The 72,089-nt window shown below is 41.1% G+C and overlaps 1 protein-coding gene across 1 annotated transcript; it reads left to right on the forward strand.

Moving 5' to 3' along the window:
• Window positions 1–3,334: 3,334 nt before the first annotated feature.
• On the forward strand, window positions 3,335–15,098 carry aqp8.L (aquaporin 8 L homeolog). Its single transcript, XM_018237062.2, has 6 exons — window positions 3,335–3,474; window positions 8,937–9,210; window positions 12,966–13,092; window positions 13,318–13,532; window positions 13,971–14,105; window positions 14,627–15,098. The coding sequence occupies exons 2-6, from the start codon at window positions 8,945–8,947 to the stop codon at window positions 14,667–14,669; spliced, it is 786 nt and encodes a 261-aa protein (XP_018092551.1). The 5' UTR covers window positions 3,335–3,474; window positions 8,937–8,944; the 3' UTR covers window positions 14,670–15,098.
• Window positions 15,099–72,089: the final 56,991 nt, after the last annotated feature.

The following is a 72,089-nucleotide window of genomic DNA, read 5'->3' on the forward strand; positions in this document are numbered from 1 at the left end:
GTACTGTCCTAGCCCTGTCTTTGTGCTCTCCTAATTAGGGATGTACCAAATCCAAGATTCAGTTCAGGGTTCGGCCTTTTTCAGCAGGATTCAGATTCGGCAGAATCAGTGGGGTAACTTGGTAGAGTCGGGCCCCCTACAAAAAAATCTACTGAGGGGACCCTTTGCAAACAATACTTTAACTCTCCCCCCCTGACCCACTCACGCCGCAACTCCTGGGCCAATACTGTGACAATATTTTAAAGGCGGGTCGGGGAGGGAGACTATGATGCAGCAGTACAGGTAGTTATGCCAGTGGGCCGAATCCATGTGCCTGGCCAAACCGAATCCGAATCCAAAAAAATCATGTGACTTTTCATCACATAAACAAAGAAGTCGAAAATTTCTTAACTGCGCACAAGGTTCTCTTTCCTCCTTCTTTCCCTAATTTACAGGGTTTGATTTCAGTTTGGGATTTGGCTGAATCTTTCACAAAGCATTTGGGATTCACAGGGCCCGGACCATCCCGGCCAGGCGCCCTAGGCAACCTGGCCGGTCCGGTGCCTGCTAGACGCACGCTTGCGTAAACTGGCACTTCCTGACGGTGCGCATGTGCAAACTCCCACTTTTGTGCGCATGTGCGAACCGACGCTCTCACGCACGTATGTGCCTTTTTTCCAGGGGCGTAACTATAGAGGAAGCAGACCCTGCGACTGCAGGGGGGCCCAGGAGGTATAGGGGCCCCATGAGGCCCTAATTCATATACAATTTCAATAAATACTGGTACAATTGGTCAACCTGGGGGCCTGAAAAATAATCTGCTATGGGGCCCAGTAATATCTAGTTAAGACATTGCGTTTTGCCCTTCGCTCACATATGCGCCAATTGATGTTAGCGCGCATGAGCGGAAGCACATCTACGTGGCCAAATAGAAGTAGCTTTTGGAGAGAGGCGACCGGACGTGGGGTAGGTGTCAGAGAAGGCATGTGCCTGGCGCCCCCTAGCTTTTGCGCCCTAGGCACGTGCCTACTCTGCCTACCCCTAGTTCCGGCCCTGGGGATTCATCCGAATCCTAAAATAGTGGATTTGGTGCATCCCTACTCCCTCCCCACCCACTCTTTCATATTCAGCATGCAGCCAGCAGAGACATATTGCTTCCACTGGGATTTTTAGGGGTGTCTATTCAGTGTCAAATGAAAACTTATTGGCACAGTGCCACGTTGACCCAATGCCTTCCAGTGGGCTACAGCTCTAGTTTGGGACATTATTCTACAGAGCAGTGCTCTTCAAAACTTTCCATGTTGTGGCCTATTTAGCCTCTATTTCACATGTACGTTGGGCAACGAGGCCTAAAGCATGCTGGGAGCTATACAAAACTCCCGGAGGGCATTAAGGAGACATAAAGGATAAGTGGAAAAAAATATGGTACTGGTTTCACATTGAGGCTAATAAATATCAATATCTTTAAAAATGTCCCTTTATTGGAGGTCCCTCTTGATCTGCTATGGTCCATGTCCTTGTATCAAATGAAGGGTGGGTCCTAACAGTCCCTGCCAGAAGCACAGTAGTAGGCCCTGCAGTCTCACAAACAAAGACAAGTTTCAGTTCCCTATCAGGTCCTGCTAGCTGCTGATTGGTTCCTATCCTATAGTGCAGTGTACTGAATGCAGGCCGGCTCCCCTACACAGCCTGGGAAAGGAGGCAGCAGGAAGAGGAACAGATGGGTGGGACTAGTAGGATTTTTGCAGAAATTTTCAATAAATCGACCCAAAACACACCCTTTTAGAGCACATTTCTTCTATAGTTAAAAGAGTATAATACACTGGCACATTCTTGTATTGTTACACAATATGTCTCCTATGGTAGATAATTACCTGCCTTTAGTCATTTAGTAATAACCAACAAGTTAGACTCTGCTGTATTTTATGCTTATGTCATGTCAGCTTCTGTCAAATGATATTTCATGGGAATGGATCTTTTTTATCGTAAGACTTGAATGCCTGAGTCTTTGATGATGAATGTTCTATTTCCTCTGTATAGTAAGTTGGTGAGACCTAGTATTGCTTATTGGTGTATCTTTCCCTCTATTAGCTGCCAACCCCATGCTAGCCAAGTTTAAGTGCTAACTCTGAGTTATTGTAGTCAAAGTCTCCTGTTTGTGTTGAAAAAGTTGATGAGACTTCTGATCTTGATAAGAAGCGAGATCTTCTCAGCTTGTTTTTTTAACCACATTGCAGTACTTTTCCACCAGAATTCCAGCATAACAATGGGTTGGTAGAGTCCACTGAAACTTGCACACAAGTCACCAATATGGATGCAAATCAATCTGCTTTGCCAAATCATGCACAAGTTGAGGAACACTTTTTTCTGTGGAACTGGCTGCACTTTCGGCATCTGGTGTCACTTACTATCTGCCTGATTCACTTGGCGCAATAGGTTGTGGCTATGGTTGCCACCCACTATGGCTGTGTCTTCTAAACTGTGGGGCTTGTCCCACCCAGGGAGGCCCAAAGCAATTTCAGGCGTCCAACCTGTGGGTCAGTTATGATGAAATTTGGGGAAAATGCTAGATACACAGCTTGAGAGTCAGTTATGGTGAGATTTGGGGACAACCTAGATATTCTTGAAACTATGGATGAATGATTGAAACACCAATTTTTGTCACCTTTTGTAACCATGCCTCATTATAGAAGGCTGGGTGGCTGCATTGGTGCTGCTTTATGTTGCATGTTACTGTACCAAGCAGGAGATCTCTGGCCTATTTTGCTTATAAAGCGAGAGCTCTTTGTCTCTGGGGTACACCCAGTGGGGAGAATATGATGCATCCAGGTGATGATATGTACAATTTGGTCTTTCTTTAACAGATTAGATAGTGAGGTGTGAGCCTTGTGACTGTTGGGTTTAGCCCAACAATTTTGTCATTGTAAGTGTCATCTACACCTTTGCCAGTCAATGGCAAAATCTCAGGCATGTGAAGGCAAACAAAATCTTAGATGAGGGTCTCCTAGTGCCCATTAGAGAATATGACACCCTAGGCTCACTCTTGCAGGCGCAATAAAGGACATCAAGTGACTGATATTGATGGTTTCTTGGTTCCGTATTTGAAGAAATTGACTTCATGTGACCCTGATGTTCCCTAAAGCAAAGTCTGAGCTCATCGATTGCAATTCCAACTCCAAATTCCTCTGCAGGTAACGTATGTCAGAGTAACAGAGAGGAGGGCACTTTATTTACCTTCTTGGCAAGGAACACTTATTGACTTCAGAATTATGGAAATAAGGACAGGCTGAGAGCTCTTTGATTGGATGATCCAGACGCACAGGTGACTTTTATTGAGCTTTATTTCTAAGTGCGTACTTGAGAGGACGTTTCTTGCACTCAAGCACCTCTCGTCTCCCATTCCAGCCTCCAGCTCCTGGCATAGAGGAAACCTTCTATAGTGCAGGTTGTGAAAGACTTTTTATCATATTGGAGTTTGACATCAGTTGGAACGCAGTGAGTACAACTAATAAACTTAAGCTTCTAATGAACTTCTGTCACTTCTGAGCCTTAGACAAATTCCTCCAGTTACATTCCAGCACTGGAAACTTTCCTTTTCTTTCTAAACTTCGTGTTGATATTTTATCCTCCAGGGAAACTGCTTTTACTCCACAATATTATAAAAAAAATAATTTTAATGTATATGTGTAAATGTTCCTAGACAGACATATAAACATTACTGTGTAGATAGAAATTATACAGATGATAGATAGATACTATTAGGAATATGCATTATGAATGGTAAGTAATATGTTTAACATTACTCTCTTCTTTTATAGCATATAAGGTATATGGTATCTCCTATTGTAAATTATAAGGATATTATAAATTACAGAATTGATGCTTCACATTGGACAAAAGTGGGGATATTAGATGCCGGGAGACCCCAACACCAGAAGAGCAGTCTTCTTGTTGCTAAACTGCATCCCCCAATAGCTGTTAGGGGTACTCTGAGTTGTAGTTCAACAACTACCAATTGGGTCTTCAGCTTTGCTGCCTGCCCCAGCCATTGTGAAAACATGCTTTTATTGGTTTCTGTGTAGGTGCATCTTGCTCTTTTTGGGAAAGCAAGTTGTAAGGCTTATGGTTGCCCAACGCAACCAATTAGATCTTTCCCTAACCTGTAGTAGTCTCATTAAAAGTCTTTGTTGGTTGCTATTGGCGGTTCGGTTAGGCACCTGTGGAGTAAGGCTAAAAACCATATGCTACTGATTTGGGCTCTATCTATTTACATAGGGACCGTTTCAGCATGCCTTGTGGACCTTAGGTCAGACACTTGTGGACTAGGTAAATACTTGGAGGTGACTGAAGTTAAAGTACAACTTAAAATGCTTCTTCTGCTGAGCCGATAGTCCACAGTTAAACCTTTTTACAATAAAGTTTTAAAAGTGCCAACCATACAATAGAATGGGCCCTGTTTCTATAACTATTCTTTATAATTTAAAGACCCAAGAAATAGGGTGGGATAAATAGTACATTGTAGTTCAATGTGGTTCTGTGAAGTTGGAAAGCCTGCAGTGGTAGCCATACTCTAGTTTCACTCAACCCTACAGTCTTCAAGAAAAAACCCATAAACCTATCATGACTACATACTCTCATTTATAAGTCTTAAGCATACTCTTATTGCAAGGTGTACATTACATGCCATGGTTGCATTGACCTCTCACGGTCTTCACTACCTTTGGGGTGGAGAAGACTCTTCCTATGAATAATATGCTATAAGAAGTTACCCCAAAAACTCTTGTACTATTATCCACATTGTAAACTAGGTGCCCTTTTGAGTGGATCCCAAAATGCTTCATTTACTTTGATTCTAACTAAGAAAAGGGCAAATTTGTTGCACCATATTGAGGCATTTTGCGAGCAAAACCCCTGCAGTTAATTATTAATTTAATGTTATTTATTATTCTATATTCTGCATCCAGCTATCTAGTTGATGGGTTCTTGCCCATGTTCTCTTTCCAATTATGCTCCCACCAATATGGTCTTTGCTTACAGATACAGTAGAACTTTTTTGGGTGCTGACACATGATATATTAGCTTCTATTTTATATATTGCCTCTGTTTGGGTTACTTACCCTGGTGCTACCAGAAATTCAGTTGTATAAACGGATAGATGCTGGTCCACACAGGGAATTTTTTCTTCAAAGTTAATCTTTATTTAATCGGTAAAGGTCCCAAGAGAGGACCAAAACTTTGATTAAATAAAGATTAAAATTCCCTGTGTGCACCAGCATCTATCTGTAATTATATGAGCCATTTAGCACCAGAGCCAAGAATATTTAGGGCAGGAAATAAGTGTTCAACAAAAAACCACAGCCTAACTGTCCTTCAAGATGGGTTTCCAGGACTATCTAGCAGAGCAAATAGACATTGTTCCAAAATTTACCCTAGGCTGAGCCTGAACCCCTGAGCCACTGCTATGGTCCCCACTATAGGGGCCAGACTCAGGTCTTGTGATCCATTACACTTGAGATCCACCGTACCATATTTGTACTGTATATTGTGCCCTGTCTTTAATAGGAATGGAAGCACAATCCAGGTATCCAGTTATATTCTAGTAGTAGGGCAGTCTGCATACTTATAGTATACAGGTAAAGGAAGATTGGTGTCTTTGAACTTATAATTGCTAACAAGGCAGAATTAAAATGATTACAGCTCTCTCCAAATCTCTATATTACATTAATAAATCTTTTACCATACGTAAAAGCACAGGGGAGATTTATTAAAGTAATAGAGATGATTGGCAGCCAGTTGGAAAATCCATACTTATATCACAGGGGAAGAAACAATTGCCAGACAAGTGATTTATTAAGCATTTCTCATTACTCTGCAGCTATAAGCTTTCTGTTATTTAAAAGGAGTGTTGTTTAAGCTAATTTCCCAATCTGCTTCAAAGTATTTAAACATAATTTACAGCTGGCCCGGAATGTATTTTATCTCCATGTTTCCATTTATACCTATGAGTTGGGCACACAGTGGCAGGTATTGTTGGCTGATGAAGGTACAGACTAATTACTGTTAACGGGTAGACATGTGTATGGTCTTTGATGCAGAACAGAGGAAAGTGTCATGGAAGCTCTTAGTGATATGCAGAAGTGCATAGGTATGGGACTTGTTATCCAGAATGCTCGGGACCTGGGGTTTTCCGGATAACGGATCTTTTCCATAAGGTCTTCATGCCTTATGTCTACTAGAAATTAATTTAAATATTAAACAAACCCAATAGGCTGATTTTGCTTCCAGTAAGGATTAATTATATCTTAGTTGGGAATTAAGTACAACCTTCTGTTTTATTATTACAGAGAAAAAGGAAATCGTTTTTAAAAATTCGGATTATTTGGATAAAATGGAGTCTATGGGAGACAGCCATTCCGTAATTCAGAGCTTTCTGGATATCGGGTTTCCGGATAAGGGACCCTGTATAAGACCTGTTATTCAGAATCTGCGGGACCTGGGGTTTTCTGGATAACAGATTGGATCTTCATACCTTAAGTCTATCATTTAAACATAAAATAAACCCAATCGGCTGGTTTAGCTTCCATTGAGGATTAATTATATCTTAGATCTTGGATCAAGTACAAAGTACTGTTTTATTATTCCAGAGAAAAATAAATCATTTTTAAAAATGTTCATTATTTGGATGAAATGGAGTCTATGCGAGAAGGCGTTTCTGTAATTTGGAGCTTTCTGGATATCAGGTTTCTGGATAACAGATCCCATACCTGTATACAAAGAAGGGTGCTGTGTTAGTTTTCCCCTCATTCTTTATATGCCCCTGTAAAACCCTTATATATATCCACCCACCATCTTTATATCCACTTTAGCCACTGGACATACCATGTCTATTGACGGGCACCTACCCCTATCACTGTCTCCATTTTCCATTGCCTTTACCTGACCATCCCTCTTGTATAATGCCAAAAGTCCCTATTCTCATTTCTGCATTTCTTTTGTAACGCTCTAGTTGCTTACTATGTTTGCAAACTAACTAGGGCAAAAAACAGGTGTCAAAGGGTACCATGAGTGGAACGCTCTTTGCTCTATCGGGCCATAGCATAAGCAATCGGTTAGATAAACAAGAACAGATAATCAGATAATCTGTGTAGTGATTGGTAGTAATCTGCAAGCAAAGAATATGTTATTCCGGCTCAAGGGATAATCTGCGGCAATAGGGTGCCACTAAATCAGTGTTGGATTTGGCCTCCAAGGGCCCATCAAAGAACATAACATCCTTATGGAATCAGCCTACAGGCTCTGGGAAAATGTAAGGTGTTGTCCTTGTCTGTGTATCTATGCCCATGCCCCCAAGGCCTGCAGGTTGTCCCCCCTACAGGCTTATTGCAAGGGGATAATAAAACAGCTGGAAGGTCAGGGGAGGTGATAAAGAAGATTCTGAACTGGCAGTTTGGAAACAGGGGCAGTTTAGACGACACTACAACTGCTCATTTTGATGAACCAGTTTCACCTTCATATAAGAAGCCAAAGTCAAATAGCTATATCACTTTTTCTGTATACATATTTTGAGATTGTATTTAAGGTAACAAAAGATTATGGAACTGAATGGGGCTGATAGGCTTGATGGTAGTGGCATCGAAATCCACAATCTCTTTCAAACACAAAATTGGACTGCGTCGCACAGAGCTGCCAGGGCTCCTCTACCCCCATAGAGGGAAATCACTCAGTTAGTAGCAAGGCAAGCGGCACAAATTGAATCCCCAGTGAGACAGACATGAGGCAATTTAATTACAACGGTCAGATTTACAGTTTTTATGAACAGAACAATATTTCAGCAAGGTGAAGGCTGTATTGCACATGCTCTTGGATGTTACTATGGGCCATATGGTACTTAAGATTAAAACTAGAGCTCAATTACTAACACTGGGTAAGTCACACTATTGCAAGGAACACATAGCCACCAATCATACATTACTTTCAATTCCTAACTTGCAGTTGTCTGTGTAAAGCTCATAGCTGATTGGTCGCTATGGGTTACTGCACTGGTAAAAAAAATGCCCATTGTTAATAAATAAAGTATAGAGTGCAACTGGTCTCCGTTTAAACAGGTGAAGGGGTTCTTCCCCTGTGAGTTAACTCATAGGGGTAAATTTAGCAAAGAGTGAAGTTCCGCCACTAGAGTGAAATTCCGCAGCTCTCAATTCATTTCTATGGGATTTTGAAAGGCGTATTTATCAATGGGTGAAAGTTCACCCTTTGATAAATACGCCTATAAAAATCCCATAGAAATGAATGGAGAGTGGTGGAATTTCAATCTAGTGGCGGAACTTCACTATTAACTTCACTCGTTCATAAATATACCCCATAGTATGCTGCAGAGAGTGAAATGCTGAGACAATTTGCAATTGGTTTTCATTTTTTATTATTTGCGGTTGTTGAGTTATTTAGCTTTTTATTCAGCAGCTCTCCAGTTTGTAATTTCAGCCATCTGGTTGCTAGGATCCAAATTACACCAGCAACCATGCACTGATTTGAATAAGAGACTGGAATATAATGAGGAGAGGGCCTGAATAGAAAGAGAAGTCATAAAAAGCAGCAATAACAATACATTTGTAGCCTTTAAAGAGCATTTGTTTTTTACACGGGGTCAGTGACCCCCATTTGAAAGCTGGAAAGACTTAAAAGAAGGCAAATAATTAAAAAAAACTATAAAAAAAATAAATAATGAAGACCAATTGAAAAGTTGCTTAGAACTGGCCATTCTATAACATACTTAAAGTTAAATTAAAGGTGAACCACCCCTTTAATGCTGATGGGTTGCTATAGGTTACTAGACCTGGTGCAAACGTTGCGACTTCTACTGTATATACTGTACCAATATATGAATTTCGGTTTATAAAAAAAGATCTAACATTCCTACAAGGAGATCCGTGATCTAACTATATCTTCATTTACTTCAGCTGTAAAAATGACTGACGCAGAAGAGAAAAAGCCGGAAGCAGAAATGGAGAAAAAAGACCCTGAAGCAGCAAAGGAGAAGGACATAGAAATCATGCCCCACTGGTTTGACACATATGTACAGCCGTGCGTGGCAGAACTTCTGGGCAGCGCTCTCTTTATCTTTGCCGGATGCCTCTCTGTCATTGAAAATGCAAGTACAACGGGCAGCATTCAGCCTGCATTGGCACACGGTCTGGCATTGGGACTGACCATTGCTGTATTAGGAGGAATCAGGTAAGGCCATATCTACTGTATCTTCCCTTTCTGCCTCTGCTCACACATATATCTCCTGATCTTCTCTGTATACACACAGAGGGCCCTGTTGTTGGCCACAATGGGGCCCTATCCTTACTGCATGCCCTATGGTCAGGCCCCCAACACTCATCTCTGCACCTAGTGCTGGAGTTGGGTGCAGACTGCATATTCCCCAGGGTGCAAGAGATTGTTAAAGGGATTCTGTCATGATTTTTATGATGTAGTTTTAATTTCTAAATTACACTGTTTACACTGCAAATATTTCACGCTACATTATAAAATTTCATTCCTGAACCAGCATCTCAGGTCACTTTGCCAGGTCCTGTGCTTTCAGAAAGAGCCTGCACTTTAGGATGGAACTGCTTTCTGGCAGGCTGTTGTTTCTCCTTCTCAATGTAACTGAATGTGTCTCAGTGGGACCTGGATTTTACTATTGAGTGCTGTTCTTAAGGTGGCCATACACTATTAGATCCGCTCGTTTGACGGTCCCGGATTGTAGAAAAAAATCAAACTTGACCAATCGATATCTGCCCGATTTTTGGCCTGATATCAATCCAGAGGACCTGTCTGGAGCCCCCACACATGGGCAGATAAGCTGCGGAATCAGTCTAAAGACCGATATTGGCAGCTTTAATCTGCCCGTGTATGACCACTTTTAGATCTACCAGGGAGCTGTTATCTTGTGTTAGGGAGCTGTTATCTGGTTACCTTCCCATTGTTCTGTTGTTAGGCTGCTGGGGGAGGAAAGGGAGGGGATGATATCACGTCAACTTGCAGTACAGCAGTAAAGTTTATCAGAGCACAAGTCACATGACTGGGGGCAGCTGGTAAACTGACAAAATGTCTAGCCCCATGTCAGATTTCAAAATTAAATATAAAAAAATCAGTTTGCTCTTTTGAGAAACGGATTTCAGTGCAGAATTCTGCTGGAGCAGCACTATTAACTGATGTGTCCCTTTAAGTAAGCACTAAGGAATTTCTTCATTCTCCCTTTATAAGACATTGGAGTGCAAGAATATTTTATTCCCAGGACATTACTGAAAAATCTAATTATTTTAATTTACAACTCCCTATATGTATCTTGGCACCAATGTACCTGAAACCCACTTCAGCAGTAATAGTCTTGTCCCTGTCCTATCAGAATAAGATTAACCCAGGGGTCCTCAAACTTTTTAAAGACTGTTGGGGGCCGAACTATAGTTTGCAAAAAAAACCATGAATGACTGGTTGAGCGGCATACCTCTACTAACCTACTGCTCGCAGATCCTCTCTTTTTCTTGGCCCCAGCGCGTCCCGTCACTGCGCCCCCCCGGCTGGTGCTAATAAAGCTGGACGCGGCCGCAGCGGAGGCGGGGGCAGGGTAAATAACCTTGGGCCATAGTTTGAGGACTCCTGGATTAACCCATGTGTATTGTATCTGCCCTTTTAAATATTATCATTATTGGAACCCTTCAGCATGGTGCCTACATGGTGCCTACTGTATCTTCCCTTTCCGGCTCATTTACAAGTTCTTATTTGAGTTCCTCCAGAATGATGTGTCTTAATGCAAAAAAATTCAACTCTTTTTTTAGTGCTCATTTTAGGGGTGTGAAGCCTTGCACCTCCAGGCACAACTAGGAAATTAGAATGGGACAAGGTGCAAAGTGCCTGTGTATCTAGCCCTGCCTGAGTGACCTTAGTGGCAAAGCTAACAATTATTAGCCAATTATTATAAAAAAAAATTGAATATAAAAGAATTTTCTTCTCAGACATCCATTAAGTTAATCATTTGCTCAGATAATTCATAACAACTAGAAAATACATAAGATGAACCTCCTCCCTATAGCAACCCTAGTGAAGTTTAAATGGAAGCACAGAAAACACGCCCTTTCCTTTACTGGGCAGAAGTAATTATGCTCTTTGCCAGGATTAAGGGCTAGTCCACACGGGGAGATAGCGACGCGTTTGCGGTCGCGGCGACAAAGCGCCGCGACAGTCGCCGCGACCGGCGCAGGCGACAGTTTTGTATGGGCGCCTATGTAAAAACGCCTGTGCTAACCACACGAGGCGATGCGCTTTTCAACAGTCGCCTGAAAAAGCCTGGCGAGGCATTTTCAGGCGACTGTTGAAAAGCGCATCGCCTCGTGTGGTTAGCACAGGCGTTTTTACATAGGCGCCCATACAAAACTGTCGCCTGCGCCGGTCGCGGCGACTGTCGCGGCGCTTTGTCGCCGCGACCGCAAACGCGTCGCTATCTCCCCGTGTGGAATAGCCCTAAGATGATGTCTGTGTTATCTCTGCACTGTCCTGTAATCATTAACTTGCATGTAATAGCAGAAAAGCAAGTTGTTATGGCGGTTAATCCTCTCTCAGATAAGAAAGGCCAATAGTCTTGTGAACATACAAAGTATTGCAAACACTGTGCACTTTTGTACCTACATCATGTACCCAGATAACCCTGGCTGCATTGATAATCTTCTGCATGAGAAGGAGAGAGGGAGCCACTGTCTCACACCTACATTTTGGATAGCGCTAGACAGGTTGTTTACCTTTCCCTTTCTAACGATGGCCATACAAGGGCAAATAAAGCTGCCAATATTGGTCCTTTAGACCAATTTATCTGGCCATGTATGGGGCTTCCAACATGGCCAGATATCGATCGGGAAGTTTTAATTTTTCTGCCGACCAACCCGTCGGAGCCCATAGGAGCCTAGTTGTAATCCGATCATTCGGGCCTATGGCCAAATGTTCGGATTACCCCGATATAGCCCCGCCGTTCATAGTCGTATCAGTGAAAGATCCGCCCATTTGGTGATGTCGTCAGATGAGCAGATCTCTTCATGTATGGCCAGGTTTAGTCTCTCCAGTCTCTTAATGGTCCTCATTTTGTCACCATAAACCCAGACCCCAATGTTCCACCTTCTGAACTCCTACTCTGCATCTCTCCATGACCCAATCTGACTAAAGTCCTTGCATTTTTCTACAACCTAGCCAGGCTATCTTCTTCTTTATAGACCTTATATTTTTAGACTCATCTTCCCCTCTAGGGCCTGGTTGTACCCTTCCAGTTTAAGACACACACTTTCCTTCTTCGAGGGTTGTTGTGGTGTAGGACCTGATCATCATGTCTACTGTAGGTTGGCAGTCTTCTCTTGTCTTGAGCTCCCATACTCCAATCTACTCCTAGATCATTACACACTTCTCTGACTATTTATTGAAGGATAATTTTTCCCTATAAATCCAAATCTTTTCCTGTTTTTCTGCTTCTCATTCATCCAGGTCATGATACAGTATCTAGTAGAGTTAATTCTAAAGCAACTGGACTTTCTGAGGTTTCTTGAGAACATTTCACCACTCAGCCAAGCGGCTTATTTAGTTGAAAACTCAAGAAGTCCAGTTGCTTTAGACTTAACACTACTAGATATTTTTGTTTAATTATCCACCCTAAGCCCTTCTTTTGTCATCCAGACTCATATTTCCTTTTCAGCAAGACTTTATTTTACTCATCTTGAAATTCGTCCACCATCAGTTGCCCTAAATTCTTCTCCCAGATCTTCCCAACAATTGATTTATTTGCTAGCAGAACATAGTGAATCAATAATCAATTAACCTTTATTTAACCTTCATTTGACACTATCAGGGACAGGAGAAAGTTTCAACTTGTTTCTGTGAATCATCTGGATCCATTTACTAGAATACATAATAGATAATTAAGGAAGGTATTAAAGAATATGTTTGTTTTTGTTTTGTTGCAGTGGTGGCCATTTTAATCCTGCTGTTTCCCTGGCTGCCTGGTTAATTGGAGGACTTAATATTATTCTCTTAGTTCCATATTGGATCTGCCAGCTCTGTGGGGGGATGATTGGAGCAGCACTGGCAATGGTAAGCAAAACCGGGTCATTTAATAATAGTTACCAACAGTACTCAATCAGCAATACATCTTGATCAGTCTACTACAAATTTGAAAATGCAAGCACAGATCCCATTGATCACTGTGGTGTCCCACCACTATCACTAACCCCTATGTCTCCTATAACTGATCACAGCCTTGTTTGGAAGACATTTGACAGAACAGTTTTTAGGAGGAGATTGTATTGTGTGTTACAGGCTGTGTCTGGGGACACAAATTTTGACAACGCCACCGGGGCTGCATTTACGACTGTGAGAAATGATGAAGCAGTTGCCAGAGCTATCGGTGCGGAAATTATCTTGACCTTCTTCCTGGTGTTTGCAGTTTGCATGGGAGCCATCAACGAGAAGACAAAGACCCCTCTGGCCCCCTTCTGTATTGGGTTTACTGTCACTGTGGATATTCTTGCTGGGTAAGAGATAAACTCATCAGGGTCTGACTGGCATGGCGGAGTAGTAGCAGCAGTCTGGCAGTTCCGATCAGCCCCTTCTTATTTCTACCACAGGCCAATAAAAAACCTGTAACACTTAGCACTTTATTACTGTCTAGAGCTGTTATGAGAGTGGGCTGTAAATGCTAGGTTCCTTAGTAGGCTCTAAGATGAACAGTCTGACAATGAACCCTGTTGTATTAAAGTTGAGTAAACCACACAGGGATACATCACAATGTATCTTGTTATTATGGCAACAACAACATTTTAGAGGCATAAGAAGTTCTTAGTGTCTTCTGTTAACTCTTCTCCCTGAATTTATGTTTCTACAACTCATGACCTTCCACTGAGTCTTCTATAGAGTTACAAATATGCCCTCCTTCTATGATTGTGTTTTGATTATGGGTGCTGTTTTTGCAGTGGGGCTATCTCGGGAGCTTGCATGAATCCTGCACGAGCCTTCGGCCCAGCTGTGGTGGCTGATTACTGGACCTTCCACTGGATATATTGGGTTGGACCCATGGCAGGTGGCCTCTTGGTTGGAGGAATAGTAAGGTAAGATCTCAAGTGAATCTGGTGGAAATATCTAAATGACATGCAGGTTCTTAAAGTCTGAATGAATTTGACCTGGGCTAACCAGAACATGTAGTACTTGGGGCTATAGGAGCAAGAGCCAACAGAAAGCTTCAGTAGAGGATGTAAGGTTGTTAGCTTTGACTAATACAGGTTTGAAGGCAGGATTTGTCCAGGTCTTAGTAACAGGCTGTCTGGCAGCAAAAAAACAGACCCTTCCAGAGGAAAAGGCAGAAGAACCATTTTATGTAACTGTATTGCATTGTGAGAAACATGGACTTCCCTCTACATGGCGAGTACAGAGAAAAAACTAGAGCTAGGATAGCCAGAAATAGAGTACTTGGGGTGTAGCAGCAAGACAAAAGTACATGTGTCTCTGAGAGTACTGGCAGTTGAAGGAACTGGGCCGTATTCACTAAAGTGTCTAGACTAGGGTTCAAACGTTGTGCCAATCAGGCATATAAAACAGTCCATCACATTTCTCCTGTTCTGTTTTTTTTAAGGTTGTGCCTGGGAGATAAGAAAATCCGCCTCTTCCTTAAGTGACATCGGGAAATAAATGTCCCCAATGTCATTTGGTTCAAGCGGCACCTTTACAGTCCCACACAAACCATCACGTATCAGCCTCAGCGGCTCATCAAGAACCTAGAAGAAAGCCTCATAAAGATCCCATCAATCCTTTCTACTCCCTCAACATTTCTGCCAATGGCAACTCATGCAATTTAGTCCGGGAGCTGAAGAGTGATGTCGAGGACATAGGGACTCTCATATCATCACAAAACAACCCAGAAAGAAGATCTAAACCCTATGACTTGAGTGAGGACAGTATTTTATGATCCCATCGCTTGCTGTTGCTTCTTATCTCAAAGCACCCAGACAATGCAGCCCAAACCACTGAAGGCTGAATTAAACTTCTCATAGCGGCATAAGCAGTATTCCTTTTTTAAATATATATATTATTTTCAATCAATTTAACCACTGTGTGGTTCTGTGTCTTTAGTGGCACATGGCGCCCAGCTTGCTTGTAACATATACCGATAATATTATGTCCTCCAATTTCCCTACATTTCTCTAGGGATGATCCTCAAAGTATACTTGCTTTTCTATGGCTGTGCAGTATGTCTGATCCATTTTGGCTGAGACCAGTGGCAAATTATTGGGTTTGGTGATATGGCGATTTTGTCTATATGTATATCAGTATAATCACAGATTTATAAATCCTGCCTTATTACTCAACAAGCTCTTTCATCTTAATTATATTTATTTTATACATGGGTGGATTTGCCTGCCAGAGTACCTGGACATCCTCTAGTGAGCCTATCAGACCCTTTCTATTCTCACCATAGTTCTAAATGACACCTATTGCATTTAGCACTGTCTCCATCTAATTGTCTAATTGTTGATGTCTGGTTTTCTGATGGGCCCTTGGAGCCCCAGTCCAACCCTGAGTTTAGGTTTTTGCAAATCAAAAGTCAAGTCCTGAGGGTTATCTACTATATTTACATGTCCAACCCTCTGCCCCTATTCCATAATGTACAACAACCAATCAACTAGTTTCCAAGCCCAGACTAGAAAAGTAAAAGCTACATGCTGATTGGTTGCTATGGACCATGGGAAACAAACTATATTACATTTATTGACGAGTCTGTTCTGTATAAGATTAAAGCTGTAATTTATCGTACATAACAAGTAATATATGGCACTTGATAATTACTGAAATAATTATCTTGACTACATAGTTTACAGAATTTTCTCAGAGCTTATTTTAGTTTAAGGTGTAGTCACCCTTTTATTTTACTGCATTTTACCTTTAACTATAGTTTTTTTTGTAGGAACATAGGCGTATATGAAACAAGATGTTTGAAAAATGTTAAGTGCAGATATTTTAATAGTGGGACAAGATTTGTAGAGCTATGTTGGTGACGCAATGTACAATTGGGGGGATCACTGTATATATATTTATTTGTATATATATGTATATATATGTATTTGTCTATATTTATATATATATATATATATATATATATATATACAGTATATATATATATGTAAGATTTGTCGGCACTCACCAATCAACGAGTCACTTGCCGGGTGCTAACCAAAGTAATCTATCGCAGTCCATGAAAGCACACAGCAACCGCCATCAAGCTTGTATCACTCTATCTTTATTTGTGCATGGTGTATCAATGCGTTTCGGCTCCATGTGAGCCGAAACGCGTTGATACACCATGCACAAATAAAGATAGAGTGATACACGCTTGATGGCGGTTGCTGTGAGTGCTTTCATGGACTACGATATATATATACAGAATATATATATATATATATATATATATATATATATATATATATATATATATATATATATATATTTAGATCAGAGGTTATGGGGTCTCACAAATTACATGTATGTATGGTTGTGCTGTTGCTACAGCTATTTCAATGGGTGAAACAGAATTGTATTTCTGAGCACTTGCTATGAATGAATATATGAATATAAAGGGACAGGGCCACAATTGGGGTGACAGGGGAGTAGCCTAGTCAGACAGGGGCCCATTGTAAAGGAGTCCCAGAGATACACTTAACTGTAATTTGCCAGGGCCATAGCTTGCAGCAGAGTGGGCCGGGTGTATGGTAGACTAATAAATGGTCTTATTTTTGATAGCACCCCTGTAAAAAGGTCTGAATAGTTAGATCCAAGACATTGGATTGCTTGTTAATATGGTTTTCCAGTTTTTGCTTAGAAGGGAAAGTGCACAGGAATAGAGGAAAAAGGAAAGTGAGCAAGAAAGAGCAAGAAGGGAAGTAAAGTGACTTGTAGAACTGTTCTACAAGAACTGGTTAGTTATTAATGTATGTTGATTGATTGTGGGGAGATGCAGAGTTGTCCTTAGGGTTGGTCAATAGGGGTAGATGTGCACGGTCCTGTCTCATAGCAGAGACAGTGGGCTTCTTTAATATGAAGGCCCAAAATGGGTAACTTGCACCTAGCCCCTCAACCGCTAAGGATTGCCCTTAGAGAGACGTGAGGTTGGGAATAGGGGAATGAGAGGACAGTTGGGCAGAAGCTTGAGGTGAGTGGGAATATGAGGCCAGATGGGGCAGGTGGATGGGATGAATAAGAAACTTTTTGATTGAATATGATAAAGAAATATTAAATTGTCAGGGAAATACAAGGTTCTATTGCTGAAAGTCTATTTTCGGGGTCAGTTGGCCTGCCAGGATACCAGGGAAAATCCCAGTAGGCCCCAATGTATGACAAATCCAGTTTCTACCATAGAGCTGTGTATTATAGAAACCGTTAGGATATTTGTAAATCTAATGGTGCACAGAGAGGGGCTCTGATAAAAAGGTACTATGCTGGACCCTAGGAGGCCCAGTCCGACACTGCCTTTTATTATAAAAAAAAGCACAGATTAAAACCATGTGTGCCAGGATAATAAAGGGTATATACACCCGTTTCTAACAAATGTGTATTTTGTAGCCTTTGCATATACTGTACGTTAATTCAAATAAAAACAAATCTTTTCAAAATATGTCGGCTGCTTTTGAGGTGTCAGATATTCTCAGGAAATTCAATTTTCTCCCCTTCAGTTCCAATACTGCAAACTAGAAAAGATGAACTAAATGCACATACTGTTAATAATATATATCTCATTATAATACACAAGACCCATGAATATCCTGTCAATTGTATCCTTATAAATAATGTTTAGGGATGTCATAAATTATAATTGGTGCTTAGCGATGTCATTTCTGTCACATGATAGGGAGGATTCCATGACCATATAAAACCACATGCCCTGCAGCCTAGTGCTTTTATATGGTCATGAAACTTCTTGATGTCTTTTAATTTATTTGAGGGGCTACATTATTCCCTATATAACTGCAGAGTATTATAAATAAAACACATAATAATTAAAACAGGGAAAAAATCCTCCTGAAAAATGATCCGTTATAAAAGTAGGGATGTTGGGTTCACCCATGTAAAATGACAAAGATTTCTCAGCTAGCACTGTCTGCCTCATTATAATAGCCTGACACAGGATTCTGGGCATTGTATTTTGGATTTAAAGATCTACATTTCTGCTTCAAATAGTTGTTAGACTGGCTACATCAGTGGCCCCCAACCAGTAGCTCATGAGCAACATGTTACTCACCAACCCCTTGGATGTTGCTCCAAGTGGCCTCAAAGCAGGTGCTTATTTTTGAATTCCAGACTTGGAGGCAAGTTTTGGTTGTATAAAAACCAGATGTACTGCCAAACAGAGCCTCCTGTAGGCTGCCAGTCCACATAGGGGCTACCAAATAGCCAATTACAGCCCTTATTTGGCACCCCCAGGAACATTATTCATTCTTGTGTTGCTCCTGAACTCCTTTTACATCTGCATGTTGCTCACAGGTAAAAAAGGTTGGGGACAGCCTGGGTTGCATGGATCAGGTAATCAGACACATAAGTGAAGTGGGGAAAATGTAATACAACCCCTAACAAGCCCTAATATTAGAGGAGTCCCATAGGCACAAAGGTCTAACACTTTTTCCACGGAAGAAAGTGCAATCCACACAGTCCTACATGGAGGGGTAAAGGGATATGGTTGCGAGAGAATAAGCTGGCATTGATCCCAAAGAGGCACCATAAGGGCTCTGGTTTATTGACTTCACTATTGGTTGTCTAGGCACACCATTGGTATCTGTAAGGAGGTTTATTTCAAATGTAAATATTTTGGGCAATACTACAGGCTCCCCTTCAGGAGCCTATATAAGGAAGTGCACCAGCTAGGCACTTCCTCTTCACCCTACAAACATCAAACAGGCAGAACTGAAAACCGTTGTGGCCAGACCAGGTGGGAGAATATATCCTTAGGATTAGTAAATTCATAGTAGTTGGTTGTTAGTTTACTCTAGGAGTGAGAGATAGAAAGCTAGTCAACAAGGGCAAGGAGTACTTGGGGTAGAGCCCCTGAGAGAGAATGCATTAGTTATAGAATTAGTAGTTAGGGAATTGGAGTGTTCAGGAGTAGGTTAGAGGGAACTTATAGGTTGTAGTGAGACACAACACAGAAGGGGAGGTTAAAGGAGAAGGAAAGTCATTTTGCACTTGGGGTGCCAAACAATAAGCACCCCAAGTGATTGTATTTACTTACCTGAAACCCCGGGCCGGTGCTCCTATCAGCAGAAATCAGCACCGGCCCAGGGTTATACCAGTGAGCACCATGGAGCGATCCTCTTCCGTCTTCGTCTTTCTTCAAATTTCCCAGGGAAGACGCATGCACAGTTGAATGAAATAACCGACTTTTTAGTTAAAGTTTGGCACAGCCGTGTGAAGAAAGAGGAAGCCGCAGGAGGTGCTCACTGGAATAAACCCTGGTCCGGTGCAGTTTTCTGCTGATAGGAGCACCGGCCCGGGGTTTCAGGTAAATAAATACAATCACTTGGGGGTGCCTAACATTTGGCACCCCAAATGCAAAACGACTTTCCTTCTCCTTTAATAGGGTGAAGAAGAAATATCCCTAGAGCAGCTAATGGCACTCTGCTAGTGTTCATCGACATGACAACGACACTGGAGAACCTTTGGAGAAGTGTTTATTGTGTAGTTAACAACAGCAACAAGAGCCCCAGTATGTAACCTGGCCCTGCAAGAAGCTGAACCCAATACAAATCTGTCCTGGTTAATGAGAATGCTGTGTACCATGCCTACTTCTTGCAACAAAGGCAGTGCATTTGCTTTTTTGCTTTTGACCCTAATGGCCAACTATATAGGAAGCAAACCCAGTCCTACATTTTCCAGTGGATATGCGATTGATATGTTTTACCACTGAAGATTTACACAGACACCAGTGAAAAAGATGGGTTGCTCATCTGTAGCTGTATCATTTTGGTCAATCATTTTAGTTTCCATTAACAAATTAAATTTAGGAGAAGTCTATAGATCATAAAATGTCTTGAAGGAAGAGTTACCACCTGGCTGGTACAGGTATGGAATCCGTTATCCGGAAACCTACCAGAAAAGCTCAGAATTACGGAATAGCTGTCTCCCATAGACTCCATTTTATCCATATAATGCAAATATTAAAAAAATGATTTCCTTTTTCTCTGTAATAATAAAACAGTAGCTTGTACTTGATACAAACTAAGATATAATTAATCATTATTGGAAGCAAAACCAGCCTATTGGGTTTATTTAATGTTTACATGATTTTCTAGTAGACTTAAGGTACAAAGATCCAAATTATGGAAAAATCCTTTATCCGGAAAACCCCAGGTCCTGAGCATTCTGGATAACAGTCCCTTTACCTGTATTTCCACTGCCTATCTGGTAAAGCACCAACCAGGGTCAGGGACGGTATTATGGCTATATTAAATTAACTATGTAAATCCTCACCCCTACTGTATCCTAGTCATCCCCATGATATCATTCCCTTGCTCCTCTCAGTCCTGCCCCAATATTCTTAATTACAAAATGCATTTACTAACAATAGATGAGGCCCTTGACTTTAAGCAATATATTTACTGGGTTGTTCATCTTGGAATGAACTTTTAGTATGATGTAGTGAGTGAGTGATATTCTGCAATTGGTTTTTATTTTTTATTGTTGGTTTTTGAGCTACTGTACCTGTATTTAGCTCATTAATCAGCATTTCTCCAGTTTGGAATTTTAGCAACTATCTGGTTGCTAGGGTCCAAATTAGCTAAATAGATAGACAAGTGATAAAAAGTTGTACTAACAATAAAATTGGAGCCTTACAGAGCTTTTGTTTTTTAGATAGGGTCAGTGACCCCCATTTGAAAACTGGAAAAAGTCAGAAGATGAAGGCAAATAATTCAAAAACGATAAAAAATAAATAATGAAGGCAAATTGAAAAGTTGCTTAGAATTAGCCATTCTATAACATTCTAAAAGTTAACTTAAAGGTGAACCACCCCTTTAAGCCCATGTAAAATAAAACCTTATTGCGCTGTTAAAGGGAAAGTCAACCCAAAAATAAGCATTTGCCTAATAAAAGAAAATAATAATACTTTGCAATATACATTCATTACAAATTGTCTATATTTGTTCACTTTTCCGCTAAATGCTAGTACAGGTATAGGATCCCTTATCCGGAAACCCGATATCCAGAAAGCTCCGAATTACGGAATGGCTGTCTCCCATAGACTCCATTTTATCCAAATAATCCAAATTTTTAAAAATGATTTCCTTTTTCTCTGTAATAATAGAACAGTAGCTTGTACTTGATCCCAACTAAGATATAATTAATCCTTACTGGAACCAAAACCAGCCTATTGGGTTTATTTAATGTTTGTATGAATTTCTAGTAGACTTAAGGCATGAAGACCCAAATTATCCGTTATCCGGAATACCCCAGGTCCCGAGCATTCTGGATAACAGGTCCCATACCTGTATAGTATGATGTAGTGAGCAATGTTCTGAGACAATTTTCAACTGGTTTTCATTTTTGTTCTTTAGCTTTTCATTCAGCAGCTCTCCAGTTTGCAATTTCAGCAATCTGATTGCTAGGGTCCAAGTTCCCATAGCAACCATGCATTGATTTGAATAAGAGACTGGAATATGAATAGGAGAGGCCGGAATAGAAAAGTGAGTGATAAAAAGTAGCAATAACAATACATTTTTCTTTCTTCTGGATAGAGTCAGAAGAAAAAGGAAAGTATTAAAAAAACTATAAAAAATAATTAAAGAAAGCCAATTGCTTACAATTAACAATTCTAAGATAATGTAAAGGTGAACCACCCCTTGTAGCTGCACTGTATGTATATGTATTAAAAGCAGTGTTTGTCCCTTTCTATTCTCTGCCCTGACTGTTGATACAATGTAAGACAAGGCAGCTGATTAACAGAACTGTCTTTGTTGGGGGAACTAAGACTTTTGCAACTTTGTTTAAAAAGTAACAACCAGGCATAAAAGTAACAACAGTGCTGCTTTCAAAAGCAACATTTTTCAAATAACTTTAACAACACTGACATTTTCTTTTTAGAAATATATATTGGATTGATGCTTAGAATTATGTTTTCTTTTATTAGACAAATTTTTATTTTGGGGTTTACTTGCCCTTTAAGGGAATGATGAAGCGTATGAGCCAATTTCCCCTGTGTATAGCGTAGGAATATCTAATGGTGACCATTCAATAGCCCATCCTGTACCTCTAGAAATAAATATTCCCAATGTGAAGATATCAATCTGTCGCACTCTGTCAATAGACCTTCATTCTTATACAACAAGGCTGGCCAGGGAACTTATACCTCTCTCCAACAATAAGCCCTCAGGAAATATTTGTTATGTTCCAAAGCAAAGGGTCTGAGGGGTCAGATACAGAATTACGTTTAATTTTATATAGGTAAAATATTTACAGTATCACTTAATATATACTGCCACCTACTGGCACCTCAACATACTGCATTATTATTAAAGTATAAAGTATGGGCATAAGTACAGTATATACAGACCAATCTCCATCATTAACAGTGGGAGGCTGTACTGGACTGGTCCATTGTACTATATGATCAAAACCTGTTACCCCTTTAAAGGGCATGTAAAGGCAAAAAAATAAAATCCCATTTTTACGTTCTTTAATAAAAAAAATCCTATCTCCAATATATATCAATTAAAAAATGCGTACCGTTTTTATAAGAAACCTGACTGTACACAGTGAAATTCTCACTTCATTTATGGCTGTGGATAGGAATTGTCAGACGGTCCCTAACTGCTCTGCATGGAAACAATCATACTTATGAACAGCAGGGGGAGCCCCCGCCTTACTTCCCAGCCATGCAGAACTCAAGCAGCTTTGTTTGTTTCCCTGTAGAGCAGTCGGCGACTGTGTAGAGATTTGTATTGGATTTTATTTTTGCCTTTACTTCCCCTTTACTGTTTCCAACTCCAGCTGCAGGGACAAAGATCATGGAGCCAGATTTAAACAGATAAACTGGGATTCTATTTGGAGGATTATTTTGCCACTGGTTCTGCAGAGTTGGAGAAAGTTTGTATTAAACAATACAAAAACTATAAAATCCATATTAGATTACATGACAACACAGGAGCCAGTGCAGTCTGTATATTCTGATTATTAATCAGTCTTGCTGTATCAGCATCTGGCAGATATTATTTGACTTGTGCTTTTTTGATCCCTAAGCAGCCTAGTCCACACTGAGCATGTGCACAGTCTTGGTCTCGCAAAGATGTTTAACAAAGTTAAAGATGGCGACCCCCAGTGGCCAACTTTGAAAGCATAAATCATTTGTTTGATTAGGCTTGTGGTGCAATAAGTTCATGTTTAGGTTTAGTATACAAAATGCAGCATTTCCAGCCTTATTCCATTTTAGACTTTACTTCCCCTTTAAATAGAATTGTAGCGGATCAGTTTGCTCGACCGTATCAGACAAAAGACGACATCCTGTTAGAGCACTGTCCGGATCACTGATCACTCATGCCCATAATGACGGAAATAATTAGTCATTCAGTTTGACGTTAAAAGAGAAGTCTAAGTGCCCCGTGTTGAAGGCAGAGCACAAGATATCCTTCTGAAATATTTATTAATGAGTCGGACACTCTTGAATACCTGAACATAAGCGTGCAGAAAAGAACACAATTTCCCATCTTTTCTCTGCTGTGGTGGTTCTGACTTTTGAAAGAATGTAGCTAAAGCTCGTAGGTGAACAGTCCTATGAAAAAGCGTGCAAGGCTGACGTCTGTCAAGAGGCAGAACCAGCACTGAAGAAAGGGATAGACAATTGTTTCTTGGGTTTACAGCCAAACAATAAAATAACCCTTCTTTTTATTCTTCTAACAATGTCTATGAGAGATTGTTACACTCTCGCTGAGGGGTTAACTCTCTGATAATCTAGGCAGCAGTAAGCGAGCTCCAACTTAAACTGACTGGCTCTGGAGAGCGGAAATTGTGCTTGGAGAAAGGCAGGGAACCGCTGGTCATGCAGCTAATGTGCTCATCCATCTGAGAAGTCAAAATAAGCCAACGCCACCCCCTGTTGCTTCCCTTCCTATCCCCCTGCCCCCCATTTCCCTTGGATTTAGACTTTTAGAATCTACCTGCCTCTACACAAAATCCCCTTCCAGTGATTAAAGTAATCAGACTAATGGCTGAACTGATCAGCATAAATATCCCAATGGGACAAGCCTAGCAAATATAGGGAAAAGGGATAGGTGGAGTAGAGGGCACCTTAAGTGTGCAATAAGGTAAAGCTGGGAACAATGGGGTGTGGTCATGATTGGGGCATGACCAAAGATCACCCAAAATTCTCCCCCAGGAGGATGATGTCTCTGTAGATAGACAGATAATAGCTATGGCCCCACAGGGCCCCCTGCACGGCCGGGCCCTGCCAACTAAATAGAACAAGGACCTGTTTTTAAAAGAAAACATCCCCCAATCCACCAAGCCCTGCCCTTTTTATGGCCAATGATTTCAGGACTGTTGTGTCTTTCCAGGCCCCCCATTGCAACGGGGCTCTTGGCTAACCTCCCAAATGTCTTCTCCTCAACTGCAGCCCTGATCTTGCAACGATTTTTTGGATAGGCTTTTTCATGGGTTCCCCTTAACTCATACTTACCCTACTCTGAGCTGGCTGTGGATTTAAATCATTTCTCCGTTTTGAGGTTGGCCATGCAGACTTTTCATAATTTTTAATGGTTTGGCACAGTTCCCTAAGCCTAGCCCCCTGCTCTCCTGCTGATCTGTCTGACTACTTTGCTGAGCTGTCTGACTACTGTTACTTTGTTTCAACAGCCATCTGTCCTCAGTCTGCATCCTCCAAACCCCACAATTCCCTGCACACGTTATTTCAATAAGGAAAGGAACATCCCAGTGCAATGCATTGTGGGTTATGTAGTTCCTGCATGCTGTCTGTAAGCTGTGGAGAAGTTGTTACAATCTGTAACATCAGTGTTTACTCCCTCCTTCCCTGCCAGGATTTCAAATGATGCAGAAAGAGAAGAACTGTTACTGCTGGATTTCAGCATAGAAAAATTGCATTTATTCATACTTTTTGAAGAAACAGGAAACTGTGATGGGTATATTAGGGGTTTCGGTATTATGTGGGCCAAATTTTGGTTTGGAAGCCGGAGTTCCTCTTTAAGGACAGAGTTGGTATTACAAATCTTGACAGTTAATGTTAAATTGCCCAAAGGTTCGCCCTTGTACCAGTCAGTTATGCCACCAACCCACCCAGTTCCACTAGCAATCTGCACCAAACCTCAGACATGCTGCTTTTACTGACCTGTTAGGTTGTGCCCCATTTCCCCAATCCCTGCTCACAATCCACCCAATCCCTGTCCACCCGTCTGTATTCGGTTATTCATCAGATACTTGAAAAACAAATTTCCTTCTGCTCATTAATTCAAAGGGATTCATATCCTAATGAATCCAGTAAATAGAAAGAATCACAGCCCTGGTAATAATACAACAAGTCCAATACAATCACTAAACTGACAACGGCACCGTTTGAGCCTATACAAATGGCCTTGCTGTGCACCGGCTGTAAAATATAACTCTATAGCACTTTTCAGCAAACCACAACAGACGCACACGTTCAATACCAAAATAAATGGTTTTCCGATAAGGGAATGCAATTGGCTTAAGAGATTTAGTGAATGAGCTCACAGGCTGAAAATTGTCCTTTGTTATTGTTACTGTACGCTGATAACTAAAGGCAAAATCAATTACAAATATCCTTCGGTATGATGTAGAAAATTATGTTCCCTGTGGTCCCCATGTTTTGCATAGTGCAGGTTAACATGATTCAGAGAGGTTGTGTCTTTCCAGACCCCCCGCCCCCTTCCCATTGCAAGGCTGACCTCCCAAATGCTGACCTCCAACCTGAGTTCATAATGAGGTTGCAGGTATAGAAAAATAATGATGCTTCAAACCATTCATCTCTAGGTCCAAAATCTCTCCTTAATCAACCTCTAAAATGGGTTTTCAGGTGAATCTAGTTTCACCAGGGGGCTTCTCTGACTCCCCAAAACTAACCTTCAGTCTGGGCCCCACTGCCACTGCTCCAGGCTCTTTTGGGGGAGTAGGGGAGCAGCACAACAGTGTGGGGTCCACTGCCCTAGGAGAATCACAAGCTCTCTCTGAATTTGAGTTTTAATTGCTTGTCCTTCTGTTTTTGAAGAACTAGGAGATTGTGGGTCTTCTGCAGTGTGACCTTATCCTATAACCCAGTGATCCCTAACAATAAACAGTGGCTCGCGAGCAACATGTTGCTCTCCAACTCCTTAGATGTTGCTCCCAGTGGTTTTAAAGCAGGTGCTTATTTTTTAATTCCTGGCTTGGAGGAAAGTTTTGGTTGCATAAAAACCATTAGTACTGCCAAACAGACAGAGCCTCATGTAGACTGCAAGTCTACATAGGGGCTACCAATAGCCAATTTACAGCCCATATGTGGCACCCTCGGGAACGTTTTGCATGCTTATGTTGCTCCCCAACTTTTTTTTTTACATTTGAATGTGGCTTACAAATAAAAAAAGTTGGGGACCCCTGCTATATCCTGTCTTATTAGCTTGTCCCATTATTCCACAAGGGTTTTCTTAAACCTGAGCTTCCTGGAGATCAATGGATCAAAGGTAGTTAAGACCCATATTTTATGAAGAAATATCACCAGGATTAGGCCTGGACTGACAATCTGTGGATTCTGGCAAATGCCAGAGGGACTGCTGTAAGAAGCCATAGACACTCACTATTTAGTGGGCTGTTGAGGGTGTGGGCCTCTTTGTACTTCAAGTGCCAGGGACTATGTCAACAACCATAGTAACCTGACCAGTCAGACATTCAGGTTGCTACTTTGTGCCTTTAGGGTGATGCCACAAGGGACGTTTTTGCCCATGGAAAATCACTCTTATCGTGGGCATCAAAGCACCTCAAAACGCCTTCAAAGGCAACAATTCCAATATTTTATCCACGGCAATTCCCGTTCACCTCCATGGAAAGATACTTCTGCTCGTTCACTTGCAGAGACGGGAGAGCTGGAAACATACAGCAGACCAGCAACTGTCCAAGGTCTGGTTTCTGGAATTTATGCCACTGATTTGTCCCCCATCTTTAAGATTATGTGCAGAAGGCAGTTCCAGTGTCGGAATGGCCCACCGGGATACCAGGAAAACTCCCGATGGGCCCAGGTGTCTGTGGACCTCTTGCTTCTAACCATTTGGCCTATTTCATGGTCATTCCCTATTATTCTTTATGGGAAAAAAGAGGCTTGATAATGGAAGAATAGAGTATAGTATGTAGAGATAAAAGACTAGGAGAATAAAGATGTTGAGAGAGGAAAGGAGGAATAATAGTTTGGAAAGTGGGCCCATGGTCTAAGGTTTTCTGGTGGGCCCCTGGCATCCAAGTCCGACACTTGGCAGGTCTGGACTGAGAATCAAAATAGGCCCAGGCATTTCAGGTACACAGAAATCCAAACAGCCCCTCCACCTGCCCATTAAATAATGGATGTCTATGGCATCTTATCTGGCATTTGCCAATATCCACAGATTTTAAGTCTGGTATTGGCAGAAGGAATATAGTTATTTATTTTGCAACCCCACCAGGCTAAATTCAAGAGAGTGTTTGTTTTAATGCACTGCAGTGATGCACTACTAAAAAAAATATCCATCTTAGATTAAATCCTAGGAAAGTCTGCCGGTCACAACTGCTTTATAGGCAAATAATTCATTTGGCAGCTGTAAACCTTCACCAACCCAGATAATTTGTGTTGGGAGGTTTGCAGTGTGCTGACTTCAGATGAAAGAGTCTTATCCATATGCAGCCGGGAAGCCAGAAATATATACGCCTCTCTTTTTTTTTTTTGTTCCTTCTCCTTTTTGCTTCCCCAGAAAGTCAAGGGGTTAATTCTGTCTTCCCGCTGTGTCAGTAAATTGAGGCTCATCTCCAGCTTTTTCTTGTAAAAGTGTGAAGAAAGAACACAGTCTATTTATAAGAATAATTAGCATGTTGGAAGCCCCTGGATTTGATTGCTCAGAAATCTGGGCGGCACCACCCCAAGGAACAGAGACAAAGGCACTCGGAGATACAGGGGGAGCCAGATTTAGCACTTTCATGAACTAAATAAAATTCTGTCAAATATGGCAGAGTTTTTCTTATCCATTGTGTTATGGGTCCTGTTTTAACCCCTCGGTTCTTGACTAATCTGCAAAACAGAGCAAGACCTGAAGTCATATGGATACATTTCTGCCTGTCGCTGTTATGAATTCATAAATTTTTTTTAAATATAATCCATGTTTTTATTATTAGAGAGCAAAAATGGATTATTGTTTTGTCTTTACTACACTTCCTCGCACGGTAATCAGAAGAGTTTGTCTGTATAAACAAGCTCCTTCTGATGCCGGTGCAAGTGCACTTTGTATTTATTAAGGAATCACTTTTTCTTATTCAATGTCTAATCATTTTGAAGGAATACAATGGTGAATTAATTAATGGAGATAATAATTCATTACTAGGCACTTATTATTTATTGAATTATCATATAATTTATGTAATAGAATCGATTTTGTTTATATTGTTTTGGCGTTTATTAGAGAACAATTCATTTCAAATTGATTTGAAGGGTTGCAAGTTAATGAAATGATTTCACAAGCCAAGTGTAACCTTAGGGCTTTATAATTAATTATCTAGGGATATACGGGGTACTTTCTTTCTTTTTCCTCTAATTCGGAGACAATTTGCAATTGGGCTAAAGTTCCGTTTATCCTAGCAACCAGGCAGCGGTCTGAATGACAGACTGGAAGCTGAATACTGGAGCTTGAAAAGAAAGAACAATAAAATTCGAGGCTAGCAAAAGTGTTTTGGCTGCCTGGATCAGTGACCCCCCAATTGAAAGCTGAAAGGAGGCAGAAGATCAAGGTAAATAATAACAAATAAAAAAGGAAGACATGAACAGTTGATAAGAATAAAGAATTCTATAACATTTAAAAAGTTATAATATAAAGAAGCACTACCCCTTTAACTGCCTTCTCTTCACATTACTGCTCAGAAGAATCAGGAAGTTCCAAAAATACAGGGACTGTTTTACACAGTGGGCTCCCCAAGGATACCACAGTCACACTCCCTTCCCAGAGACTATTATCCCACTGTTACTATAGACACCATCTCTTCCTACTATACCTGCTATCCCACAGTCACACTCCCTTCCCAGAGACTATTATCCACTATTACTATAGGCACCATCTCTCCCTACTATACCTGCTATCCCACAGTCACACTCCCTTCCCAGAGACTATTATCCCACTGTTACTATAGACACCATCTCTCCCTACTATACCTGCTATCCCACAGTCACACTCCCTTCCCAGAGACTATTATCCCACTGTTACTATAGGCACCATCTCTCCCTACTATACCTGCTATCCCACAGTCACACTCCCTTCCCAGAGAATATTATCCACTGTTACTATAGGCACCATCTCTCTCTACTATACCTGCTATCCCACAGTCACTCTCCCTTCCCAGAGACTATTATCCACTGTTACTATAGGCACCATCTCTCCCTACTATACCTGCTATCCCACAGTCACACTCCCTTCCCAGAGACTATTATCCACTGTTACTATAGGCACCATCTCTCCCTACTATACCTGCTATCCCACAGCCACACTCCCTTCCCAGAGACTATTATCTTACTGTTACTATAGGCACCATCTCTCCCTACTATACCTGCTATCCCACAGTCACACTCCCTTCCCAGAGACTATTATCCCCAATGTTACTATAGGCACCATCTCTCCTTACTATACCTGCTATCCCACAGTCACACTCCCTTCACAGAGACTATTATCCCACTGTTACTATAGGCACCATCTCTCCCTACTATACCTGCTATCCCACAGTCACACTCCCTTCCCAGAGACTATTATCCCACTGTTACTATAGGCACCATCTCTCTCTACTATACCTGCTATCCCACAATCACACTCCCTTCCCAGAGATTATTATCCCACTGTTACTATAGACACCATCTCTCCCTACTATACCTGCTATCCCACAGTCACACTCCCTTCCCAGAGACTATTATCCCACTGTTACTATAGACACCATCTCTCCCTACTATACCTGCTATCCCACAGTCACACTCCCTTCCCAGAGACTATTATCCCACTGTTACTATAGACACCATCTCTCCCTACTATACCTGCTATCCCACAGTCACACTCCCTTCCCAGAGACTATTATCCACTGTTACTATAGGCACCATCTCTCCCTACTATACCTGCTATCCCACAATCACACTCCCTTCCCAGAGACTATTATCCCACTGTTACTATAGACACCATCTCTCCCTACTATACCTGCTATCCCACAGTCACACTCCCTTCCCAGAGACTATTATCCACTGTTACTATAGGCACCATCTCTCCCTACTATACCTGCTATCCCACAATCACACTCCCTTCCCAGAGACTATTATCCACTGTTACTATAGGCACCATCTCTCCCTACTATACCTGCTATCCCACAATCACACTCCCTTCCCAGAGACTATTATCCACTGTTACTATAGGCACCATCTCTCCCTACTATACCTGCTATCCCACAATCACACTCCCTTCCCAGAGACTATTATCCCACTGTTACTATAGACACCATCTCTCCCTACTATACCTGCTATCCCACAGTCACACTCCCTTCCCAGAGACTATTATCCCACTGTTACTATAGACACCATCTCTCCCTACTATACCTGCTATCCCACAGTCACACTCCCTTCCCAGAGACTATTATCCACTGTTACTATAGGCACCATCTCTCCCTACTATACCTGCTATCCCACAATCACACTCCCTTCCCAGAGACTATTATCCACTGTTACTATAGGCACCATCTCTCCCTACTATACCTGCTATCCCACAGTCACACTCCCTTCCCAGAGACTATTATCCCACTGTTACTATAGGCACCATCTCTCCCTACTATACCTGCTATCCCACAATCACACTCCCTTCCCAGAGACTATTATCCACTGTTACTATAGGCACCATCTCTCCCTACTATACCTGCTATCCCACAATCACACTCCCTTCCCAGAGACTATTATCCACTGTTACTATAGGCACCATCTCTCCCTACTATACCTGCTATCCCACAGTCACACTCCCTTCCCAGAGACTATTATCCACTGTTACTATAGGCACCATCAGCCCTAGATGTTGTCAAGTTGAACATGATCAATACTGATAGGCCTGGCATGTCAGTAGGTTTTCTTGCTATAACAGAAGCTACATCAAGAGGGCAGGCAAACTCTAAAATCAGTGGTTCTCTGACACCTAGCTCTTCAGTACAGGTAGCCACATACAATATTGCCATCTACAGTATTTATTTATTTTATTTTTAGACAGTGATGTGGCCCCAGAATATGCATATTAGAAACAAAATTAAAATGTATTGCTTTATATAATTTGCCACTGACATAGTGATCACTAATGAAAATCAGCATGACTAGGTATTGAAGCACAATAATGAACAAGATGGAATTTAAAGGCCATGTAAATATATATAAATGTGTATAAAGTATTTAAATGGAGGCAGTAGAATTGCAAATAAGCTATGTGGACAAGGCTTGACAGGAGAACAGAGAGATGCATTGGCACCATCCGTGGCATGTAGGAGGTTAAAGTGTTTACAAACACGCATCCTAGTAATGAGAGAGTATTGTCTGTTGGTTAGTGGATTTGGCTGGCTGTTTGTCTGTTTACTCCAGATAATCATTTGGCACAATATAGCGCAGGATTCCTCTGCTAAATCTATGCACTTGGCACATTGTCTCCTGACTTATTTATATTGCAATAAAGCTTAGGGCTGCTCTCCCCAAACCCAGTAATTCTTTATCCCTGCACTGAGACTGCAGATACTGCTGCTCCTGAATTGCTGCATCGCTTACAAACAGGACACCCCTTTCTTGCTGCAGGAAAGGAGAGATGTTCCTTTTTTATTCCTTTCAATTTAGGATTTTGTTTGCCTTAAGGACTCTGTCCAATAAAAGTTTTATGTTTTTGTTTATGCATATTCAATGTGTGTAAATTATTTGCCTTTATAATAGTAGTTTCCCTTTTTTGCAGGGACGGTACAACATCCATGGAAATGATAGCTGCCGCCTTATATGATATAATATTGATATTCCTACCTTTTATATGTACTTCTCTTCTTCACTATATATATTCATGTGCTCAGTATATGCATGTGATTAGCTAAAAGTTGCCCATTTGCAGGCAGACCATCTATAATGTAAATCAGGTGCAGTGAAACTTGCATGGGAGACATATCCAATAAAGATCAATAAATGCAATTGCCAATATGTAGGTCAGGGAAATTAGAGAAGATGTTATATTTTAAAATACAAATCCTGCGTAGCCGTTTGGGAACCCTTTTAGATGCAAAGTAGGATGATTAGCTGATTGGGATCCCATGCAGATGCACAGTAAGGTGCATGGCCGCTATGGAACCCTCTTAGATGCACAGTAGGGTGTATAGCTGATTGGAAACCCTCTCAGGTGCACAATAGGGTTCATGGCCAATTGGAAAACCTCTTAGATGCATAGTAGGGTTCATGGCCGATTGGGAAACTTCTAAGATGCACAGTAGGGTGTTTAGCTGATTGGAAACCCAATCAGATGCACAGTAGGGTTCATGGCCAATTGGAAAACCTCTGATATGCACAGTAGGGTTCATTGCCGATTGGGAAACCTCTTAGATGCACAGTATGGTTCTTTCCCCATTGGGAAACCTCTTAGATGCACAGTGGGGTTCATGGCAGATTGGGAAACCATTTAGCTGCACAGTAGGGTTCATGGCCGATTGGAAAACCTCTTAGATGCACAGTAGGGTTCATGGCCGATTGGAAAACCTCTTAGATGCACAGTAGGGTTCATGGCCGATTGGAAAACCTCTTAGATGCACAGTAGGGTTCATGGCCGATTGGGAAACCTCTTAGATGCACAGTAGGGCCCATAGCTGTTTGGGAAAACTCTTAGATGCACAGTTGAGTGCATGGCCGATTGAGAACCCTTTGAGATGCACATGGTGGACATGGAACCCTTTCAGATTGATAACATGCTGCATAGTTGATTGGAACACCTTTCAAATGCACAGCATGCTGTGTGGTAGATAGGGAACCCTTTCAGTTTCTCAGTAGGGTCCATGGTTGATTTGGGAGCCTCTCAGATGACTGTGTGGCAACATTGACTGTGTGGCAACGTTGACAGCAGGCCGAATAATCCTTTCAGGTCCATCCTTCATAGCTGCATAGCCAGGGGATGCTTCGCCAATGAGGTGAGTTGAGGCTGTCGCCTCAGGCGGCATCGCCCCACTAGGTATCAGGAACGGCAAAAATGCTGCTCCTGGTACTTTAAGAGCGAATTTCCAGAGGAAGGGGGGGAGGGGCCAGGATTAGAAATTTCTACATGTACATTGTGCAGGTATAAAGGTAAGGCCACACAAGGAGATTCAGTGAGATTTTGTCGCCTAGCGACTAATCGCCTCGTCTTTTGAGTGACTATCTCCTCAAACTGCCTCAGCGTTTTTCCCTATAGGCTACAAAGAAAAGTCGCCTGCGCTAATGCACACGCCAGGCAACAAAATCTCCCCGAATCGCCTCGTGTGGACTAGCTCTAATTTGGAACCAATTCAGGATTAGCAATTGTTGCAGATTCTGAATAGATAAAGATGTAGAAAAAAACAAAACAAAATCACACCAGAAATAACTGGGCCTAATCAACAGCAGTTTTGCATTCATTTGCCTTTATCCTATCGCTCCCTTTGAATGGTGCCGGCAAAGCCATGACCAGTTCTGGCGCAGGAGAGGAAATGCAGCAACTGTCATGGAAAATCTAGAGTTCACCCAGAAAATGATAAATGAGGCTGGTAAAATACTAATTACTGTATACTCTATGGAGGGAATCGAGGAAAAGCTCAGTTTTCACTGTCAGAACGAATAATTGCAATTTCCCTTAGGCACCATTGAGGTAAGATAATTAAATAATCTCCGAGTCCTCTTGCTTTTACAGTCATGAATAAATAATAAATGCATATATACACACACTCTATATTTTAACTGATATTTTCTTATGTTATGTGGTATTATTAGAAACGTGCATATGATGGCCAACACTCATCACTAAGAAAGAAAATGAGTAGGGATGCATAGAATCCAGGATTGGGCTTGGGATTCATACAAATCCAAATCTGGCTGAACCGAATCCTTAAATCATTTTCAGTCTTCGTCACACAAAGTAAAAACATTTACTTGTTCAGTGTTTGGCCATATCTTTCCTGATGTACTAACACTAGGCAAACTTGTAACATATTATGTTAATTAAAAAGGTGGTTCACCATTAAGTTAACTTGTGTAATGTAATAGAATGGCCAATGCCAAGCACCTTTGCAATTGGCCTTCATTATTTTATTTTTTTTATAGTTTTTGAATTATTTGCCTTCTTCTTCTTCTGACTCTTTCCAGATTGTACGCTCTGTAAGTCTACACATTTATTATTAATGCTACTTTTTATTACTCATGTTTCTATCTGGGCCTCTCCTATTCATATTCTAGTCTCTTATTCAAATCAGTGCATGGTTGCTAGGGTAATTTGGGCCTGAACAACCAGATTGCTGAAATTGCAAACTAGAGAGCTGCTGAATAAAAAGCTAAATTACACAAAATCACAAATAATAAAAAAATAAAACCAATTGCAAATTGTCTCGGAACATCACCCTCGACATCATTGATCCCCATCCAGTGGCTCAAGTGCAACATGTTGCTCACCAACCACCTTGGATGTTACTCTCAGTGGCCTCAAAGCGGGTGCTTATTTTTAGAATTCCAGGCTTAGAGGCAAGTTTTAATTGCATAAAAACTATGTATAGTGTCAAGTAGAGCCTGTCCTCACAGCCCTTATTTGGCACCCCAAGGGACTTTTTCATGCTTGTGTTGCTCCCCAACTCTTTTTACATTTGAATGTGGCTCACGGGTAAAAAAAGGTTGGGGACCCCGTCTCTACATCATACTAAAAATGAATTTAAAGGTTAACAGTCCCTTTAAGTGAAGTGGTTGTTGGCTGAAGCCTATAGGAAGAATAACGATTCAACAAACAAAAATAATAAAAAAAGAAAACCAATTGCAAATTATCTTAGAATCTCTACATCATACTAAATTAATTTAAAGGTAAACAACCCCTTTAAGTAGCCACTTTTACCTCCAAGTTATAGTTGAGTCCTGGCACCCTGGTCATACATATGAGTCCATTGTACATATATTGGGGCCCAGCAATCCTGAACTATATCTGTGCCCATGGATATAGAGTGGAAGGTCCTATCTACCAATGCTATGCGCTGTTACTATACCAGCCATTTCATGATGCATTGGCAGATGAGGAAGTGAAAACTGTTCCGATTGTTCAGGATAGATAGTCATTTATACTATGTATGTGGGTCCTTTGTGTGTTGTACATCCATTTGTGGCTTGACAAGTAGGATAACTCATGACAAAGGCCAATGTTAAACTGGTCACGCACTTTAAGGTCCGTTCCCTGCATTGCCCTTATGTGCCTGTGCCTACCTTTGGGTAACTCTTTCTATTTCTGTTTTCCCCATTTATAATAAAAGTTACTTTACTTGTAAACACCTGCTTGCTTGTTTCCCATCCAGCCTCCTCCTCGGTCCCTATACAAAAAAATCAGTTGCCCGTGACCCTTCTGTTGCCCCCTGCTGGTCATTTACAGTACACTTTGGCTGGGGTCAATAAGCAGTCAAACACTCCACATCACAGCCTGTACAGGTATAGAAACCTTTTATTTGCTTTTCACTGGAGTAGAAGCACCTACTATAACTGCCTTTGTCGTTTGCTAGAACCACCCTGTGGCCCATAAGAGCCTGAGTATTTGTTTACAGTACAAATATTAACAGAGCTAACAGCGAGATGCAGAAGGAATAGGCCTCATGGTGTAGTGTTACAATAGGACACCTTTCTTTGCAGTCCAGTAGCACCCTGTTAAGCCGAGTTCACCCATGTATATGAAAACAGGTATAGGATCTGTTATCCAGAAAACCGTTATCCAGAAAGCTCCAAATTACGGAAAGGTTGACTCCATTTTATTCAAATAATACAGATTTTTTAAAAAAAAATTATTTCTTTTGTCTCTGTAATAATAAATGATAAAAATAATAATAAAGTAGCTTGTGCTTAATCCCAACTAAGATATGATGAATCATTATTGGAAGCAACACAGCCTATTGGTTTTCTTTAATTTTTACACAATTTTCTAGTAGACTTAAGGTATGAAGATCCAAATTATGGAAAGATTCATTTTTAGGAAAACCCCAGACCCCGAGCATTCTGAATAAAAGGTCTCATACTTGTAAACCAATATATCAGTTTCATATAGATAATTCTAGTGAAACTAAATGGGTGCCCAGGGGCAATCTTGGCCCCTCCGCCGCCTGAGGCAGCAGCAGGTGCTGCTGCCCCCCTTCCCTTGGAAATTCGCTCTTAAAGTACCAGGAACAGCATTTTTGCTGCCCCTGGTACCTAGTGGGGCGTTGCTGCCTGAGGCGACAGCCTCAACTTGCCTCATTGGCGAAGCACCCCTGTGGGTGCCATACGTATTACAACTGCCATCTCTATAACAGAGCTGCTCATCCTGCTCTGCTCATTAGGCAGGAGTGTTACCAGCAGAGCCCCCATCAAGGGAGGGGGCAGGTGTAATACAATAAGGGGCCCCCATAAGACACATATCCAGAGCACGCGCATGCGCGAGTTGGTTTGTTCAAGTGTGCATGCGCGATTTGACGCTCCATGCGCGGAAGTGCGTATCAACGTGAGCGAAAGTGCAAGAACACTGGGAGAGAAGGGACCAAACACATGGTAGGGGCTGGAGCAGGTACGTGCCTGGCGCCCCCCAGCTTTGCACCCTGGAAACGTGCCTACTCTGCCTACCCCTAGTTCCGGCCCTGCCTGCGAATAATGGGAATGCTACCTATGAATAACTATATTAAGCTTTGCTACCTGCAGCTGTTTTACTTGGATAAGAAAGCAGTGGTGTAGCTAGAGTGCACCGGCCCCCCTGCAAAAAAAACTTCAGAGGTTCCAATGCACTCCTATCCCCATCCTCCCACCCACTTCCCGCCTACGGCCCACCTCATTCCACCCACATTCTGCCCAGACTCTGCTCATGTTCCACTCCAACCCCGCCCACGTCCCTCCCTGACTTGCATCCCCTTCCTCGCGAGTAAAGGTGGTCATACACGGGCCGATAAAAGCTGCCGACAGAGTCGGCAGCTTATCGGCCCGTGTATGGGCCCCCCCGACGGGCTTCCCCGATCGAGTCGGCCAGATCTCGATCGGATGGGACTAAAAATCCCGTTGGATCGCGGCTGCATCTGTTCCTTGATGCGGTCCCTCGATCTGACCGCCCGTTCCCATTCATTAGGATCTGATCGTTGGGCCCTAGGGCAGAGGAAACAGACCCCACAGTCTGGGCCCCCCTGAAACTGAGGGGTCTGCTTCCTGTATAGTTAGTTGCTCAAATGTAATACTCCAGGGTCTGAAGGGTTACCCGCACCTAATTAGACCTCTTGGGATTGGATTTACTAAGGCCAAACAGGCTCTTTTTTTGTCCTTGCCTTTTCTTCCTTTTTCTCTTTCCACTTCTACTTGTTGGGCTATGTAATGTATAATTGAAAATGTTAAATAAAAACTTTAAAAAAAAATGCTGTACCATTTATGAAATAATCAAGTTACTCTTCATTCCCCCACCCCCTCTGAGCAACCTGTCTTTTATCCTTTTGTTTTTATGCAGTAGATGGAGTCAGTTTTTGATTGACAGTTAAGTTTAATGCATCCTTTGGGGGGGGGTTGCACACTTAACCTAGGTGCTCACTCTTTAAAAATGGAAAATCCTGATGGAAATCCTGTTTCTCTGTGTGCAGTGTGTTTGCACCCCCTAAAAGATGTATTAGACCTACCTGTCGATCAAAATCTGACCCAGACCTCAGCATGAAGAGTGACATACTGAAGACTTACTTGATTATTTCTTAAACAGTACAGAATTGTTAATGGATTGTATTTAAAAAGTTTCTTATTTGAGTGAGCTGAAGTTTATATTAAATTTTAATTTTCGCAATAGATCCCCTTTAATGGGTGGATAGGAAAATGTTCATATGAATTCACCAGCCAATATTGGGAAGGAAGACATAGCATGTTGGGTCATAGGAAATCATTGAATTGAAGCAAATGGAGAGCAAGTGCCATTTCATGCACAAGAAAATATGCAGCTTGTGCCCTAAAGATATAATTGAATTGCTCTCAAATAACTTGACTTGATTTTTTGACGCAGTTTACGTTTACTTAGCATTGGGAACTGGCAGCATATGAAAAGTCTGAAATGCACAGGTGTACCCACAATTCTTCTTCCAATGGGGTATAAACAACTGCTTCCAAGAAATGGTGCTCGCCTACGGGTTTACAGTCAGAACCCCCTGTGCAGTTGCATCTCCTATCCTCCCATATTGCATGCATTGCTTTCACAGAACTTCAATATAATCTGTTATCTGGAAACTGGTTATCCAGAAAGCCCCGAACAATGAGAAGGCTGTCTCCCATAGTCTCCCAAATAATCCAAATGTTTAAAAGGGATTTCTTTTTTTGCTGTAAAAATAAAACAGACGATTTTACTTGATCCCAACTAAGATATAATTAATCCTTATTGGAAGCAAAACCAGCCTATTGGGATTATTTAACGCTTATATGATTTTTTAGTAGACTTAAGGTATGAAGATCCAAATTACGGAACGATCCATTATCCGGAAAACCTGAGCATTCTGGATAACAGTTCCCGCACCTGTGCTAGTAATAAGCAAGGATAGCAGTACCAGTATGTGAAAAAGCAGAGTGCAAGCTCCCCTGACCAAATTGTCTCTGTGACTCAAGCAAAGTGAATAACGGTAAGAGAACAGTGCATTATATTTTCATTAGAGCTCTGTAATAAAGGTATTTTATCTCAATACTCCCCTGGCTTCATCCCAAGTTCCTATGATTCCATCACACGCCTCGCTAATTCCCTGCTCTCCCTGAAAAAAGCACATCCATCACTTAGAGTCCCTCTGAATCCCTGGAAACCCGTTGCTGCCTCTTGTTCTGACTCAAGAAACCATATCTTGTCCACTGGAAAGGACATTCAATCTACACTTCTAAAACCTTTAAAAAGTTTAGTTTTTTTGTGGACAATTCCTAGCGGAAAAAATGTCTGAATTGATTTTAAATGGTCCAATAAGATCAGTGCAGCTCCCCTTGACCATTTTTACCTGGCAAAGTTTTGTATTTGAAGTTTTTGTGGTTTTTAAACTTAATGAATCTTTAAATTTAAATTTTTAGAGCTTTTAAAAAAATGGGAAAACCACAAATATTTGGAGATTTGGAAAATTTGAAAAAATCAAAATTTGATAGTAAAAAGACCCCTTAGTCTGGGCCCCGACAAGAGATGTTGACCCTGCATGCAATAATTTAGCCAAAATCCAAACTAAAAAACTGGACACTGTGCATTTCTAACCAGATCTGTCCTTTGTACTCGTGATGCTGGGAACCAGAACACAAACAGGGTACAAATAAAAAGGTTGATTGAAGGTGCAGGTATAGAAATACACATCAACTACCTTTTATTCATTTCATTATTTTCAAACATTTGGTCAGCTCAGCAGTGGTGTAACTAGATATTACTGGGCCCCACAGCAAATTATTTTTCAGGCCACCATAATATCTAGAGACTGACCTGTTTTACCAATATTTATTACAATTGTATATGAATTAGGGCATCATAAGGCCCCTATACCTCCCAGGCCCCCTGCAGCCGCAGGGTCTGCTTCCTCTGTAGTTACATCCCTGCAGCTCAGTAACACTCGTCAGTTTGGAGAATCATTAGGCCTCTGACATAGGGGGCATTTTGACTTCCACTGGTATCCAGTGTATAAAAGCAGCAGACAAAATGACCCACTCTGCCCGTCACCACTCCTAATACTAATAAATGAAGTTCTGACCCATATGGATATATCTAAGATATATGTCCCAAGTTACAAATTAAGAATTTATTAAATATCACATAAAAATGGTACATACTGACCACACATGGCCCACCATATGGCCTGACCCATATGGAGCATTGAGAGGGTTATGGTGCTGAGATTCCCCTTGTCACTGCTCTGCGAGCTTTCAATAATGTGTATAGCATTGGGAGTAGCAGGGGCATATTGTCTGCTGCTGGTATTAGATGGCAGTGTCGGCCAAATGCCAATGGTATATCTGCACAAATGTTTTTAACTTGCGAGTTCCACCAACCAACAGTGGAGACCAGGCCCAGACTGGCAATATGTTGGTTCTGGTTCCAGAGGGGCTGCTGTAAGATGCAATAGATGGCCACAATTTATTGGGCTGGTGGGGGGCTATTGGGCCTCTGTGTACTTGAAATGCCAGGGCCTATTTTGATTCTCTGTCCAGACCTGGTGGAGAGCCACAACAAATTGTCAGGATAATAGTAGTATTGTGCCGAGCTCACTTTGGAAATGAGCCCCTGTATCAGTGATTCTTCCTACACTTCTTTTCATGTCAAGAACAGAAAATGGATGTTCTAGATCCCCCAAATCTGATGCAAAGATTCAAAAATGAAAGGCAGGTGTCCTATAATCAAGCATATATCTGCTTTATCGGGTCCGAGTACTGGGGATACAGCCAGGCAGTGTCGGACTGGCCCACAGGGATACCAGAAAAAGTCCTGGTGGTCCCGGGTGTCAGTGGGCCCTCATGCTGCTAGACATTTGGCCTATTTCATGACCATTCCCTATTTCAATGAGAACAAAGAGGCTAAATAGATGGAATAATAGATTATAGTATGTAAAGAAAAAAGACTAGGAGAATAGAGGTTAAGTGAGAAGAGGAAGAAAAATAGCAGTGAAACTGTGTCCCTGGTCTAAGATTACTTGGTGGGCCCCTGATAAAAAGTTTTTGCGTGGGCCCCTGGTGTCCCAGTCTGACACTGCAGCCAGGGTCGGACTGGTGGATGCAAGGCCCACCAGGGGCCCCTGCCGTGCCCCCACTCCCCCCCCAGGGGCCGCCGCCACCCACATAATCAGCGGCCTGGGGGCAGCACCGGCGGGGTCCAGGTTTTTTGACCCTGGATACAGCAAATAGCGAAGAATGTAAGAATTGCACTTGAATTGAGGAGTAGAATACTAGTATACTAGGACTTTCTTATCAGACAAACGGACACCCTGCCTTTGCCATGGGTTCAATGCTATTATATCTCCTGTGGCTCAGCATTTTGTTATAGATAGTGATGAGAGAGCACCACAGTGCTAGGCCAGAGAATTGTATTCCATCATTTTAACAGATAGAACCTACTCATCAGATTCATATTGCAAGTGCTGCAGATGGCAGTCCCCAAAGCTCTGAGCAGACTCCCACGAGTGCCCACGATTTTATTTTTCGGTCTGATAAGGAAGCAGTGCAACATTTTGTCTTCAAGCCTTTGTCTGGGGCCTGTGGTAAGAAAACTCATGCAGCATTTTCTTCATCCATAAGCCCAAATTCCCTCCAGGCATCACTATTTAGTTATTCAATTATGATTGCTCAGAGCAAAATATATATTGTATCTATTACACTTAAACTTAAAGGAGAACTAAAGAGTAAAAACATAAATGGCTAGAACTGCTGTATTTTATGTATGGAACTAAATGTACAAGCCCAGAGGTTCAGCAACCCTATTGCAATCATGATCCAGGCCTTCAAAATTGTCCCTAGCAGCTCCCCATTAGAGATGTTGCGAACTGTTCGCCGGCGAACTTGTTCGCGCGAACATCGGGTGTTCGCGCTCGCCGGAAGTTCGCGAACGTCGCGCGACGTTCGCCATTTTGGGTTCGCCATTGTTGGCGCTTTTTTTTGCCCTCTCACCCCAGACCAGCAGGTACATGGCAGCCAATCAGGAAGCTCTCCCCTGGACCACTCCCCTTCCCTATAAAAACCGAAGCCCTGCAGCATTTTTTCACTCTGCCTGTGTGTGCTGAAGAGATAGTGTAGGGAGAGAGCTGCTGCCTGTTAGTGATTTCAGGGACAGTTGAAAGTTTGCTGGCTAGTAATCGTTTTGATACTGCTCTGTTATTGGAGGGACAGAAGTCTGCAGGGGTTTGAGGGACATTTAAGCTTAGGTAGCTTTGCTGGCTAGTAATCTACCTTCTACTGCAGTGCTCTGTATGTAGCTGCAGTGGGCAGCTGTCCTGCTTCTGATCTCATCTGCTGACTGCTGCAATAACAGTAGTCCTTGTAAGGACTGCTTTTATTTATTTTTTTGTTGTTTTACTACTACTACTACTACTACTATAAGAGCCCAGTGCTATTAGTCTAGCAGTGTTGGGGAGTGGGACTGGGTTGTGCTAATCTGCTGCTCCTAGTAGTTCAGCAGCACCAACTTTAATTTTTTTTTTTAATATTCATTTTTTTTTTATTTTACTTTTTTTTATTTTACTACCGCTGTAGTAGTGTATAAGTTGACCTTTTAGGCATTATTTGCCCTGTAGGCATTTTTTGCCCAGTGTGTTATTCAACCAACTGCCATCTAGCTGTGTGACCTTGTTCACATTCTGTCTAAATATCCATAATATTACCGTCTCCAGAAAAACACCGGAGTGACTTTTTTCAAGCAGCCATAATAAATTTTACGAGATCCGTATCCACCGCTGTAGTAGTGTATACGTTGATCTTGTGGGCAGTATTTGCACAGTGTTTTCTTCAAACCGCCATCTAGCTGTGTGAGCTTGTTCACATTTTGTCTAAATATTGATAATATTATCGTCTCTAGAAAAACCACTTGAGTTACTTTTTTTCAAGCAGCATTCATATATTTTACGTAATCCGTATCCACCGCTGTAGTAGTGTATACGTTGACCTTGTAGGCATTGTTTGCCCAGTTTTTTTGGCCGCAGCCACTGAAGCACAGAGGCCAGAAAAAATATGCCATATAAATGCTGAAAATAGTCATTTTTTGCCATACGTTGACTCAACGTATATGGCAAAAAATGACTATTTTCAGCATTTATATGGCATATTTTTTCTGGCAACTGTGCTTCAGTGGCTGCAACCAAAAAAACTGGGCAAACAATGTCTACAAGGTCAACGTATGGCGAAAAATTACTATTTTCAGCATTTATATGGCATATTTTTTCTGGCAACTGTGCTTCAGTGGCTGCGTCCAAAAAAACTGGGCAAACAATGCCTACAAGGTCAACGTATGGCAGTTGTTTAAAGAGAACAGTAGATTACTAGCCAGCAAAGCTACCTAAGCTAAAATGTCCCTCAAATCCCTGCAGACTTCTGTCCCTCCAATACAGAGCAGTATCAAGCAGATTACTAGCCAGCAAACTTACTATCATCTGTCCCTGAAATCACTAACAGCTCTCCCCCTACACTATCTCTTCCAAGCACACACAGGCAGATTTTTCAGATACATTTTTGCCCTTGATCCCCCTCTGGCATGCCACTGTCCAGGTCGTTGCACCCTTTAAACAACTTTAAAATCATTTTTCTGGCCAGAAATGTCTTTTTTAGATGTTAAAGTTCGCCTTCCCATTGAAGTCTATGGGGTTCGCGAACCGTTCGCGAACCGCTCGCGTTTTTGCGCAAGTTCGCGAACTTTTTTTCCGACGTTCGCTACATCCCTACTCCCCATCTTGGATTTTGTTAGGCCATCTTTTTTTTTTTTTTTTTAAAAGGTCATTTTCGTATCGGTTTTAACAACACAAACAGACAAGAACAGTACAATATTAGGTAGAATGGTATTGGATTAGTGTCTGATCAAGTGTATATATATACAGGCAGGAGAATGCAATCATTATGGGGCCAATTCACTAACTTCGAGTGAAGGATTCAGAGTAAAAAAACTTCGAATTTCGAGTCGTTTTTTGTGCTCCTCGACTATCGAATTGGCGTAAATTCGCCTGATTAGAATGATTCGAATAGATCGAGCGCAAAAACGCTGCGACTATTCGCCATTCGATAGTCGAAGTACTGGATCGAGCGCAAAAGCGCTGCGATTATTCGCCCATTCGATAGTCGAAGTACTGTCTCTTTTAAAAGTACTTCGACTGCCTACTTCGCCACCTAAAACCTACCGAATTGCTTTAAAAGCCTACGGAAAAGTCCCATAGGCTTGGTTTCCAAGTTTTTGATCGAATAAAAAGACATTCGATGGAATGAAAATCCTTCGAGCCAATATTCGATCGAGCGCCTATTCGCCTGGCAAATATTCGCCAATTCGACTATTCGCCAGCGCATAAATTCGCCCGAATTGCCTATTCGATTCTATTCGATTCTATTCGATTCTATTCCCCAGTCGAATTCCGAGGGATTTAACCCCTCGAAATTCGACCCTTGATGAATTTGCCCCTAAGTGTTACAATGGTTGGTATGTATGCGGGTGTAATTGTTGGTATAAGGCAGGTTGCTTTCTGTCCAGGAGGGAAATTTAGCTATCCAGAGGGTCCTGAAAACACCAGTCTCCCCAAATCTTATTAAATATGTTGTTAGGCAAAGTACATTGAGTCCAAAGTTGAAGCCTGGTCACTCTTACCGTTGTCCCTATGTGGCAGAATTAATATTTTTTAAGATGATTATCCTCCCAAAGCTAACATACATTTTCAGACAATCCCCGTTAACAATAAACAAGGAAGTGTTTTGTACTGTTAGAAGTCTTGAAATTTCAATGTTTTGGAACAAATCCCAACCTAGAATTGCCTTGGCCACTCTTCAACTCCTAGTAAAAAGGGGGAGACTAGTGGCACAAAACCTATTTTTATACGATTTAGCAGCCGAACTGGTAAATACATGGCGCTGGGCCTTCCCCTCCACACAGAATGCCATCACAATACTGAAGGCACAAGTAATGGGCTCACTTGAGGGTCTCCAACAGCCATCCCCCTAATGAAGGCAACAGTAGGGGCCTGGCAAATAGCCCTAAACTTCTCAAAGCGTGCTGTTTGTGTGACGTCACGTCTGCACTCTTCCTCGGACCCCCTACCCCTCACCCCCGTCAACGGATTTCCTTTGGAAATCCATGGCGGAGGGTGTGGAGGGTTTTAAAAAAAACAAAAAAAAAACAAAGAAAATAGGCGCCCAAAACCGTGCCGCCCTAACATATACATGCTGCCATGTAATTAGTATCTGAATTAGTTACTATCAGCCTTGCAGTGTGACTTGTTTGTATATGTATATATACATATATATATATATATATATATATATATATATATATATATATATATACTCAAAAGGGTGCCAGCACTCACGAAATAACGGTATACGATGCCTGGGTGCACGGTCCATAAATTCAGCATAGATTCCAAAAGTAACGATCAGCACTCACAGGGCTTAAAAAATAATAAATTTATTATGCAAAAAATGGACTGACGTTTCGACCCGCACTAGGGCCTTTCTCAAAGTATCAAACTAACAGTGAAATTGCTTAAATACACTTCCTGGCGGGAAAAGCAGCTGGAATGACATCACTGAAACAGTAATCCGCATTAAAGGTCAATGATACTATATAATCCATACAATTAAAAAACTTAATGGCATTTAAAAAACTCCATGTTAATCAAGCATTTGATTACAAAACGTTAAAAACAAAGCAATTTATAGCACTATTCTTTGTCAAGCAACAATGTTGCAATTCCCCATACTGCATATATCAATTAATTGCTGGTGCTATTTGAATGTAAAGTATGAGAAGAAGTTAATATAAATAGGTCCTATCGATACATATACTGATTGTAGCTGTAAACATACATACTCCATAAGTCACTGTCAAGCTAGATCCTCCATGCAAAACATATGTTATGGAAGATCATCATTTTAAAGAATTTGAAAAAAACTGTATATTAATTTACCCTTTGTTTCCAAACTTAATCGAAGAAGTTAACAATGTTGCTATACCCCCACAAAGTCTAATAAGAGATCGTCCCTCTGTTCTGACTAGAAGTTATTACTATATATGTGAATGGCTATTAGTGTGTGATTACACCTAACATAACATTGGTGCACATATATGTTAGGTGTAATCACACACTAATAGTTACACACACAGGGGACTTAATGATTTGCAACATAAGCGTATGCCAGTTTTATTAACCATTCACATATATAGTAATAACTTCTAGTCAGAACAGAGGGACGATCTCTTATTAGACTTTGTGGGGGTATAGCAACATTGTTAACTTCTACGATTAAGTTTGGAAACAAAGGGTAAATTAATATACAGTTTTTTTCAAATTCTTTAAAATGATGATCTTCCATAACATATGTTTTGCATGGAGGATCTAGCTTGACAGTGACTTATGGAGTATGTATGTTTACAGCTACAATCAGTATATGTATCGATAGGACCTATTTATATTAACTTCTTCTCATACTTTACATTCAAATAGCACCAGCAATTAATTGATATATGCAGTATGGGGAATTGCAACATTGTTGCTTGACAAAGAATAGTGCTATAAATTGCTTTGTTTTTAACGTTTTGTAATCAAATGCTTGATTAACATGGAGTTTTTTAAATGCCATTAAGTTTTTTTAATTGTATGGATTATATAGTATCATTGACCTTTAATGCGGATTACTGTTTCAGTGATGTCATTCCAGATGCTTTTCCCGCCAGGAAGTGTATTTAAGACAATTTCACTGTTAGTTTGATACTTTGAGAAAGGCCCTAGTGCGGGTCGAAACGTCAGTCCATTTTTTGCATAATAAATTTATTATTTTTTAAGCCCTGTGAGTGCTGATCGTTACTTTTGGATTATATATATATATATATATATATATATATATATATATATATATATATATATATATATATATATATATATATATATAGATATATATATATAGACAAATACAAGAGTCCTCTGCACTCAACCCATTATCAATATATTTAAGACAGAGACATTTTGTGCATACTGCTACTGAAAAATGCCTTACCCTTTAAACAACACAGGGATTGTTTGTCTATATGTATTTTGTGGTCACAGCCTCATTGCACCCCCGCCTAATGGTTTTAAAAATTAGTGGTGAGCACAACTTTCCCTTGTTTGTTATATTTTATACAGGAGCAGTGACCAGCTCCATGTTGTAGCTCCCACCCTTCCCAACTATAGTCAGGTGATCCCACTGGTGTCTAATAAAAGGGCAGCCAAGTTTGGGAGTTTTACTTTGAAAGCAGCTAGTAAGTTACGGGTAAAACTTAGTCCCTTTGTAAAATGTATAATGAAGCAATAGAATTCTTAATGAATCAGATGAAAATTGAGCGTAGGACTGGCCAGATATGGGATGACTTTGACGTAGTTGGCCAGCTTAAATATATTGGGGAAGGCATTTTTCAGTAGCAGTATGCACAAAATGTCTCTCTCTTAAATATATTGATAATGGGTTGAGTGCAGAGGACAATAGAAAAATTTTTTTATCCAAGTTCTGTAGTTCACGCCCCTCTGCCGGTTAGGAAATCCGTTCTCCTTCGGATATATAGTAGGAATACAAGGTAGATAAACCAGCGCTAGAAGCTCGGGGAAAGAAGAAAAAATATATGGTGTAGTATTTCTTTGTTAGATATATAACACCCCTGTGGCTATTAAAAGTAAGACCGTGTCTCTCCACCTGTGCGGTTTAATCACCCCGCAACCGTTCACCAGAGTGTAAATAATTCACCGCCTGTGTTTGACATACGAATATACTCACAGACGTTTTAAATATTTGTTCGCACTAAGAACGTTCGTTGTTGCTCCGTTCGTTTAGGCATCTAAGGACATATGCTTAACATCGTGTAAAACAATTTATTAAACGAATTTAAAAGTTTAAAATTTCACTCACAAAACTTTCTTGAGGTATGCACATATAAAGAGTCAATTCAAGGTCCTCCCAGCTCCACCACGATTTGTTCCGCTGTATGAAGTTGTTAATTTGCCGGCATAGTCAGCGTGCGGTGTTTGGGCCCCCTTGGATGACGTCACAGCCGACGCGTTTCGTCTTAGACAGACTTTCTCAAGGCTTCATATAAATATATTGATAATGGGTTGAGTGCAGAGGACTCATGTATTTGTCTATATGTATTTTGTGGTCACAGAATCATTGAACCCCCGCCTAATGTACAGGACTTCATAATGCAGTTTAGAAAAGAAAATTTATTGTCAACGTTTCGGTCCCGTTCTGGGCCTTTCTCAAGACATTACTAGGCCCAGAAAGGCTCAGAACGGGACCGAAACGTTGACAATAAATTTTCTTTTCTAAACTGCATTTTGAAGTCCTGGAGTGTGTCAATCTTGGGGAACTACTACAATGTATTTGACAGCACCCAGGCATGAAGAGAACAGTTGCCTGGAGTGCACCACAACTGGAACTTTATATATATATATATATATATATATATATATATATATATATATATATATATATATATATATATATATATATATATATATATATATATATAAAATCCATGGAGGAGTCAGCACTCTCGATACTCAGTTCAAAGGTGCCTGGGAGCAGTGTCCAAAATATTAGAAAATTTATCCCACACTCTCAGATGTTAAAAAGATATAAAATGTTTTATTTGCATGGAAGACTAACGTTTCGACCTCTCCGAAGCTTTTCTCAAAAGAAAAAAAGAGAAAGGCCTCAGAGAGGTCGAAACGTTAGTCTTCCATGCAAATAAAACATTTTCTATTTTTTTAAGACCTGAGAGTGCGGACCTTACTTGTGGGATATATATATATATATACTGTTTATATATTTACATATATATCGTTAGTCAGTCCCTAAGCTCAGGAAGTAAGTGACAGCAGCTTTGAGTATTTGCAGTGAATGACAATGGTGCCAAGACCCCCCATCCATACGCCCCCTCTTGGCTCGATCCACCCACCCACAGTCGTGACCATGGAGCATAATAGCTATTGCAATCAGTATTTGTCTGTCCCTTACTAGTATCTGTCTTGCTGGTTCTGATTCTTGAAACAATGAAACAGAAACCTTGTTGGAATTAGTATCTTGCCTGGAGGAGTGTTGGCTTCTTTTAGATTCTTTCAAAAATCTGAACCAGCAGTGCAGAAAGAGACATAAACTTACTGATTTAAGTTGCTATTCCAACTTTAAAACAAATGGCATTTAAAATAAATGGAATGTATATTGAAAAGTCAATTATAAAAAAAAAGAGAAAAAGGGATGGAGGTCCCCTTTAAGTGCCTGCCTATATGTGGGATCTATAAATATATACCGGTACATTGCTTCTGTTTCATTAAGCAGCCATATGCTGCTCACTTTAATGGTATAGATACATAGCACACTTCTTGCTCCATTACTTTCATACCAATTCACTGGTAAATATCTGTTTAAATATGGATATGTACCATGCGCTGTATCTTTTTCTTTGTGATATGACACCATCGAGGCCTGGAACTGTCACACGCCTACGTGGTTCATGTATCAACAACAGTCATATTTATAGGCAATCATATTTTTTATTCTTATCAAGCCAATGCTGCCTGAGTATCTATCGACAAAAAACAATATTTACTATATACACACACATCCACTGTTTTGAAAGGAGAGAAAACAGTTTACGGAGAGGGAACAAAGTCCTTGTTTAGTGCAGATGGTGAGCAAGGTGCTTGTCTGATAAATCCAGTTGGTTCCTACGGGATGTCTTTAGACTAGAATAGACTGAGCCCTCTGTCAGTTTAAAATGTAAGTTTACTGCTGATAGGAATGAGGATAACGTCAGGGAAGAGAGGTGGCACCATAACAACCAAAGCAAACATATATAAACATTCAAATAATTCATTGTAATTAATTAAAATTAAAAGTGAGGTCATACACCAATAAACCTCCCAACTCAGCTAGGCAAACTTCCGCAACCTCCATATCAAGGTTTCGATTAGCCTCCTCTTCTTGTCTGCATTAAGGTGGCCCTTCTTATTGACTAGTTCTGTCCAACTGGAGGCCCAAAGTTTAGATGTGGACCTCAAATGTATTTTTAGAGCCCTCGCCCTGCTTTGGGCTCCATAGACAGCAAAGTACAGTATAAAAAACTCAAGGAACTGGACCCCTAAGTGCATAGAGTCAAACAACACTGTTTTACACCTAGAGGGGTTCTACAGTTGGTCTTTCTGTGTATACAATTACAGCAAGGCATGCTTTATCATGGGGGGTCATTTTGTGAAAGGACAAGATTCAACTTATATATAAAGTGGATTGGGTACATAGAAAGACCAGCTGTGCAAACACTCTAGGTCTACAATAGAGTTGTCGGACTCTACCCACTTAGTGGTCCAGTGTTCCAGGAATATCAAAAATAAGTGCAGGTTGAAAAAAAGAGACGTGTAGCTAAGAATGGGGGTGAAGAGAACAGATACAGGGACCACTAGGTTAAAGCAGACCTGTCACCCAAAAATATAATTCCAAACCCTGTTTTATCATGTTAGTCAAGTAAACTGAACTTTAAAGGAGAAGGAAAGGCTAAAATTAAGTAAGCTTTATCAGAAAGGTCTATATAAATATACCAGTAAAGCCTCAAAGTAATGCTGCTCTGAGTCCTCTGTCAAAAGAAACACAGCATTTCTTTCCTTCTATTGTGTACACATGGGCTTCTTTATCAGACTTCCTGTTTTCAGCTTAAACCTCCAGGGCTAGGGCTTGAGCATGCTCAGTTTGCTCCTCTCCCCCTCCCTGCTGTAATCCGAGTCCAGAGCTATAGTGAGCAGGGAGAGACTCAGGCAGGAAGTGATGTCTCACAATGCCAATATGGCAGCTGCTATCCTAAACAAACAGAGAGCTTCTAGAGTGGTTTACTCAGGTATGGTAAAGCATTCTGCAGAATAAAAATAGTGTTATAGCTTGCACTATTATGGCTAATCTATTAGCAATAAACTGCTTCAGTAGCTTTCCTTCTCCTTTAATTACGTTGTAAAAATAATTTGAATCTTGTTTCCTTCCGTCTGGGAATTCATAATTATAGCAGACAGGCAGGAGCCATTTTGTGGACACTGTTAAGACAAGCCTTGTATCATCTCAGAATCTTGTTTGTGCCCCAGAAGAAATGAGCTTGCAACAGCTCTGAATGCTTAAATGAAAAAAAATAATTTGGGTTTCATGTTTAATTTGAAAAGGATATGTATTATACAGCTTTTTATGTCTGGGTGACAGGTCTACTTAAAAAAAACTAAAGAAAAGAAGAGAGAAGAACGTAAGGGAAAGGAAAGATAAGAACACGAAGAGGGATATAGGCAATGGAAAAGGAAAAGAAGATAAAACAAAGATGGGGGACATAGGGGAGAAACCACTTTCTGGCTACTGTATGGTTAGAATGAAGTCACTTGTGATATTATTGAGCCCCACTATCCCAGTGTCAGTATCCCAGCACATTGACCAATCAGATTTACTGTTTCCCCCATGCTGTTCAATGACTGTATTGGTTTATCTACAAAGTCACTATCAGCTCCATCCAATGCAACATCAACTGAGTGCATGTGAAAGAGCAGTTAGAAAGAATTGGGTCCTTGCTTTCATTCTGTTGGGTATCAAGGTAGAAATGAAGCTTCCCTTGAATCCAGATTTCATTCTCTTAGAATGTGATATAAATAGGACTGCAATAAATGTATATACAATTCACAAAAGCCAATGAGTACTCTGTAAAATATATCACTATAGATGGTGTTAATGATCATATGACTCATTGTCACTTATGTTTTAGCAAGAAGATGCCGCTATTTTAAAGGGGCGGTTCACCTTTAAGTTAACTATGTTATAGAATGGCCAATTCTACGCAACTTTTCAATTGGTCTTCGTTATTTTTTTATTGTTTTTTAATTACTTCCCTTTTTTGACTCTTTCCAACCCATCTAAAAAAACTACCGTAATTCTCTGTAAGTATTGTTATTGCTACTTTTTGTTACTCATCTTTCTATTCAGGCCTCTCCTATTCATATTCTGGTCTCTTATTCAAAACAATACATGGTTGCTAGGGTAATTTGGACCATAGCAACCAGATTTCAGAAATTGTAAACTGGAGAACTGCTGAATTAAAAGCTAAATAACACAAAAACGGCAAGAAATAAAAGTGTAAACCCAATTGCAAACGATCTCAGAATAATACTCTCTACATCATCATAAAGTTAAGGATGAACAAAAGGGGCGTCTGTTCACCTACTTGTTACAGCAGTGCAGTGGCATAACTATTATTACTGGGCCCACAGCAAAATAATTTGAGGGGCCTCCAAACTCTCCAGAGGTTGTCCTGTTTTACCAATATATATTAAAATTACAAATTAATTAGGGCTTCATGGGGCCCCTATACCTCCTGCCCCCCCGTAGGCACAGGGTGTGCTTCCTCTGTAGTTACACTCCTGTGGCAGAGGTTGCCAAACTGAGGGGCTACCCCCTATGGGTTTCACCTTCAAGTCAGCTATGGTTAGATGTGGGGAGGATTTCTATTTGCTCTTATGGATACTATGCTTTTCTTGAAGGCCAAGGTGGGATTTGGAGGTGAGCATGATGACTGGTATTGTCATGCATCTGTAAAGGTTCGACCTTCAAAGACTTATTGAATCACAAAGGTCTAACCACCACTGTGTTATACAATACAACGTACCAGCAAATAACAGGTCACAACACTGCTCCCTTGACCTAAGGTTTCATTGAGAGCTTTTTCCATCTGTTTTCTGTTTCTTCTGGAGCCAATTCCAAATTTACCAGATTCTTTTCAAGCCTACAGAACAAGAATGGGCAATTCCATAGTTCTGTAGGTTCTAGCAAAGACAAATTTGGCTCTTATAAGGGGGAAGCATATTTCCTTCTGATTAAATGAACCCTACTATTTGTGTTCCTGTTAGTAAAGTAGATCTTTAGCTAGTTCTGCTTCCCATTCTAAATAGATTCTTTCTAAAGATCCAATTAGAGGGATGGAATTAGCCAAAGTCAGTGATAGAGGTGTGTTTCTGGATTACATAAATGTTAAATTGATGTCAATCAATAGGAACAGTCAGGGTTACCATCAGGAATTGTTAACCACACACCTCTTGTCAACCCAACCCAACCAGTGTGATCTGCCCACCAAAACTCTACCATGTTATAAAATAAGCCCAGCTCCTTTCATGGAAGTCCATTCCCGCTGTTTAGACTAGGACTCTGACAAGATCCTGCTTGCCCCCCACAATGGTGACCCGACAGTACTGGGGTTGTCTACCTTATGGAGAACTGCAGACAAAAAAAAGTTTTATTTATTAAAAAAAAGCAGTGCTGAAATTGGGGAGGGATGCACAAGGATGCCATCCCTTCACTTCTGAAATAGTATCCTCTCAATGGGGATGCAAGAGTTTGCAATCCCGGAACTTTATTTTGCTCCTCTTCACTTCTGCACACAAATAAAATGCAGAGGCCAAATAAAATATAGCTAAATATATAGAGGATAAAAGGAGAGAAAAAATTGCTGCGAGAAAAGTAGAGAAGACAGAGAAGTGTTAAACAGATGAAGAAGGTGGAGGCATCAGAGAGGGTTATAGAGAAAAGGAGAGAAGAAGAAAACAGTGGGAACAAAAAGAGAAAATGAAGCAGCATATTAAAGAATAGTGACAGAATGATATAAATTAAATAATCTTGGGTGATAAAGAACAAGATGGGTAGTGTTATGTTATGACACACAATTCACAGAAAAGGTGCTGTGTTTGCAGAAGCCAAGAAAAGTCATATGCACAATTTTCGCTTTGGGTTCCTTACAGGTCACATAAGTAAATCTATACATACTGGCCATCAAACTGTGCATTAAAAGGAAATACCAAAAAGAAATAGCACACAGAGCATCATTTCAATTTTTTTCACTCCAGTTCAGGCACTGAAAAAAAGGTTAAGAAATTTCTATATCTCAATCTGTAATATATCAATAGAATGAATGCAATGTCCCCTCTGATGTGACCTTTTAAAACAAGATAAAATGTGATGTGATCAGCAAGAAAGTCGCTATGGTTGGTGCAAAAGGAAAGCATGTGCGGGGGACGTGACACCGGTAATAATAGCAGCTGGCAGTTATAACATCAATGTACGTAGGAGGCCGACATCAGTTGTGGTTATTATTATCTGTTAATATGCTGATGACAAGAGCACCTGAGCTTCAAATATCTTACTGTCATCAATTTGATTCCACGGTAATAATAAACTCATTAATGATTAAAGGGCCGTCATCATCAATTACCCCCTTTTTATAATAATACCATTTTGTTTTCCTATACAAACTTAAAGTGTCATGTTATTTTTTTTATTACACTAGAGGTTCAGATCTCCCATATTTATATGGTTGTTAAGTACAGGACTTGTTTCTTTTGGTCCTTATTGATGCAACAAGCTCATCATTTTCAAAAACAGATGCTAATCTGCCTCCATATTGGTGCATCACTCGCAACTTGCATTGGATGCGTCATTATAATTATTACTTTATTATTATTTACATGTATTTATAAAACTCCAACATATTTCACAACGTTGAACAATTTATACAATGAACATACAGAATTGCATACATAGCGAATAAAATCCAATACAAGGGGGCACATTTACTTAGGGTAGAAAATCGAGGGTTAATTAACCCTCGATATTCGACTGTCGAAGTTAAATCCTTCAACTTCTAATATCGAAGTCGAAGGATTTAGCGCAATTAGTTCAATCGAACGATTAAATCCTTTGAATCGAATGATTCGAAGGATTTTAATCCATCGATCGAACGATTTTCCTTCCACCAAAAAATTGTTAGAAAGCCTATGGAGACCTTCCCCATAGGCTAACGTTGAGGTTCAGTAGGTTTTACTTGGCGAAGTAGGGGGTTGAAGTTTTTTTAAAGAGACAGTACTTCAACTATTGAATGGTCGAATAGTTGAACAATTTTTAGTTCGAATCGTTCGAGTCGAAGTTGTAGTCGAAGGTCGAAGTAGCCAATTCGATGGTCGAAGTAGCCAAAAAAATCATTCGAAATTCGAAGTTTTTTTTCTTCTATTCCTTCACTCGAGCTAAGGAAATGTGCCCCAAGAGGTGAAGAAGGCCCTGCCCAGAAGAGCTTTCAATGAAAAAGATGAAGAGGTTGAGACACAATGGTGGGAATGGTCGATATCAGAAGTAAGCAAGGTGAGAGATCAGTGCTGTAACTGGAGTGCAGCAGGGCCCACTGCAAAAAAAAAAAATCTTCAGAGGGGCCCGGCGCACTCCATTCTCCATCCTTCCGTCCATTCCCCGCCCCACCCACTCCCGACCCGTCCCACTGCGACTTGCATCTCCCTTCCTCGCCGCAGGTAAGAGTGCAAGCTGGAGATGAGGGGGTTTTCTATCACTGTCTGGGCCCCCCTGTTCCCCGTGCCCCCCTGCAACTTTGGGGTCTGCTTCCTCTATAGTTATGTTCACTGGCACGCAGGTAATGATGGCAGGGTGAAACCCTCGCTTTAAATTTATTAAATGTAGCATGCAACGTTTCAGGGTGGACCCTTTATCAAGCATACTAGAAAGTAAAGCACAAAGCAATTTAAAGCGTAGGTAGGTAACTTGACACATTAAGTGGGTGTGACCACAATTAATTTAAGTGAACAAAAATCAATTAATAAATGAAAAAATTAACAAAGTGCAATATGAGACTGAGCAATTATAACAAAAAGATTAAAAATTGATCAGTTACAATTAATAAAGAAACACCCGTAAGCATCAATTAAAGATCAAATGTCCAATTGAGTGAAAGAGTGATCAAAGTGTCCAAAGGAAAATACTGTCCATAGAAGTAAAAATCAATTCCACTTGAAATCAATAGAATTTAATAGCTATTATAATCGATAAGATCCATAAAAAGTCCAAAAATTTAAAACATCCAGGAAAAAGCAAAACAAAGTAACACATTAGATTTAGGCAGAGATATAATAAAGCATATAACAATGTACCAGTTTCAATTGGTAGTCTAGAGCAGGGCTGTCCAACTGGTGGCCCGCGACCCCCCTTATGTGGCCCTCCACATCAAAGTCTGCCTGCTGTGTCTGTTTACCATATGTAAGATTTAAAAGGTATCACTACAGAGATTAACTGGTCCCTGCATTGTTTAAACCTCAAATTCACACTGTAATATTGTTCACACCTGTGATCGCCCTGTATTGTTCACACTTGTGACACTTCTATTGTTCACACCATAAAACCCTGTACTGTTCCACCTGAGACCCAGACTGAAACTGCCCACATTGTTCACCTATTCACACCTTTTCAAACTGCTAATGGGGCACCAGCACTGTGTCACTGTATGTAGTACATATTAGACTGGTCCTGATTCCTGTCTCCTGCTCTGTTCTGCCTTCCCTATGCTCCCTGTGTGTGTCATACTTTGGTATTTGTTCTGGGGGTTTGTTAGCATTTGAAAATTATTGTTAGTGGCCCCTAAGGTGTTTAATCAAATGATGGGGTACTGTATTATACACAGGGGAGGAGGAGGCATATGGATTTATGGGTATGTCTTAATATGACTTAGCTTTTTTCACATATGAGTGACATCCTTGCCAGGGCAGGCACAAGGTAGTTTGGCACCCTAGGCAAGAGCTTCAATCAGTGCCCCCTGTCCTGCATTACCATTTCACTCCTTACCATGATGGTTTTTAAATAAAGAGAGCAAGAAAGTGTACATTTAAATTACTGCCCCCTGTACCAGCAAGCTCAGCAGCCCTCATATTGCCCCCAATCTTTACCTGTGCCAGCAGCAGCCAAAAATAAATCTGATCACATCATATTGCCCCCAAGTATTTATGTACCTGTGCCAGCGCCCAGCCCAGCAGCAACAGCAAACATATGGCCCCCAAATCTGTATCTGGCTGTGCCAGCAGGAAGCTTCACACTTCCAACTGGGCCGTCAAACAATTGCTTTCCGTGCAGTGCCAACAAATAATATATAAGCAAATTAGGCACCTGGTTCAAAGTTCAATACCAAAAGACAATCCGTACATTTTTTTCAGCACTGTATCATAATTATACTCATGGACCGACTTTTTCACCGCACTTAGGGGCAGATTTACTAAAGGGTGAAGTGACTTTGGCGATTTACTAACAGGTGCAGGCGTCACTTCGCTAGCGAAGTTCAAAAAATGCTGGCGTCTTTTCCTTTTTTCAGGGTGATAGGCTTGTGTGGGGCATTATAACAACTCAATTGACTTTATTAAGGTTCCCTTGTGTAGTTATCAGTGTAAATGTAATGTATTAGATGCACCATGTAACATAAAGAGGTGCATTCAACTTTAAATTTCCCGTCGTATTAGCCTGAGCACAAGAACTCTAACGAAGTTGCGCTAGGCAGAATTGAACACTAGCGTCTTCTTCGCTTTGATTTGCTCACACTGCCGAAGTAACACTAGCGAAAATACGCCAGCGTTCGTCGATGGGGACTAAAGTTCGCATCTTAGTAAATTTGTGTTGTCTGAGCGAATTTTCGACTGTCGAAGTGTTGCGATGGCTGAGAAGCCATCGCTGGCGAATTATTGCCGCTTAGTAAATTTACCCCTTAGCCTCATTGGCATCCAGGGACCTGCAGACACATTTAATTTTCCCTGTGGTTTTCCATGGTTTTTGACTAATTTGCTGGTCAAAGTTTTTTAAGTGCGCATATGGATTCATATGTATCTGCAGGTCCCCAGATGCCAATGAGGTGAACCAGATGCCATAATGGAAGTCTAATTCGCTTATATATTTTTTGGTGGAACTGCACGGAAAGCAATTGTTTGACGGTCCAGTTGGAATTGTGTCTTCAGATTTAATTGGTTGCAACTACAACTCCCACATACTGAGACACAGAATGCACAATTACTAGCTAAGGCACTTTATCTGGACATCATTTGATTGTGGGTGTCTGGACTGGATATTTTATAAAAAATGAACAAATTAATAAATTGCAGTTAACATAAGCTTCCCTGTTTTCTACGTATATCAAAACAAAGCTTGGGTGCTGGTGTGACAGTTTGTATTTAGTTGTGTGCTGGGAGCTCCCACTATAGATTTTATTGATGGTAATGGTATTATGTGTTTTTAAAGGAAAACTATACCCTCCAAACAATGTAGGTCTCTATAACTATATAATGCATAAAACAGCTCATATGTAAAACCCTGCTTCATGTAAATAAATCATTTTCATAACAATATACATTTTCTAGTAGTATGTGCCATTGGGCAATGCTAAATAGAAAACTGCCATTTTAAAAAATAAGGGCCACGTTATGTTTGTGTGCACAGTGAATCATATAATCCTAGGGGGTGGCCCTTATTTTTTAAAATGGCAATTTTCTATTTATGATTACCCAATGGCACATACTACTAGAAAAGTATATTATTATGAAAATGGCTTGTTTACATGAAGCAGGGTTTTACACATGAGCTGTTTTATGCAAATATCTTTTTATAGAGACCTATATTGTTTGGGGGGTTTAGTTAGATCCTTTTAAATGTACCCTGGAGAGTGCTGTATTTATGGCTTCCGTGTTTGATTGTTGGTAGGGATGCACGAATCCAGTATTCGGTTTGGTATTCGGCAGTATTAGGATTCAGCTGAGTCCTTCTGCCTGGCTGAAACGAATCCGAATCCTAATTTGCATAAACAAATTAGGGACTGGGAGGGAAAGCGCTTGACTTATTGTCACAAAACAAGGAAGTATAAAATGTTTTCCCCTTCCCACCCCTAATTTGCATATGTAGGATTCATATATACAAATTCGGATTCAGTACGGTATTCGACCGAATCTTTCGTGAAAGGATTCGGGGGTTCGTCCAAATCCAAAATAGTGGATTCGGTGCATCCCTAGTTGTTAGTGACCATAAGTAAAATTTCTAACAATAAATTTGTAGCCTTACAGAACATTTGTTTTTTTAGATGGGGTCAGTGACCCCCATTTGGAAGCTGGAAAGAGTCAGAAGAAGAAGGCAAACAATTCAAAACCTATGAAAAGAAAAAAATAAGGCCAACTGAAAAGTTGGCCATTCTATAACATGCTAAAAGTTAACTTAAAGTTGAACCACCCCTTAATGAGAGTAAGCTTCTCTAAATAGGGGTGTGTCTGAGCTCGTGTCTGCAATTATGATGGAATTATGGTAGAAAAATAAGATGATTTGTGCTTGAATGTTGCACTGCATTTGTAACTGAGTCTTTATAGCTAGAAAGCATCATGAACAAGAAAGTAACAGCAAAGCGGAAATGACACCATCCCACTTGTTATCTCACTGCAGTGATGAGGGCACAGACACCTAACTAAGGGGCAGTGGCACAAAGCTAGAGTCACAGTACAAATAGCAGAAATATCTCATGTTAGCTGCTGTGAATAACCAGGAATAGGTATTTGTGCAAAATCAACTATTTTAATAATATAATAAATTTGCATGAACAAATAACAATAGCAGACAGAAAAAAGTCCATATACTGGTATGCAGGGTCAGAATGGGCTGGTGGGACACCAGGAAAAAACTCGGTGGGCCCCGGCTCTAGTGGGCCTTTGCTTTGCTTCCTGCCATGACCTGTTGTTTGCGGCAAAACTGCTGTGCGCGCGCCTGAGCTTGCACATACTCAGATGCCCTGAGAGGGCCAGAGGGGGGCCCCGAGGCAGAAGCCCAGGTGAGCCTCGGGCCCCCCAGTCCGACCCTGCCAGTATGGATCAATGGAGGGCATTCCACTAATAGAGCAAAATATGCAGAACTGTTATATGAGGTGCAAACAACCCAAAGGTACCCCCCACATTGAGTAACCCAAAACATTATATTCCGTATGTTGGGTTTGCACACTTGAAAACACTCCTTTTGCTTGTATTTTCTTTTGCATCTGTTATTCGGAAACCGATTATCCAGAATTACGGAAAGCTCGTCTCCCATAACTCCATTTTAATCAAATGATTAAAAATGTTAAAAGATTATTACCTTTTTCCGTGTAATAATAAAACAGTAGCCTGTACTTGATCCCAACTAAGATATAATTAATCCTTATTGGAAGTGAACCTAGCCTATTGGGTTTATTTCATGTTTAAGTGATTTTCTAGGAGGAACAGTAACACCAAAAAATGAAAGTGCTTTACAAGAATGACAATATAATGTAACTGCATTGTGTGTTTGCTCCACAAACTCTAAAGGTTATATAAACAAGCTGCTGTGTAGACATGGGACAGCCATTCAAAGCTAATAAATGGCAAAAGGCACAGGATAAACAACTGATAACAGATAAGCTCTGTAGTATACAATGGTATTCTTCAGATCTTATCTGTGTATCCTGTGCTTGAATGGCTGCCCCATGGCTGTGCAGCAGCTTGTTTATATAAACTATAGTTTTGTTTCTAAAGCAAATACATCACTTTTACCAGTGCAAGGCAATACTACATTATATTGTCATTTCTTTTAAACACTTTCATTTTTTTGGTGTTACTGTTTCTTTAAAGGAGAATTCAACCCTTTAAGAAAAAAACCCGTACCCCCCACCTCATGGAGACCCCCCTCCTTCCTCCCTCCTCCTCTCCTTTAAGGTGTGAAGATCCAAATTATAAATAGAGCAATTAACCGAAAAACCCCATGTCTGGAGCATTCTGGATAACACATCCCATATTTATAACGGAAACACGGTCAGGGCTGGCAGTAGTTCTTAATCAGGCAGAAGATCAGGGCTGGCAACAAACATATAACAGGTCAGGGGTCAAAACCAGGAAAGGACTTGCTCAGAAACCAAGGAACTCAGGAAAATGGAATGCAGGAGCAAGGGATCAGACCAAGGAAGTGAGTCAATGATCCAGCAAAGTAAGGCAGGAAGGAACTAATTTAAATAGGTAATTAATTAGATGTCCCCATTGACACCTCCTGATTTGCATGGCATGAATGAAATAACACTTACATTTGACTTATTTAAGACATGACCCTCATTATTCATATACAGTATGGGCAGGGCAGCCATCAGGGGGGGACAGGGGGGGAGAGTTGTAGGGGGAACCGAGGGTAAGGGGGCCCCGGCCACGCCACACTTACTTGATTAGCCGGGCCCCCCATCTTTCTGAGAGCTGCTGACTTTGGGAAGGCATGGACGTTTAAGGGGCCCGGGCCACCAATTTTCTTATAATGTGGGGGGGGCCCTGGCCACCAATTTTGGCCACCATTTTTTTTCTCATGTGGGGTCCTAGCCACCAATATTTTTTAATGGGGGGGCCCTGGCCACAAATGTTTTTTATGGGGGGCCCTGACCACCAATATCTATTTATTTTTTATTAACATGTGGGAACCCTAGCCACCAATATTTTTCTTGTTTTTCTACTGTATGGTGGGGAGGGCGGACCTGTAAGTAGGGCTTGCGGTGGGCGCAGCCCAGGGGACCCAGGGAATTTTGTAGTACGGGGCCCTGCGATTTCTGATGGCGGTCCTGAGTATGGGCACAAACACTCAGAGTATGGTGCAGTGGGTGCACAGCCACATTCCACTGGCCGAAGAAGCTTTACTGACAGGAAAGTCTACAGGAAATAGTGGCAGCAACACGGCTGCTGGCAGTGGTCTGATCACAAGGATGTGGTATAAACATACAATGACAGCAGAGCCCAACCAAGGCAACATTTGTGCCTAGGAAAAGGAAGCACAAATGGAAGCAGAAACTACAAAAAATAAGCACTAACAACTACAAATGTAGTTAAAAACAACAAACCCTAAAATAAGAGCTCTCAGCAAAGCCCCTTGGTAAACAAGAAATGCCCAGCTGTGCCATAAAAAAATGACTAGGGTGCTGTACACTGGGGGTAAATGATAATATTAGAAGGGGATTAGTTCCCCTTTATATAACCATAACGTCCATGAAATAATGGCTAGGGGCTGTGCACTGGGGGTAAGTTATAATATTAGGAGGGGATTTGTTTCCCTTTATATAACCATAACCTCTATGGAAAAAATGGCTAGGGGGCTGTGCACTGGGGGTAAGCAATACAATTAGAGGGGGGATTAGTTTCCCTTTATATAACCACAACTTCCATAAAAAATGGCTAGGGGCTGTGCACTGGGGGTAAGTGATAAAGTTAGAGGAGGATTTGTTTCCCTTTATATAAACATAACTTTCATGTTCAGATGATACCTGCACTCAAACTCCGAAACGTTGGATGCACGAGTGATGAATAAATAAAAGCCTTTTTTTCACATGAATGTGGAGTGTGGGTCCATCTATAAGAAATATATATATATATATATATATATATATATATATATATATATATATATATATATATATATATATATATATATACATCAATATATCTCCATACAATCCAGATAGATAAACACATCGCAAGATGACAGATTTTCTTGATCATTTGTAAGGAAAAAAAAACAGGTAAAAGCTTAAGAAGCGCAGACTAATATCATCTTTTATTTATAAAGCTCCAACACATTCCACATTATTATGCGGTGGGGATCAGATGTGCATGGAAATGGAATAAGTCGAATAGGATCATTGCTGTTCATGCATTTTAAACCAGTCATTTCTTTCGTGCTCGACTAGAGGAGACTGTGATTGGGAGAATAGGTAGGTATAGGTCAGACACATCTGATTTCCTATTAATGGAACCACCAGAGTTTTATTAGTTTTAGGCCTCTCCTAGCCCTTCTGGGCAAAATTTCTATGGGGCATATGACCACAAAACACGTGAGAATATCCAATAGGCCGACTGCATGATGTAACAATTAGAGAGATCATTAACAGCCATGGACAGAATCTAAGCATATGCCTTTTAGGTTCCTTCTGAATAGGGGTTGTTCACCTTTAAATTAACTTTTAGTATGATGTACAGAGATATTATGAGACAATTTGCAGTTGGTTTTCATTTTTTATTATTTGTGGTTTTTGGGTTATTTAGCTTTTTATTCAGCAGCTCTCCAGTTTGCAATTTCAGCCATCTGGTTGCTAGGGTCCAAATTACCGTAGCAACCATGCGCTGATTTGAATAAGAGACTGGAATATGAATAGGAGAGGCCTGAATAGAAAGACAAGTAATAAAAAGTAGCAATAACAATACATTTGTAACCTTACAAGGCATTTGGTTTTTAGATGGGGTCAGTGACCCCCATTTAAAAGCTGGAAGGAGTAAGGAGAAGGCAAATACTATAAAAAAAAACTATAAAAAAATAAATTTCAGAGACCGATTGAAAAGTTGATTAGAATTGACCATTCTATAACATATAACAAAGTTAATGTAAATGTGAAGCACCCCTTTAAGGGAATTGAATCCACTGCTCCCCAAATCGGTGCCCAACAAGTCGGCCAGCACAAGGCCAGAAAAGAAGCTTTAGGGGAACCCAAATGTGAAGCCAGTAATAACCACATGACTTGGCACAGCCAACAGCAAGCAGTCCACCAGCCTCTCTCCAATAATGTTGTAGCCATTCCTATTTCAATGTGATCTCTCAGGTTATACCAGATAATTATTTCTGCAGTCATTTGCTAAGCTACAGTATTAGGGCAGAGACACACACTAAGATTCAGGGAGATTAGTCGCCCATCGACAAATCTCCTTTTCTTCGGGACGACTGAAGTTGTCTCACGAGGAAACTTCGGGCAACTTTGGAAAATGAAGCGCTCTGATTGCCATCCCGCTGGTGATTTACAATCGAGCCGGCGGGAGGCAGTTCATGTATTTAGTCGCCCAAAAGAAAAGCCGATTTATCGCCGGGCGACTAAATCTCCCCGAATCTGAGCGTGTGTCTCTGCCCTTAGTTGTTGTAATTAGAGTGAGATAAACTCCGTTTTTGTTATAATAACAGTGACAGTGCCCCTCTTATAGCCCCACTGGTGCATACTATCATCCCTAAATGTGCCACCCTTTTTAAATACCTTTCCTGCCTGTAGATTCAGTTTTCATGAAGATATAGGTCCCATCTAAAAACGCTCTGTAAGGCTACAAAATTATTGTTACTTTTTAATTACTCGTATTTCTATGCAGAGCCTCTCTTATTCACATTTCAGTCTCTTATTCATATCAGTGTATGGTTGGTTGCTAGGGTAATTTGGAACCTAGCAACAAGATTGCTGTAATTGTAAACTGGAGAACAGCTGAATAAAAAGCCAAATAGCCCAAAAATAGTAGAAAATTGATATAGGTTGCAAATTGTCTCATAACATCCCTCTTTCCATCATACTAACAGTTAATTAAAAGTGTGCAACCCCTTTAAAGGAGACGTAACACTGAAAAATTAAAGTCGTTTAAAGGAAAAGACACTATAATGTACTGGTGTCCTGCACTAGCAAAACTGGTGTGTTTGCTTCAGAAAAAAAACTATAGTTTATATAAACAAGCTGCTGTTTAGCCATGGGGGCAGCCATTCAAGCACAGGACACACAGTAGATAACAGATGAGTTCTGAGGAATCCCATTGTATACTACAGAGCTTATCTATTATCTGTTGTGTAACCTGAGCCTTTTCTCCTTTTTCAGCTTTGAATGGCTGCCCCCATGGCTACACAGCAGCTTGTTTATATAAACAATATTAGTGTTTTTAACGCAAACCCACCAGTTTTACCAGTGCAGGGCAACGCTGCACTATATTTTTATTGCTTTAAAACACTTTAATTTTTTGGTATTACTGTTCCTTTAGGTCAGAGACACACATGGAAATTCGGGAGATTAGGTGTCCAGTGACAAATCGGCTCTTCTTTGGGCAACTGCCTTCCCGCCGGCTATAATCTAAATCGCCGGCGGGATGGCACTTGGAGGGCTTAGTTTTCCGAAGTTGCCTCATGCAGAAACTTCGGGCGTCTTCAGAAAACAAAGCTCTCCGAGTGCCATCCCGCCAGCGATTTAGATTCTAGCTGGCGGGAAGGCATTGTGGGGAGATTTGTCGCCCGAAGAAGAGGCGATTTGTCGCTGGACAACTAATCTCCCCCAAATAGCATTAGTGTGACACTACCCTTAAATACTCTCTGTTGTGGTTTCAGATTCATGCTCTGATGGAAACTGTTGGCTTCAGATGGAATCTCTGACCACTTTTTTTAGTGATGTATGCAGAGAGCATTTAAGCTACTGAGTTTTAAAGCAGCAGACATTATGGGGCAAATTCACTAAGATTCGTAGTTGCGCCAGGCGTAACTTCGCTGCACTTCGCCACACTTCGCCAGGCGTAGTTTCGCCAGCGCTCCGCAAATTCACTAAAATCCGAAGTTGCGTTCAGGGGTAGCGTAAGGTTGCGAAGTTGCGCTAGCGTTGATTCGCTAAGCGAAGCGAAGTTACACTAACGATGGTTAATTTGCGCCAAATTCAAATTTTTGCCCTACACATGTGCCCACTGTATAGTTAAGTTGCCTTGAGTTAGGAAATGTAGGGGGGAAGGAGGGGAGCCCCAAAAAATGTTTCGATCTTTTTCAGTCTATCACCCATAATATAGAAAAAACGCCAGCGTTTTTTGGGACTTAGAAAAAATTTGAACTTTTTTTGAAGCAATCCCTATCTACTCTATTGCGCTTCGCCTGGTCTGAGGTGGCGAAGGAAGTCTAGCGTAAAAGGTAGCGTTCAGTACAATGCGCGCGTTAGTGAATTTGCGTAGTTACATCCGTTGCACAAATTCGCCAGGCGTAAGGGTGCGAAGTAACACTAGCGAATTTACGCCAGCGTTCGTTAGTGAATTCGCGAAGTAACGAAAATGACCAACGCTAGCGAATTGATGCTAGCGTTAGGCGCTTTGGCGCATAGTGAATTTGCCCCTATGTATTTACTAGCCCTGACCCAACAAACACTAGGGGAAAAGGGGTCGGAACTGGTTTGACTGCCTTGAGCTCAGAATGAGAATAAGCAGTAGTAGATAAACAACAACTGATCCTTAGGGGTGTTTGTCAAAACAACCTTCAATAGATTTTTCCCACAGTAAATACCAGACTGGCAATTGTACCATTTAAGTAGGATTTACACATTTTCATTCCACCCAAGCAATTATCTGGCATGGTGTGGGAATTGTTTTTCACTGTTAACTAAATCCATCAATATTCTCTCCTTTTTAATTGGGAGTGGCTAAGTGCAATTACCTAATATTGATTCAACCAATATGTCTCAAGTGGCAAGAAATACAGATGTTTCCCTGGTCCTTTTGATAATGATCTCCAATATAGGAATCGGGGCTTGAAGAAGACTTAGATATTGATTGCTCCCACTTGTAACATCCCTCATCCCTCTTTCCTTAATTTGGATCTTTATACTAAAAAAATCACGTAAACATTAATTAACTCAATAAGCTGCTTTTGCTTCCAGTTAGGGATGCACCGATTCCACTATTTAGGATTTGGCCGAACCCCCAAATCCTTTGCGAAAGATTTGGCCGAATACCGAAAAGAATCCGAATCCTAATTTGCATATACTCCATATGCTAATTAGGGGTGGGGAAAATATTTTTTACTTCCTTGTAGTCACATGATTTACCTCCCCGCCCCTAATTTGCATATGCAAATTAGTATTCGGATTCAGTTCGGCCAGGCAGACGGATTTGCCGAATCCGAATCCTGCTGAAAAAGCCAGAATCCTGGCCGAATCCCAAACCGAATCTTGGATTCGGTGCATCCCTACTTCCAGTAAGGATTAATTATATCATAGTTTATATCAAGCACAAGGTACTGTTTTATTATTACAGAGAAAATGGAAATCATTCCTTGGAACTTCAAGGTTACTTCTAATATCCTCATATTTCTCAACAAGGGTGACTTTATTTATTATAATACACAAGTTTTAGTGAGTCAGGTGACAACACTACTCATGACATCACTAGTCACCATTTACAAGAATATCATTAACTTAAGATACTCATGGCTTTTGTATATAATATATACTGTATATATATATATATATATAATATAATATATATATATATATATATATATATATATATATATATATATATATATATATATATATATATATATATAGTGAATAAAGTACCCCCTCTTGTAAATTATAAGGATATCATAAGTTACCGAGGAGTTTCATGACCATATAAAAACACGAGGCCGAAGGCCGAGTGTTTTTATACAGGTCATGGAACTCCGAGGTAACTTATAATATCCTCATATTTTACAACTGGGGGTACTTTATTAATTATAATACACAAATTTTAGTGAGTCATGTGACAGAAATGACATCACTACTCACCGTTTATAACTGATGACATCACTACTCACCGTTTATAAGGATATAATTTACAAGATATTCATGGCTTTTGTGTATTATATATATATATATATATATATATATATATATATATATATATATATATATATATATATATATATATATATGGCAGCATGTATGAGCCGTACACCCTAAAAACAGTCGAGACTTGGGTGCTCATGCAAGGGTAGTCAATACAATATGAAAAGTGATGGCACTCGCAGGATTTAAACAGCTGTTTAAATCCTGCGAGTGCCATCATCACTTTTCATAGTGTGTGTGTATATATTGTGTATATATAGTTATATATATGTAGGGGACAGGAAGAATCCTTCCCCTGTTTGTCTTCCAGTGACATCATCCAGCCCAGTTGCATGCTGGATAGTGACCCGATTGGCTGGGAACCCCAGTGCATCCTGGGGAGAAAGGGTGTGCCTGACTTTGGAGCCAAAAGCACAGGGTCTCCCAGGAAGAGAGCTGAGAGAGCCAGCGTGAGTAGCTGTAAGACTGTGAGGTGCAGAGAAGAAGCTGCTGAATCTGGGGAGATTGAGCCCAGCCTGTCCCCTGCCAAGTTGCTGCAAACTCAGAAGGAGAAAGGTGCCACTAGTGAGACTGATTCTGCTGCAGAGCTGTGTGTGATCTCCTGTGTGAATTCCTCTGAGAGCACCCGGTGAGTGAGCCACCCAAGGGAGGATACTGGCACGGATACAAGCGTGGGGCCCCATACTGAAGACAGCTGTTAACCCTTTACCTGCTACAAGAGAGCTGCTGCCAACATTCAAAAGGGAGAGGTACTTTTGGGGAATAAGGTAGCGCTACCTGGGGAGTAAGAGCTCTGGGGAAGGGACAATCATTTGACCTGTGTTATTATTAACCCCTTCAGGAGGATTGGGACTGTGATATCTACCAAGGACTGTGTGAAGCAACAGTTAAGCACCTAATAGTGGTTTAGGTAGTGTCCCACGTGTCCCCAGTGTAGGAGTGCAGAGTGTATTAGTTGCCCTAGTGTTTACTTTTTGTTTATATAAAGTTTATATTGGTTCAAATTGCAAACTGTGTGTTTTATTATTCCTAGTGTAACCCCCTGAGGTGTCTTCCTCAGTGTTCACTAGGTGGAGGCACTGCGCTGTAATTCCCAGTTCCCAGTACTTTTCAATGCAAAAGGGACTCAGGGCCCCTGGATTGCCAAGGGTAAGTGGTGATTTAAAGAGACAGTAACCAAATTAGTGTTACATTTTGGAGGCACTGCTGAGATGTCGACTGGGAAGCTGGATATGTTTGATGAAAATATGTCTTCATTTGAAACTCCACAAACTGTTCGCCAGTGGTGTACTGCATTGGGACTTAACCCTCGAAAGGTTGCCGCTGTAGGGCCTATGGTGCCCAGAGTGAAAGAAGAATTTATTTACCAAATTCTCGATGGGGAACAGACTTTTTACCGCCCAAGAGTGGCTGCGTCACGGAGAGATTCTGCTGGGGTCCTACTAAATGTTCTTATAGAAAGCCCTAAAGAGATAGATCGTGACCGGGTTCCCCCTGATATTGATGCTGAAAGTGAAGGGCCCTGGAAGATTGTTCTGCCTGATATGTCTGATGATGCAGATGAGTTAACTTCCCAGGGTGATGCCCTTACTACTCAGTATGCTGTGAAGGCACAGGAAAGTGTGCTGCGGGACAAGACATTGTTTGATTCACCAGCTGGGAAGAGTCAAGTAAAGAGATGTCCATCCTGTGAGAGCGTGGTCTCCAAGGGGAGTCGGCATAGCTCTGGTTGCCGGCTGGATACCCCAGAGATTGTGAGCGCGCTGGGACAACTGACTGACCAACTAACACAGCTGGCCTGGAATGGTAATTTTAAGAGACTTAAAGTGTTTTCCGGCACAGATCCTGTACCTACTGGTGAAGAGTCCTTTGAGAGCTGGAGAGACTCCACTGTTGTGTCCGTGAGAGATTGGACTGGCCCCGAGACAACTATGAGAAGGAAGATCCTTGAGAGTCTCCGCAGTCCCTGCCGTGGATGTTGTTAAATCCTATATGGTTGGCCACCCTGATGCTACTTCAGGTGATCTGATTGAAGTCCTGGAGGTGACGTTTGGCCCTGTAGAGAGTGCTGAAGAGATGCTTCATCGCTTCCACTCTACCTTTCAAAAAGAGAAGGAAGATTTGTCTGTTTATCTTGTGCGGCTAGAACAAGGCCTGAGACTGCTAGTGAGCCGTGGTGCAATTTCATACGGTGAAATGGATCCTCTGAGAATTCGCCAATTAAAGAGAGGGACCCTGAATAGTGACCCTGTTGCCATGACAATTAGAGCACACTACCAGGATAAGTTACCCCCTGGGTACATTGCTCTGATGGAGAGAGTGCGGCGAGAGGAGGCGGATGCCTATGTGAGGGTCAGACGAAGTCCCACTTCAGGGCATACAGAGAAATCCCCTGCTGATGCTAAACTGTTGGAGAAAAACAAGAAGCTTCGCAAAGAGTTGGAGGAGTTAAAAGCTCAACTGTCAGAGAGAGCCAGACCACCCCCAGCTGAGGCTAAGAAAATTCCTAAGTGTTACCGGTGTGGCAAGCTTGGCCACATCCAGCCAAACTGTCCAGTTCCTGATGAAGGTGAAACCCAATCTGCACTGTGTAAAGTACGCCGCAGGCGTAGAAGTTTCTTTGGAAGATGTTACAAGTGCCAAGTGATGGGTCATCAGGCCCGGAATTGTAAGACTTACAAAAATGTTACAGTACAGAAGTCTTATTATGAGCCTTCCATCTGTGAGAGTGACTCCCTTGAAGAGGATAAGGTGTTGAGTCGAGAGAAGACTACTGTGGAGAACCCTATTGGCATGAAGGTGGTCCCTGAAACCTCTGATACCCCCGATAGATCTAAAGGACTGGGTCTGGGTAAGCGCAGGTCTTCATGTAGGGCAAATGTTAGGTTCTCAGGTAACAGTAGTGACACCAACATTATTGACTGTTTTACTGTTCAGGCATGCCAGGGCGTACGGCAAGCGAGGTCGTTGCCGGTTTGTCCAAGGGGAGAATGTAGGGGACAGGAAGAATCCTTCCCCTGTTTGTCTTCCAGTGACATCATCCAGCCCAGTTGCATGCTGGATAGTGACCCGATTGGCTGGGAACCCCAGTGCATCCTGGGGAGAAAGGGTGTGCCTGACTTTGGAGCCAAAAGCACAGGGTCTCCCAGGAAGAGAGCTGAGAGAGCCAGCGTGAGTAGCTGTAAGACTGTGAGGTGCAGAGAAGAAGCTGCTGAATCTGGGGAGATTGAGCCCAGCCTGTCCCCTGCCAAGTTGCTGCAAACTCAGAAGGAGAAAGGTGCCACTAGTGAGACTGATTCTGCTGCAGAGCTGTGTGTGATCTCCTGTGTGAATTCCTCTGAGAGCACCCGGTGAGTGAGCCACCCAAGGGAGGATACTGGCACGGATACAAGCGTGGGGCCCCATACTGAAGACAGCTGTTAACCCTTTACCTGCTACAAGAGAGCTGCTGCCAACATTCAAAAGGGAGAGGTACTTTTGGGGAATAAGGTAGCGCTACCTGGGGAGTAAGAGCTCTGGGGAAGGGACAATCATTTGACCTGTGTTATTATTAACCCCTTCAGGAGGATTGGGACTGTGATATCTACCAAGGACTGTGATATCTACCAAGGACTGTGTGAAGCAACAGTTAAGCACCTAATAGTGGTTTAGGTAGTGTCCCACGTGTCCCCAGTGTAGGAGTGCAGAGTGTATTAGTTGCCCTAGTGTTTACTTTTTGTTTATATAAAGTTTATATTGGTTCAAATTGCAAACTGTGTGTTTTATTATTCCTAGTGTAACCCCCTGAGGTGTCTTCCTCAGTGTTCACTAGGTGGAGGCACTGCGCTGTAATTCCCAGTTCCCAGTACTTTTCAATGCAAAAGGGACTCAGGGCCCCTGGATTGCCAAGGGTAAGTGGTGATTTAAAGAGACAGTAACCAAATTAGTGTTACATATATATATATGTATATATATATATATCCAAAAACACATACTTTTTTGGGGCGATAATTGCTCATAGTGCACAGCCAACCAGTCAAGATGGACACGGGTGGGATCAGTGCAGTGGGAGATGCAAAAATAATGTTTGTTTTGCAATTGCACCCGCACTACCCCCAGTTGTACATACATACGCTGCCTACCCCTAGCTCTGGCCCTGATGTACTCTCATAAATGCCAAACTGCAACTGTTTCTGTTCAAAATAAATCTGAATGTTAAATACAGGTTAGACAACATCCAAAGCCGAACAAAAACAAATAGAGAATATGCCTTATTATATAATACAGTATATTTAAATAGCTGCAGGCACTATGCTGGAATACTTATTCCATCCTGTCAGAGGAACTAGAGAACAGGCACATTTCAGGGTTCATATGGAGGTAATGGCATTCTTTGGGTGCCACAATGTCTAGCCCTGGTGGTTACATTAGGCAGGGGCAGGGTGGAACATCAGTAACTGTTCAGCTTGGAAACAGATCTTTGAAAATGTTGGGCACCAATGGTTCTTTAAAACAACAGAAAACTCTGTCTATTAAAGATGGCACTACACTCATTCACAGTCCTTTAAAGGGGTGGTTCCTCTTTAAGTTAACTTTTATTATGCCACAGAATGACCTATTCTAGCAACTTTTCATTTGGTCTTGTTTTTTTTTACTCTTGTGCCTTCTTGTGCTAAATAACACAAAAACCACAAATAATAAAAAAGGAAAACCAACTGCAAATTA

This window comes from Xenopus laevis, chromosome 9_10L (assembly GCF_017654675.1).
Source record: "Xenopus laevis strain J_2021 chromosome 9_10L, Xenopus_laevis_v10.1, whole genome shotgun sequence".
Lineage (NCBI taxonomy): Eukaryota > Metazoa > Chordata > Amphibia > Anura > Pipidae > Xenopus > Xenopus laevis.

Bases quoted from the DNA above. Each gene is read 5' to 3' on its own strand.
- aqp8.L (XM_018237062.2), top strand. From the start codon at position 8,945: ATGACTGACGCAGAAGAGAAAAAGCCGGAAGCAGAAATGGAGAAAAAA. The intron at 9,211-12,965 runs GTAAGGCCATAT...GTTTTGTTGCAG, and splicing joins GCTGTATTAGGAGGAATCAG to TGGTGGCCATTTTAATCCTG. The intron at 14,106-14,626 runs GTAAGATCTCAA...GTTTTTTTTAAG, and splicing joins TTGGTTGGAGGAATAGTAAG to GTTGTGCCTGGGAGATAAGA.